The sequence below is a fragment of the Oncorhynchus gorbuscha genome, unplaced genomic scaffold, assembly GCF_021184085.1.
Source record: "Oncorhynchus gorbuscha isolate QuinsamMale2020 ecotype Even-year unplaced genomic scaffold, OgorEven_v1.0 Un_scaffold_957, whole genome shotgun sequence".
NCBI classification, from domain to species: Eukaryota; Metazoa; Chordata; class Actinopteri; order Salmoniformes; family Salmonidae; genus Oncorhynchus; species Oncorhynchus gorbuscha.
In genome coordinates this window covers 61,743-123,137 of record NW_025745894.1, presented here as the reverse complement: position 1 = coordinate 123,137, position 61,395 = coordinate 61,743, and the positions used below count along the sequence as shown (strand labels likewise).

Genomic DNA, 61,395 nt, shown 5'->3' with positions numbered 1-61,395 from the left:
TTGTGTTTATTTCATGTTGAATTCACTTTAGTTGACGAATCAAAGAAATGTAAATAGAAACTAGATGTTGAACTGATGTCTGTGCCCAGTGGGCTGGTTTGAATAAGCAGCAGGTGTTGGATCAATATCCACATTAGTAGCTACATTTCCATGCAATTTGCGACAGATTTTCATGTGAATATTCTCAAATCTGCATGAAACAATATACGCATTTTCCTACCGGAAATGTTGGCATCAAACAGGTTTATTGCGGATTAAAGTCTTTGCGTGATAAAGTTGTGCACGGAAAAATGTTTTCCTGTTGAATTCCCATGAACTGAATGAAAAATGCAAGTTAAATGAGTTTCCATCGCATTTTCAACTCAACTGATGGTTTTAAAAAACCGTTGAGTTATATAGCAAACGTCCTCTTGTCCCGTGCACTGTAGCCAGCAGCTCAAAGATACAGTGTTGGTAGGCTACCTACATGATGAGATTATTATGGATAAGAGTGATAATATTTTATTTGTCAATTGGCAACCAAGCATCAATCATCATGTCACCAGAATAAGACCCTCAAAATGTATTGGAAAGGAGCATCAAGCTCAGCACATGCACTTTCACCACCCTGTGAAGTTCATCATTTATTTAATCTGTAGCCTAATAAACTACATGGGTTCCCAAATCGTAGTGGGAGGACCACACAATATATCATCATGTTAACTAAGATATTATCCTTATTAAATCAATATTTGCGCATAAAGGATTAATGCCGCCATTTCTCGTTTATACATTGTCACTGACACAAAAAGACCCCATCATGTCAAACGAAGTACATTTACATTACATTTAAGTCATTTAGCAGACGCTCTTATCCAGAGCGACTTACAAATTGGTGCATTCACCTTATGACATCCAGTGGAACAGTCACTTTACAATAGTGCATCTAAATCTTAAAGGAGGGGGGGGGTGAGGGGGATTACTTATCCTGTCCTAGGTATCCTAGGTATTCCTTAAAGAGGTGGGGTTTCAGGTGTCTCCGGAAGGTGGTGATTGACTCCGCTGTCCTGGCGTCGTGAGGGAGTTTGTTCCACCATTGGGGGGCCAGAGTAGCGAACAGTTTTGACTGGGCTGAGCGGGAGCTGTACTTCCTCAGTGGTAGTAGGGAGGCGAGCAGGCCAGAGGTGGATGAACGCAGTGCCCTTGTTTGGGTGTAGGGCCTGATCAGAGCCTGGAGGTACTGAGGTGCCGTTCCCCTCACAGCTCCGTAGGCAAGCACCATGGTCTTGTAGCGGATGCGAGCTTCAACTGGAAGCCAGTGGAGAGAACGGAGGAGCGAGGTGACGTGAGAGAACTTGGGAAGGTTGAACACCAGACGGGCTGCGGCGTTCTGGGTGAGTTGAAGGGGTTAAATGGCACAGGCAGGGAGCCCAGCCAACAGCGAGTTGCAGTAATCCAGACGGGAGATGACAAGTGCCTGGATTAGGACCTGCGCCGCTTCCTGTGTGAGGCAGGGTCGTACTCTGCGGATGTTGTAGAGCATGAACCTACAGGAACGGGCCACCGCCTTGATGTTGGTTGAGAACGACAGGGTGTTGTCCAGGATCACGCCAAGGTTCTTAGCGCTCTGGGAGGAGGACACAATGGAGTTGTCAACCGTGATGGCGAGATCATGGAACGGGCAGTCCTTCCCCGGGAGGAAGAGCAGCTCCGTCTTGCCGAGGTTCAGCTTGAGGTGGTGATCCGTCATCCACACTGATATGTCTGCCAGACATGCAGAGATGTGATTCGCCACCTGGTCATCAGAAGGGGGAAAGGAGAAGATTAATTGTGTGTCGTCTGCATAGCAATGATGGGAGAGACCATGTGAGGTTATGACAGAGCCAAGTGACTTGGTGTATAGCGAGAATAGGAGAGGGCCTAGAACAGAGCCCTGGGGGACACCAGTGGTGAGAGCGCATGGTGAGGAGACTCGCCACGCCACCACCATTCTCGCCACGCCACCTGGTAGGAGCGACCTGTCAGGAAGGACGCAATCCAAGTGTGGGCCGCGCCGGAGATGCCCAACTCAGAGAGGGTGGAGAGGAGGATCTGATGGTTCACAGTATCGAAGGCAGCCAATAGATCTAGAAGGATGAGAGCAGAGGTAACAAATCGTCGGTCGGCATTTAGAAAAGTGTACAGGCATATCCTTTTTCCATCAGCCCAGTCATTACTTTGGAAATATCCACCTTCATGATATGGATGAAGCCTGATTTGGAATGTCTGAGTAGTTCTATATGATGTCATAATATACACCCCTCTGATAATCAAGTGATGTTCACATGTGATGCATTTGCTCCATTGTTTACATTTAAGTTGGAGGCCCATTCTGATGGTGTATGTCTATTTATTTATTTATTTCACCTTTATTTAACCATGTAGGCAAGTTGAGAACAAGTTCTCATTTACAATTGCGACCTGGCCAAGATAAAGCAAAGCAGTTTGACACATACAACGACACAGAGTTACACATGGAGTAAAACAAACATACAGTCAATAATACAGTTTAAACAAGTATATATACGATGTGAGCAAATGAGGTGAGATAAGGGAGGTAAAGGCAAAAAAAGGCCATGGTGGCAAAGTAAATACAATATAGCAAGTAAAACACTGGAATGGTAGATTTGCAATGGAGGAATGTGCAAAGTAGAAATAAAAATAATGGGGTGCAAAGGAGCAAAATAAATAGATTAATTAAATACAGTAGGGAAAGAGGTAGTTGTTTGGGCTAAAATATAGGTGGGCTATGTACAGGTGCAGTAATCTGTGAGCTGCTCTGACAGTTGGTGCTTAAAGCTAGTGAGGGAGAAGTGTTTCCAGTTTCAGTGCTTTTTGTAGTTCGTTCCAGTCATTGGCAGCAGAGAACTGGAAGGAGAGGCGGCCAAAGAAAGAATTGGTTTTGGGGTGACGAGAGAGATATACCTGCTGGAGCGTGTGCTACAGGTGGGAGATGGTATGGTGACCAGCGAGCTGAGATAAGGGGGGACTTTACCGAGCAGGGTCTTGTAGATGACATGGAGCCAGTGGGTTTGGTGATGAGTATGAAGCGAGGGCCAGCCAATGAGAGCGTACAGGTCACAATGGTGGGTAGTATATGGGGCTTTGGTGACAAAACGGATTGCACTGTGATAGACTGCATCCAATTTGTTGAGTAGGGTATTGGAGGCTATTTTTCAAATGACATCGCCAAAGTCGAGGATTGGTAGGATGGTCAGTTTTACAAGGGTATGTTTGGCAGCATGAGTGAAGGGTGCTTTGTTGTGAAATAGGAAGCCAATTCTAGATTTAACTTTGGATTGGAGATATTTGATATGGGTCTGGAAGGAGAGTTTACAGTCTAACCAGACACCTAAGTATTTGTAGTTGTCCACGTAAGTCAGAGCCGTCCAGAGTAGTGATGTTGGACAGGCGGGCAGGTGCGGGAAGCGATCGGTTGAAGAGCATGCATTTAGTTTTACTTGTATTTAAGAGCAATTTGAGGCCACGGAAGGAGAGTTGTATGGCATTGAAGCTTGCCTGGAGGGTTTTAACACATGTCCAAAGAAGGGCCAGAAGTATACAGAATGGTGTCGTCTGCGTAGAGGTGGATCATAGACTCACCAGAAGCAAGAGCGACCTCATTGAGAGAGTCGGTCCAAGAATTGAACCCTGTGGCACCCCCATAGAGACTGCCAAAGGTCCGGACAGCAGACCCTCCGATTTGACACACTGAACTCTATCAGAGAAGTAGTTGGTGAACCAGGTGAGGCAATCATTTGAGAAACCAAGGCTGTCGAGTCTGCCGATGAGGATGTGGTGATTGACAGAGTCGAAAGCCTTGGCCAGATCAATGAACACGGCTGCACAGTAATGTTTCTTATCGATGGCGGTTAAGATATCGTTTAGGACCTTGAGCGTGGCTGAGGTGCACCCATGACCAGCTCTGAAACCAGATTGCATAGCAGAGAAGGTATGGTGAGATTCGAAATGGTCGGTAATCTGTTTGTCAAGGTAGGATAGATATAGGTCTGTAGCAGTTTGGGTCAAGAGTGTCACCCCCTTTGAAGAGGGGGATGACCGCGGCAGCTTTCCAATCTTTGGGGATCTCAGACGACACGAAAGAGAGGTTGAACAGCCTAGTAATAGGGGTGGCAACAATTTCGGCAGTTAATTTGAGAAAGAAAGGGTCCAGATTGTCTAGCCCGGCTGATTTGTAGGGGTCCAGATTTTGCAGCTCTTTCAGAACATCAGCTGAACGGATTTGGGAGAAGGACAAATGGGGAAGGCTTGGGCGAGTTGCTATGGGGGGTGCAGTGCTGTTGACCGGGGTAGGAGTAGCCAGGTGGAAAGCATGGCCAGCCGTAGAAAAATGGTTATTGAAATTCTCAATTATGGTGGATTTATCAGTGGTGACAGTGTTTCCTATCTTCAGTGCAGTGGGCAGCTGGGAGGAGGTGTTCTTATTCTCCATGGACTTTACAGTGTCCCAGAACTTTTTTTGAGTTATTGTTGCAGGAAGCAAATTTCTGCTTGAAAAAGCTAGCCTTGGCTTTTCTAACTGCCTGTGTATAATGGTTTCTAGCTTCCCTGAACAGCTGCATATCACGGGGGCTATTTGATGCTAATGCAGAACGCCATAGGATGTTTTTGTGTTGGCTAAGGGCAGTCAGGTCTGGGAAGAACCAAGGGCTATATCTGTTCCTGGTTCTAAATATTCTTGAATGGGGCATGTTTATTTAAGATGGTTAGGAAGGCTTTTTTTTATTTTTCATATCCAGGCATCCTCTACTGACGGGATGAGATCAATATCCTTCCAGGATACCCCGGCCAGGTCGATTAGAAAGGCCTGCTCGCTGAAGTGTTTCAGGGAGCGTTTGACAGTGATGAGTGGAGGTCGTTTGACCGCTGACCCATTACGGATGCAGGCAATGAGGCAGTGATCGCTGAGATCTTGGTTGAAGACAGCAGAGGTGTATTTAGAGGGTAAGTTGGTTAGGATGATCTCTATGAGGGTGCCCGTGTTTAAGGCTTTGGGAAGGTACCTGGTAGGTTCATTGATCATTTGTGTGAGTTTGAGGGCATCAAGTTTAGATTGTAGGATGGCTGGGGTGTTAAGCATGTTCCAGTTTAGGTCGCCTGGCAACACGAGCTCTGAAGATAGATGGGGGGCAATCAGTTCACACATGGTGTCCAGAGCACAGCTGGGGGCAGAGGGTGGTCTATAGCAGACTGCAATGGTGAGAGACTTGTTTTTAGAGAGGTGGATTTTTAAAAGTAGAAGTTCAAATTGTTTGGGTACAGACCTGGATAGTAGGACAAGAACTCTGCAGGCTATCTTTGCAGTAGATTGCAACACCGCCCCCTTTGGCAGTTCTATCTTGTCTGAAAATGTTGTAGTTTGGAATTAAAATTTCAGAATTTTTGGTAGTCTTCCTAAACCAGGATTCAGACACAGCTAGAACATCCGGGTTGGCAGAGTGTGCTAAATCAGTGAATAGAACAAACTTAGGGAGGAGGCTTCTAATGTTAACATGCATGAAACCAATGTTATTACGGTTACAGAAGTCGTCAAAAGAGAGTGCCTGGGGAATAGGAGTGGAGCTAGGCACTGCAGGGCCTAGATTCACCTCTACATCGCCAGAGAAACAGAGGAGGAGTAGAATAAGGGTGCGGCTAAAAGCAATAAGAATTGGTCGTCTTGAATGTCTGGAACAGAGAGTAAAAGGAGGTTTCTGGGGGCGATAAAATAGCATCAAGGTATAATGTACAGACAAAGGTATGGTAGGATGTGAATAAAGTGGAGGTAAACCTAGGTATTGAGTGATGAAGAGAGAGATATTGTCTCTAGAAACATCATTTAAACCAAGAGATGTCATTGCATGTGTGGGTGGTGGAACTAATAGGTTGGATAAGGTATGGTGAGCAGGACTAGAGGCTCTACAGTGAAATAAGCCAATAAACACTAACCAGAACAGCACTGGACAAGGCATATTGACATTGAGAGGCATGCTTAGTCGAGTGATCGAAAGAGTCCGGAGAGTGGAGAGGTTGGTTGGGGGTCACGGCGATTTAGACAGCTAGCCAGGCCATCAGTAGCAAGCTAGCATAGGATGGACGTCTGTTATTAGCCACCTCTTGCATTCCGTCAGTAGATTAGTGGGGTTCCGTGTGGTAGAGGGGATTAATCCAAATCACACAACAACAACAAAAATAAAAACAATAGATATTAGCTAGAGGCCCAAGAAGAAGAAAAAATAACAATAACAATACAAATAAATAAAAAATTGTCCGATTGTCTATTGTTGGATCCTGTATTTTACATTATAGCCATTACCATATATATGATTGAATATTATCTGCTGTTGGCTTGTGTGGATGTATGTATGTGTTATGCAACATAGCTGATTTGAAACATTGTTAAAAGTATCAGGGCCATGGGACTTTCTCGTGATGGAAAAATACAGAGAAGCATGAAGACAGGAACTTTTCAAATGAGTTGGGAGGGGGGCACATTCAGAGCGGGGTGTTGTGAGAACAAGCGGTCTTTTGTTAGATAACAGGAGCCAGCTGCGAGATAACGGTATGGAGCATGAGAGCCTGGATGTTCTTCACATGCAAGTTACATCTATCAACAGAAGCGCCAAGAGGCGGGGACCCGCCTGAGCGCCTGCAATAGGCTGAGCAAGTTTAAACCACGCCCAGTCTCTACTGTGATAGGCCAACAGACGGGTTGGAACTATGTCTATCACAGTATAAAGAATACTGTTCACATACATCCTGTCAGTTCCCTGTTCTGCCCTGCGTGGTATTACAGTGAGCCCGTATATACGAAAGTTGCATTTGCCATTTATTACTTAGCTAATAAAAAATACATAGTATAAAATTGGTGACTCATTGTTATATTTATCATGATACCAGATTTGAATTTACGCAACTCTAACACTATTCAGATAGCAGCCGATAAGACAGCTAATGGCTAGCAGGCCGCAGATGGGCGCCCAGGCAAAGTCGCGACGGAGGAGCCAGCCGGTTAACTCCTTCGGGTAGATAACGTCGGCAGTCCAGCCGTGAAGGCCCGGTGGGGCTCCGCGTAGGCAGCAAAACGGGTCCGGATAGGTGACCACAGCCCAGGAGTGATTGATGGAACTCCTCAGCTGGCTAGCTCTGGAACAACTGATGTTTGCTCCGGAACAACTGATGTTTGCTCCGGAACAACTGATGTTTGCTCCGGAACAACTGATGTTTGCTCCGGAATCGACGAAAGCTTTAACGAGCTTCTGATTAGCTTCTGGCTAGTTTCTGACCTAGCTTCTGATTAGCTTCTGGCTAGCTTCTGGCTAGTTTCTGACCTAGCTTCTGATTAGCTTCTGACCTAGCTTCTGACCTAGCTTCTGATTAGCTTCTGGAATTATGAGTATTGCATCTAAACAAATTAATAATTGGATATATTATACATTATATATTGTTTATATTCACTTTTAAAACATGCTGTAATGTGTTCCATGTGAACAGAATATATATTTTAAGGCAGGTAGCCTGGTGGTAGGAGAGTTGGTCAAGGCTCTTCAGTTGTTCCTTTAAGTTGCTCTGGATCCTAAATTACTCAATGATTATAGTGTATACATGTGTATATTATAAGAATCTTTGATTTAACGTTATTCCATTGAAACATCTAGGGAATCACGGCACCCACATCAGCAGCAGAACGACAAAGGCAGTGTCTAGCACGTCACAATGCTGATCCAGTAAAAAGGGAACAGTACCTTGAGAGAGAGATGGAAAAGGAAAGTTGATTCAGGGGGGAAAAGAAAAGATCAGTGATTTATTAAATGAGAGAGACCAGCATCAGAAGTGTAAACAGTGGAGAACAGCATACAAAAGAAGCAAGGAGAGGAACGGAGCACTGAGGAACTTGACCACTAAGTCCACATCATGAACGTTGAAGAGAACGGCAGACAGGTTGGTGGCTGAGGGCCGTTATGTCAGCGATGCACAGGAGCTTTACAAAGGCCTCCATGAGACAATCACATCAGTGAAGCTGTTCTGTGTGAAGAGTGCCGATGTTGAGCGTGCGATGGAGATGATGCTAAGGGCCGTTATGTCAGTTAGATTCCGTCTCTCACAGTTGAAGTGTACCTACTGTGAGTAGAGTGGGGACCTCTGAGGGATGATCCTGTCTAGACTTGGCATCAGAGAGTATATGAGCTCTATGGCTGTTGACTATATCCCCAAAGTGAGAGACTAACAAGTCATTGAAATAGAACTGAAGGTTACCTAACAGAACCCTGGTTCTATAATATTCACCAGGTTACCTAACAGAACGCTGATTCTATGATATTCACCAGGTTACCTAACAGAACCCCGATTCTATGATATTCACCAGGTTACCTAACAGAATCCTGGTTCTATGACATTCACCAGGTTACCTAACAGAACCCTGGTTCTATGATATTCACCAGGTTACCTAACAGAACCCTGATTCTATGATATTCACCAGGTTACCTAACAGAACCCTGATTCTATAATATTCACCAGGTTACCTAACAGAACCCTGATTCTATAATATTCAGCAGGTGAAAGTATATGAGCTCTATGGTAGTTGGTAGTTGACTAGGTTACCTTTCACACCCGGAAGACAACCGTACTTAGATGTGAAGACGGGAGAGACTATGGCCCTATATAGGAAGTGGAGTCGTCTGCTATTAGCTGTTGCGTGACAGACGTTGTTTGATTGGATCTCCCTAGACTCCGCCCCTAACGAGGTTTATAATATCATAGAACAGGGGTTATGTTAGGTAACCTTAAGTTACATGTCCTACTATGCTAATCTCTCTGTATTAAAGGGCCCATAACTTTAACACTGGCAGAGATCCTGGAACTAATATACCCTTAAAGTATATTATGTTCAACAATATATGTAAAAAATCGAAACATTTATATTTTCAATATTTATATTTTCTATATTAATAAATTAATGTAAGAAATGTATGAATGAAATCAAAATACAAGTGAAATACTTACTTACAAGCCCTTAATTAACCAACAATGCAGTTTTAATAAAAATAAGTGTTATGTATAAAATACAAATAATTTATGTTAAAGAGCAGCAGTAAAATAACAGTAGCGAGGCTGTATACAGGTATTACCGGTAGAGTCAATGTGGAGGCCATATACAGGTATTACCAGTACAGAGTCAATGTGGAGGCCATATACGGGTATTACCGGTACAGAGTCAATGTGGAGGCCATATACAGGTATTACCGGTACAGAGTCAATGTGGAGGCTATATACAGGTATTACCGGTACAGAGTCAATGTGGAGGCCATATACAGGTATTACCGTTACAGAGTCAATGTGGAGGCTATATACAGGTATTACCGGTACAGAGTCAATGTGGAGGCCATATACAGGTATTACCGGTACAGAGTCAATGTGGAGGCCATATACAGGGGGTACCAGTACAGAGTCAATGTGGAGGCTATATACAGGAGGTACCAGTACAGAGTCAATGTGGATGGTATATACAGGGGGTACCAGTACAGAGTTAATGTGGAGGCTATATACAGGAGCTACCAGTACAGAGTCAATGTGGAGGCTATATACAGTAGGTACCAGTACAGAGTCAATGTGGAGGCTATATACAGGAGGTACCGGACAGAGTCAATGTGGAGGGTATATACAGGAGGTACCGGAACAGAGTCAATGTGGAGGGTATATACAGGAGGTACCGGAACAGAGTCAATGTGGAGGGTATATACAGGAGGTACCGGAACAGAGTCAATGTGGAGGGTATATACAGGAGGTACCAGAACAGAGTCAATGTGCGGGGACACAGGTGAGTCGAGGGATTCATTTTAAGCTTCTACGTCTGTGTACAGGAAAGTATTATTTGTAAGACGTAAGAGAAAATATATCTGTTTATTGTTAAATTATCATGACGTTCTTTCCAACACAAAAAGTGTAGTAACTATTGTTTCCAAACTGCGTTACCCACTCCAGTCAGCAGATGGCGATGGGCGTCTTTCAGGTGATGCTTCTTGCGTGACGTATAATAGACTGGACGGACGCTTCTTCAGGAACAGGCGCCAACTCTTACAACCACCTCGGTAGCCTGCTAGACAATATAAAACTGAAAGATTGATTCTTTAGACCATGTTATTGTACATGAGCTAATCTCAGTGTTTAGACTCATTTCGATTGACGTATCTACTGGTGAACTTTAACCTAATGTGCTTGTTCAATTTGCAAACTTGTTAAAGATTGATACTGAGGTTAGCACTTGGCTAGTCGCTAATGCTAACTAGCTAGCTAACATCACTGACCATGAGCTCACTGAACTACTCCTCCCTTGCTAAAGAAGAGGAGGTCTGCTTTACGGAGAAAGAATCTTTCAGAATTAAAAAGGAGGAAGAGGAGGCTGTTATGGTGAAAGAAGAGAAAGAACCTTTTAGAGAGGAAGAGGATGCTATCTTAATAAACGTGAAGGAGGAAGACGTTTTGAGAGTGAAAAAGGAGGAGACAGAAGATCCGATTGACACCAGTGAGTACTGTCTTAAAAACAGGGACACAAACTATGCAGTTGTTGAACTAATGTGGGGTTTTTAATGGGCATTCTTAATTTAGGAATTGTTAAATGGTCGATCTGCCATTGGTTCATATACTTTTGCGACTTTTCAATTAGATGTATTGAATTCTCCATGTGTTAGACATTAAAGTTCCCCTCATCTAGTATAACAGTCTTTTAAAATTCAATATTGCTGTGTATGTTCTACTTAAAATATAAAAAAGGCACCCATTTTGTGGAACAACCCTTTTACATTTGCATCACAAGTATTTTTTTAGGAAATCAAGATGAAATTTGCCATTTTAGGCCCTTTTTAGACATATTAATGTCTCTTGTAAGACTCTGTGATTGCAATAGAATATCATAAGTTTACCATCTGTTTGATGTTCTCATTCACACAGGAGAGAGACATGACTATGGTGGATCCTCTGCGGAGCCTCAACAACATCCTGATGCTGATGAGGCAGAGAAGAGTCTCTCCAGATCAGAACACCAGATGGTACAGCTTGGTCTGGTCTAGCATACAGCTTGCTTTATCGGCTTGGGCTGGGTTTGTGTAGAGCACTTCATGACAACAGTGACATCAGCATCCATAATGATGTGCATCTGTGTCCCCTCTTTATGGTTACCAGGACAACGCTAGCCCTTCCAGCCTCCCGGAGTCCATGTGTCGTGCCTCTCCTGGTAGCACCTTACTGCTGGGTATGAAGAGGTTGTCTGTGCTGCTGGTGGACTGCAGGAAAACAACGGGGCTGAGTGGAACTGTGAGAGGAGAAGAGAAGAAAGGATCAGATTTGACTCATCAAAGTAAGTGCTGTAGTTTAGTTTGAACAAATACAATAGATCTGCCCACTGTTATCTGTTACCAGGACAACCAGCAGAGTTATGTTAGTTGACAGGAAGATAGACTGGTGGATATGGATGTTATGAATATCATAACACTGAAAAAGGATTCTGCCAATGAAAGTTAGCTTTAGAGAGGAACCAATAGACCATATAAAACCTTGATGAAAGTTAGCTTTAGAGAGGAACCAATAGACCATATAAAACCTTGATGAAAGTTAGCTTTAGAGAGAAACCAATAGACCATATAAAACCTTGATGAAAGTTAGCTTTAGAGAGAAACCAATAGACCATATAAAACCTTGATGAAAGTTAGCTTTAGAGAGAGAAAGTTTCAAGATGATCCAATGTCAGGTGCTTGTTTTACAAAAACGTATCCTTAAAACATTATGGATATTACATTGCCTGTCCCAGTCAACCCCCTATCTTTACAAGACTGTTGAACAGGCAAACTAAACTCTAGACACTGTTAATTAATGAACTAATACTGAGGAAAGCTGTGATCAGGCTTATAGGGAAAGGACATTCAATAAACACAGCACTTAAAAATGACTGATTGGCTGAGAGAAATTGATGACGATAAAAATATTGGTTGGGCTGTTTTGTTAGACTTCAGTGCGGCTTTTGAAATTATCGATCATAGTCTGCTGCTGAAAAAAAATGTATGGCTTTACACCCCCTGTTATATTGTGGATAAAGAGTTATTTTTTAAAAGGACTCTTTATTTAACAAGGCAAGTCAGTTAAGAACAAATTCTTATTTTCAATGACAACCCACTGTTCCTAGGCCAACTGCCTTGTTCAGGGGCAAAAGGACAGAGTTTTACCTTGTCAGCTCGGGGATTCAATCCAGCAACATTTTGTTTACTGGCCTTCCGCTCTAACCACTAGGCTACCTGCCACCCCAGAGCTACCTGTCTAACAGAATACAGAGAGTGTTCTTTAATGGAAGCCTGTACAACACAATCAAGGTAGAATCAGGAATTCCCCAGGGCAGCTGTTTGGCACCTACCTTTTTCAATCTTTACCAACGACATTTGAGTAAAGCCAGTGTGTCTGTATGCGGATGACTCAACACTGTACACGTCAGCTACCACGGAAACTGAAATGACAGCAACACTTTCAAAGAGCTGCAGTGAGTTTCAGAATGGGTGGCAAGGAATAAATTAGTCCTAAATATTTCAGATTACCTTAAATTACATGGCCTATTATGCTAATTCTGTAGTGGTATTGTTAGAGGGGGGTTAAGATAAAGTTTTGTTGGGACGCCAGGTAGGTATTAACCCTAATTATTAAAGATAGTTGAATAGACAGAGTAGTGCTTCCAGACACATTCTAAACATGGAGTCTTAAAGGAGGACTGTAGCATCTAATGATGAATTACTATGGAGTCTGATGCTTTAAAGGAGAAGTTTACCCAAAATCCAGTAACTTCTAAGTGATCCCATACATTGAAACTAGTCCAGTGGATTTTTTCAGTTTTAGAAACTTCCGAGTATTTCTCTCCAATATGCATAGTAATATGCATATATTAGCTTCTTGGCCTGAGTAGCAGGAAGTTTACTCTGGGCACGCTTTTCATCTGAACCTTAAAATGCTGCCCCCTATCCCAAACAGGTTAAAGTAGGACTGTAGCATCTAATGATGAAACATTATGGAGTCTTAAAGGAGGACTGTAGCATCTGATGATGAATTACTATGGAGTCTGATGCTTTAAAGGAGAAGTTTACCCACAATCCAGAAACTCCTAGGTGATTCCATACATTGAAACTAGTCCAGTGGATTTTTTCCCTCTCCCCCTCTCTCTCCCTGTAGTGTTGTACTGAAACAGCTGCTCCCCCTCTCTCCCTGTAGTGCTGTACTGAAACAGCTGCTCTCCCTCTCTCTCCCTGTAGTGCTGTACTGAAACATCTGCTCTCCCTCTCTCTCCCTGTAGTGCTGTACTGAAACAGCTGCTCTCCCTCTCTCTCCCTGTAGTGCTGTACTGAAACAGCTGCTCTCCCTCTCTCTCCCTGTAGTGCTGTACTGAAACAGCTGCAAAATGTGACTCGTGACGTTGCTGGATACGGGCCTCACTCTGCTGCTTTGCCAGTTCATTTGTTATTTTATTACAGCTATGGCCTTTGTCTTTCACCTGGAGTTGTTTATTTATGTTTGAGAAAAAACACCTTTCAACTCCTAAAACGTACAAAATAAACTAAGCAAAAAAATGTATGTATCTTTTCAGGGCCCTATCTTTCAAAGATTATTGGTAAAAAAATCCAAATAACGTCACAGATCTTTATTGTAAAGGGTTTAAACACTGTTTCCCATGCTTCAATGAACCATAAACGATTAATGAACATGCACCTGTGGAATGGTCGTTAAGACATCAACAGCTTGCAAACGGTAGCCAATTAAGGTTACAGTTATGAAAACTTAGGACACTAAAGAGGCCTTTCTACTGAATCTGGAAACACCAAAAGAAAGATGCCCAGGGTCCCTGCTCAACCGTGTGCCTTAGGCCTGCTGCAAGGAGGCATGAGGACTGCAGATGTGGCCAGGGCAATAAATTGCAATGTCTGTACTGTGAGACGCCTAAGACAGCGCTACAGTGAGACAGGGCGGACAGCTTATCGTCTTCGCAGTGGCAGACCACGTGTAACAACACCTGCACAGGATTGGGACATCACACCTGCGGAACAGGTACAGGATGGCAACAACAACTGCCCAAGTTACACCAGGAACGCACTATCCTTCCATCAGTGCTCAGACTGTCCTCAATAGGCTGAGAGAGGCAGGACTGAGGGCTTGCAGGCACTGCAGTACTTAATGCAGCTGGTGGCCACACCAGATTTTTAATGTATTTTTTTACCTTTATTTAACTAGGCAAGTCAGTTAAGAACAAATTCTTATTTTCAATGACGGCCAGTGGGTTAACTGCCTGTCCAGGGGCAGAACGACAGATTTGTACCTTGTCAGCTCGGGTATATGAACATGCAACCTTTCGGTTACTAGTCCAACTCTCTAACCACGAGGCTACCCTGGCACCCCAGATACTGACTGTTACTTTTGATTTTGACACCCCTCCCCCCCCCCCCTTGTTCAGGGACACATTATTCCATTTCAGTTAGTCACATGTCTGTGGAACTTGTTCAGTTTATGTAAGTTGTTGAATCTTATGTTCCATCAAATATTTACACGTCTTAAGTTTGCTGAAAATAAATGCAGTTGACAGTGAGAGGACATTTCTTTGTTTGCTGAGTTTAGATTGGCGAGGGGGGAAAACAATTTAATCAATTTTAGAATAATGCTGAAATGTAACAACATTTGGAAAAGGTGAAGGGGTCTGAATACTTAACGAATGCACAGTGTCTGTGTGTATACTGAACCAAAATGTAAACAACAATTTCAACGATTTACAGTTCATATAAGTCAGTCATTGTAAATAAATACATTAGGCCCAAATCTATGGACTTTACATGACTGGGCAGGGGAGCAGCATTTGGTGGGCCCTTGAGGGCATAAGCCCACCCATTGCGGAGCCAGGCCCAGCCAATCAGAATTCGTTTTTCCCCACAAAAGGGCTTCATTACAAATAGAAATACAACTCAGGTGGCTGGTCTCAGATGCTGTGGAGATCCTGGGCTGGCGTCGTTATATGTGGTCTGTGGTTGTGAGGCCAGTTGGATGTACTGCCAAGTTCTCTAAAATGAAGTTGTGAGGTGGCTTTTGGTAGAGAATTGAACATTCAATTATCTGATAACAGCTCTAGTGGATATTCCTGCAGTCAGCATGTCAATTGCACGCTCCCTAAACTTGAGACACCTGTGGCATTGTGTTGTGTGACAAAACTGCACATTTTAGTGTGGCCTTTTATTCTCCCCAGCACAAGTTGCACCTGTGTAATGATCATGCTGTTTAATCAGCTTGATATGCCACACCTGTCAGGTTGATGGATTATCTTGGCAGAGAATAAATGTTAACTAACAGGGATGAAAAAAATTCTGCAATCTTTTGTTTCAGCTCATTAAACATCCAACACTTCACATGTTGCGTTTTATAATTTGTTTATTGTAGTTACTATCAGTTTTAGGAACATCTTTCCAAATATTTCACATTATTTTTTACTTTACCCAAAATATGACATCAGCGATAATCAAAATGTTGAAAATCTGTGAACGTCTAAATAAGAAATTGGTCCATTTAAACAGCAGGTGTCGAACCCTTTCAACAACGGGGAGATGTTACTGATGTGCTTTGTATCTTCGACGTAAAAACAAGTTTTGGACTTCCACTTAAAATTACTTATTTACTTATTTTACTGCATCAACTTCATGTCATTGTAAATAAAAGCCTTTGACACTTATGAAATGCTTGTAATTATACTTCATCATTCCATAGTAACATCTGACTAAAATATCTGAAGACACTGAAGCAGCAAACTTTGTGCAAATTAATATTTTTCATTCTCAACTTTTGGCCACGACTGTAGGTCGCATTCTGTATCATACAGCTATTAAAGTTATATATTTAGAACTACCTGCTCGATTGGAATCCAGTGACGTCTGTGTCTTGATTGTCCTAGAACTGTTTAGTTTTTTGTGTTCTGACGAAAACAGAATGAATAAATAAGTAGTGTAAACATTGTCAGTAATTACCAGGAAACTCTACAACATTTGTTTTAAAATCACACTTAAGATTGTTAAAACTGGCCTTAGGTTATTGAGGGATCTGATTAGGATTTACCCTCGTAGCAAGGCCGTTTTATCATGTGGAGATTTCATTCGGGTCTCTATTTTTAAAAAACACACTGTCTTTGGCAGGAGAAAAACCAGAGCCATGGACTTCCAAACCAGCAAGAAGACACCAGTGTTCCCACTGTGGAAAGGGTTGGAACCAGTTAAGTGAGCTTAAACGACATGAGAGAATACACACAGGGGAGAAGCCTTACCACTGTTCCCAGTGTGGAAAGGGTGTTAACGATTTGGGGAAGCTGAAACGGCACGAGAGAATACACACAGGGGAGAAGCCTTACCACTGCTCCCAGTGTGGAAAGGGTTTTAATGATTTGGGGAATCTGAAACGACATGAGAGAATACACAAAGGGCAGAAGCATTACCACTGCTCCCAGTGTGGAAAGGGTTGTAAGGATTTGGGGAAGCTGCAACGACATGAGAGCATACACACAGGGGAGAAGCCTTACCACTGCTCCCAGTGTGGAAAGGGTTTTAGTGATTTGGGGAATCTGAAACGACATGAGAGAATGCACACTGGGGAGAAGCCTTACCACTGCTCCCAGTGTGGAAAGTTTTTCGCCTGGGCATGGAATCTGAAACAGCACGAGAGAATACACACAGGGGAGAAGCCTTACCAATGCTCCCAGTGTGGAAAGTTTTTCGTCTCGGCAAGGTATCTGAAACAGCACGAGAGAATACACACAGGGGAGAAGCCTTACCACTGCTCCCAGTGTGGCAAGTGTTTCAACGGGGCAGGGGATCTGAAAAAACACCAGAGAGTACATACAGGAGAGAAGCCTTACCACTGCTCCCACTGTGTCAAGTGTTTTAACCAGTTGGGGGCCCTGAAACAGCACGAGAGAATACACACAGGGGAGATGCATTACCGCTCCTCCCAGGATGCAAAGCTTTTGCCCATTTAGGAAGCCTGAAAGAACATGAGACACAGAGGAGAAGGCTTACAGAAGGTTAGATTTTGGGAAAACATATTACTCATAACAATCAATTAAACGTCATTAGAGAATCCACACAGGAGAGAGAAATTACTTCTCTTTGCGTGTATATTGATATTTCACATCTCATTGACTCACAACTCATCAGAGAACATACACAGTGCTCCCATTGTCTTATATTGTTGCCTTATGTGTTTACCTGTTTTTACCAGATGAAATTGCTTCTTCCAATTATTGATAAACATGTACCTGTTAAGAAACTGACTTTTAGATATGTTAAGGCTCCATGGATTGATGAGGAATTTAAAAACTGTATGTTTGAAAGAGTTGGGGCAAAAGGAGTGGCTAATAAGTCTGGCTGCACATCTGGCTGGTTTACATACTGCAAATTGAGAAATTATGTGACCAAACTCAACAAAAATAATAAACTTATTAAGAAAAAACAACATAGCAGCTAAGATGCTATATATAAGAAGAATATATTTTAAAAAACATCATGAAAGAAAAGCAGAGCAAGTATTGCATTTTGTAAAGTTAGTGTGGGAGATATTGGTATCGATCAATAATGACAAACCTCCCGGCATTGACAACTTAGATGGAAAGCTACTGAGGACAGTAGCTGACTATAGCCACTCCTATCTGACATATTTTTAATATGAGCCAAGAGGAAAGTCTTTGTTCTCAGGCCTGGAGGGAAGCCAAATTAATCCACTACCCAAGAGTGGTAAAGCTGCCTTTACAGCAGACCTATAAGCTGGCAGCAAGCTCTAAGCAAACTGTTGGGGAAAAAATGGTTTGAACAAATACAATGCTATATTTCTGTAAACAAATGAACAACATACTTTCAGCATGCTTATAGAGAAGGACACTCAACATGTACTGCACTAACACAAATGACTGATGATTGGTTGAGAGAAATTGATAACAAGATTGTGGGAGCTCCATTGTTAGATTTCAGTGCAGCCTTTGATATTATTGACCATAACCTATTGTTTAAGAATGTTTGTGCTTTGGCTTTTCAACCTCTTCCATAATGTGGATTCAGAGCTGTCTATCTAATAGAACTCAGAGGGTTTTTAATGGAAGCTTCTCTAATGTCAAACATATGAAGTGTGATGTACCGCAGGGCAGCTCTCTAGGCCCTCTACTCTTTTCTATTTTTACCAATGGCCTGCCACTGACATTAAACAAAGCATGTGTGTCCATGTATGCTGATGATTCAACTATATAAGCACCAGCAACCACAGCTAATGAAGTCACTGAAACCCTTAACAAAGAGTTGCAGTCTGTTTTGGAATGCGTGGCCAGTAATAAACTGGTCCTGAACATCTGTAAAACTAAAAGAGCATTGTATTTGGTACAAATCATTCCTTAAGTTATAGACCTCAGCTGAATCTGGTAATGAATTGTGTGGCTGTTGAACAAGTTGAGGAGACTAAATTACTTGGCACTACCTTAGATTGTAAACTGTCATGGTCAAAACATATAGATTCAATGGTTGTAAAGATGGGGAGAGGTCTAGCCATAATAAAGAGATGCTCTGCTTTTTTGACACTACTCTCCACAAAGCAAGTTCTGTAAGCTCTAGTTTAGTCTAATCTTGATTATTGTCCAGTCGTGTGGTCCAGTGCTGCAAGGAAAGACAGAGTAAAGCTGCAGCTGGCCCAGAACAAAGCGGCTGTCACGCCCTGGCCATAGAGAAGCTTTTATTCTCTATTTTGGTTAGGCCAGGGTGTGACTCGGGTGGGAATTCCAGTTTCTTTATTTCTATGTTTTCTATTTCTTTGTTTTTGGCGGAGTGTGGTTCCCAATCGGAGGCAGCTGTCTATCGTTGTCTCTAATTGGGAATCATACTTTTTCCACCTGTGTTTTTTGGGTAGTTGTTTTCTGTATAATTAATTTGTTCGAATGTTGTTTGATTAAATAAAAATCATGAACACTTACCACGCTGCGCTTTGGTCCATGCTTTCCGACGAGAGACGTGACAATTATGTGTCATGTTTTGTGTTGACCGCAGGAGGGGTAGCTGCTGCTTTTGCAACAGCTAATGGGGATCCTAGTAAAATACCAAACTGTTATTCTCTCTGAGCTCAGAAATAAAGAATCTTGGTTTGACTTGGACTCCAGCAGATCCTTATATTATAATATCCACTACAACTCACCCACAGATTGCTGTTTCATGATTGTCTCAATAAAGAGTTCCTCATTCCACTTTCCTGTGGGCTTTTACAAGCCTCCCACTGGTTGAATAAACATTGTTTCCACATCAAATTAAAAAAACATCCTTAACATTGATGAACCTTCTATCTTCATCCCTAAACTAGCAACATTAACTATTGTCTATTGTTATTCTCAATGACATTCCTGGCCTCATGAAATCCTGACTAAATACAATGTTCCCACCAGCAACCATTTGTTTATTCGATTATGTTTCTCATTAAGATGAATATTGTTTTAATTCTGCATGGGTCACGCATTGCTTTGGTCATGTGTTCCCTTATGGGTCAATGATTGTAATTAGAATATAGCAATGATGCTCTCTCCTCAATCACTTACAGTTTCTTTGGAAAGTATTCAGACCCCTTGACTTTTAGGTTTAGGTCATCAGTAAAGGGGACATCTTAAATATTACAATGACCCTTTCAAAGACAGACATCCCCCGGTCCTCCCCCTATAACTATTTTTAAAAGGGTAAAAATTATCTGTTTTCTATAGCATTAAGGTCAGGGCGTTGTGATGCCCACTCCAATACCTTGACTTTGTTGTCCTTAAGACATTTTGCCACAACTTTGGAAGTATGCTTGGCGTCATTGTACATTTGAAAGACCCATTTGCGACCAAGCTTTAACTTCCTGACTGATGTCTTGAGATGTTGCTTCAATATATTCACATAATTTTCCTCCCCCATGATGCCATCTATTTTGTGAAGTGCCCCAGGTAGGTCTTGAAATACATACACAGGTGCTCTTCCAATTGACTCAAATTATGTCAATTAGCCTATCAGAAGCTACGAAAGCTATGACATAATTTTCTGGAATTTTCCAAGGCTGTTTCAAGGCACAGTCAACTTAGTGTATGTAAACATCTGACCCACTGGGATTGTGAAATAATCTGTCTGTAAACAATTGTTGAAAAAATGACTTGTGTCATTAACACATATGTCCTAACCGACATGCCAAAACTATAGTTTGTTAACAAGAAATGTGTAGAGTGGTTGAAAAATGAGTGCACTGTCGGATCTAGAAGCATAAGCATTTCACTACACTCACAATAACATCTGCTAACCATGTGTATGTGACCAATAACATCTGATAACCATGTGTATGTGACCAATAACATATGCTAACCATGTGTATGTGACCAAAAACAGCTCACAGATACAGTGCTGGTAGGCTACCTACATGATGAGATTATTATGGATAAGAGAGATATTATTTTATTTGTCAAATGGCAACCAAGCATCAATCATCATGTCACCAGAAGAAGACCCTCAAAATGTATTGGAAAGGAGCATCAAGCTCATCACATGCACTTTCACCACCCTGTGAAGTTCATCATTTATTTAATCTGTAGCCTAATAAACTGCATGGGTTCCCAAGTCGTAGTGGGAGGACCACACAACATATCATCACGTGACACCAAGTTAACTAAGATATGATCGTTATTAAATCAATATTTGCGCATAAAGGATTAATGCCGCCATTTCTTCGTTCATGTCAAACGAAGTAACAAATCGTCTGTTGGCATTTAGAAAAGTGTCCAGGCATATCCTGTTTCCATCAGCCCGGTCATTACTTTGGAAATGGTTGGATCAATATCCACCTTCATGATATGGATGAAGCCTGATTTGGAATGTCTGAGTAGTTCTATATGATGTCATAATACACCCCTCTGATAATCAAGTGATATTTGGAATGTCTGAGTAGTTCTATATGATGTCATAATACACCCCTCTGATAATCAAGTGATATTTGGAATGTCTGAGTAGTTCTATATGATGTCATAATACACCCCTCTGATAATCAAGTAATATTTGGAATGTCTGAGTAGTTCTATATGATGTCATAATACACCCCTCTGATAATCAAGTGATATTTGGAATGTCTGAGTAGTTCTATATGATGTCATAATACACTCCTCTGATAATCAAGTGATATTTGGAATGTCTGAGTAGTTCTATCTGATGTCATAATACACCCCTCTGATAATCAAGTGATGTTCACATGTGATGCATTTGCTCCATTGTTTACAATTAAGTTGGAGGCGATGATGTATGTCTTTTTATGTATTTATTTATTTCACCTTTATTTAACCAGGTAGGCAAGTTGAGAACAAGTTCTCATTTACAATTGCGACCTGGCCAAGATAAAGCAAAGCAGTTCGACACATACAACGACACAGAGTGACACATGGAGTAAAACAAACATACAGTCAATAATACAGTATAAACAAGTCTATATACGATGTGAGAAAATGAGGTGAGATAAGGGAGGTAAAGGCAAAAAAAGGCCATGGTGGCAAAGTAAATACAATATAGCAAGTAAAACACTGGAATGGTAGATTTGCAATGGAGGAATGTGCAAAGTAGAAATAAAAATAATGGGGTGCAAAGGAGCAAAATAAATAGATTAATTAAATACAGTAGGGAAAGAGGTAGTTGTTTGGGCTAAAATATAGGTGGGCTATGTACAGGTGCAGTAATCTGTGAGCTGCTCTGACAGTTAATATAATAATAATATATGCCATTTAGCAGACGCTTTTATCCAAAGCGACTTACAGTCATGTGTGCATACATACATTCTACGTATGGGTGGTCCCGGGAATCGAACCCACTACCCTGGCGTTACAAGCGCCATGCTCTACCAACTGAGCTACAGAAGGACCTGGATCATCCAGATGGTCATTGGCAAACCTCAGACGGGCCTGGACATGCGCTGGCTTGAGCAGGGGGACCTTGCGTGCGCTGCAGGATTTTAATCCATGACCGCGTAGTGTGTTACTAATAGTTTTCTTTGAGACTGTGGTCCCAGCTCTCTTCAGGTCATTAACCAGGTTCTGCCGTGTAGTTCTGGGCTGATCTCTCACCTTCCTCATGATCATTGATGCCCCACGAGGTGAGATCTTGCATGGAGCCCCAGACCGAGTGTGATTGACCGTCATCTTGAACTTCTTCCATTTTCTAATAATTGCGCCAACAGTTGTTGCCTTCTCACCAAGCTGCTTGCCTATTGTCCTGTAGCCCATCCCAGCCTTGTGCAGGTCTAAAATGTTATCCCTGATGTCCTTACACCCTCTCTGGTCTTTAAGGTTGGAGTCTGTTTGATTGAGTGTGTGGACAGGTGTCTTTTATACAGGTAACGAGTTCAAACAGGTGCAGTTAATACAGGTAATGAGTGGAGAACATGAGCGCTTCTTAAAGAAAAACTAACAGGTCTGTGATAGTCGGAATTCTTACTGGTTGGTAGGTGATCAAATACTTATGTCATGAAATAAAATGCAAATTAATTAGTTAAAAATCATACAATGTGATTTTCAGGATTTTTGTTTTAGATTCCGTCTCTCACAGATGAAGTGTACCTACGGTGAGTAGAGTGGGGACCTCTGAGGGATGATCCTGTCTAGACTTGGCATCAGAGAGTATATGAGCTCTATGGTTGTTGACTATATCCCCAAAGTGAGAGACTAACAAGTCATTGAAATAGAACGGAAGGTTACCTAACAGAACCCTGATTCTATGATATTCACCAGGTTACCTAACAGAACCCTGATTCTATGATATTCACCAGGTTACCTAACAGAACCCTGATTCTATAATATTCACCAGGTTACCTAACAGAACCCTGATTCTATAATATTCACCAGGTTACCTAACAGAACCCTGATTCTATAATATTTACCAGGTTACCTAACAGAACCCTGATTCTATAATATTTACCAGGTTACCTAACAGAACCCTGATTCTATAATATTCACCAGGTTACCTAACAGAACCCTGATTCTATAATATTCACCAGGTTACCTAACAGAACCCTGATTCTATAATATTTACCAGGTTACCTAACAGAACCCTGATTCTATAATATTTACCAGGTTACCTAACAGAACCCTGATTCTATGATCTTCACCAGGTTACCTAACAGAACCCTGATTCTATGATATTCACCAGGTTACCTAACAGAACCCTGATTCTATAATATTTACCAGGTTACCTAACAGAACCCTGATTCTATGATATTCACCAGGTTACCTAACAGAACCCTGATTCTATAATATTTACCAGGTTACCTAACAGAACCGTGATTCTATGATATTCACCAGGTTACCTAACAGAACCCCGATTCTATGATATTCACCAGGTTACCTAACAGAACCCTGGTTCTATGATATTCACCAGGTTACCTAACAGAACCCTGATTCTATGATATTCACCAGGTTACCTAACAGAACCCTGATTCTATGATATTCACCAGGTTACCTAACAGAACCCTGATTCTATAATATTTACCAGGTTACCCAACAGAACCCTGATTCTATAATATTCACCAGGTTACCTAACAGAACCCTGATTCTATGATATTCACCAGGTTACCTAACAGAACCCTGATTCTATAATATTCACCAGGTTACCTAACAGAACCCTGATTCTATAATATTCACCAGGTTACCTAACAGAACCCTGATTCTATAATATTCACCAGGTTACCTAACAGAACCCTGATTCTATGATATTCACCAGGTTACCTAACAGAACCCTGATTCTATGATATTCACCAGGTTACCTAACAGAACCCTGATTCTATGATATTCACCAGGTTACCTAACAGAACCCTGATTCTATAATATTTACCAGGTTACCTAACAGAACCCTGATTCTATGATATTCACCAGGTTACCTAACAGAACCCTGATTCTATGATATTCACCAGGTTACCTAACAGAACCCTGATTCTATAATATTCACCAGGTTACCTAACAGAACCCTGATTCTATAATATTTACCAGGTTACCCAACAGAACCCTGATTCTATGATATTCACCAGGTTACCTAACAGAACCCTGATTCTATGATATTCACCAGGTTACCTAACAGAACCCTGATTCTATAATATTCACCAGGTTACCTAACAGAACCCTGATTCTATAATATTCACCAGGTTACCTAACAGAACCCTGATTCTATAATATTTACCAGGTTACCCAACAGAACCCTGATTCTATGATATTCACCAGGTTACCTAACAGAACCCTGATTCTATGATATTCACCAGGTTACCTAACAGAACCCTGATTCTATAATATTCACCAGGTTACCTAACAGAACCCTGATTCTATAATATTCACCAGGTTACCTAACAGAACCCTGATTCTATAATATTCACCAGGTTACCTAACAGAACCCTGATTCTATGATATTCACCAGGTGAAAGTATATGAGCTCTATGGTAGTTGGTAGTTGACTAGGTTACCTTTCACACCCGGAAGACAAACGTACTTAGATGTGAAGACGGGAGAGACTATGGCCCTATTTAGGAAGTGGAGTCGTCTGCTATTAGCTGTTGCGTGACAGACGTTGTTTGATTGGATCTCCCTAGACTCCGCCCCTAACGAGGTTTATAATATCATAGAACAGGGGTTATGTTAGGTAACCTTAAGTTACATGTCCTACTATGCTAATCTCTCTGTATTAAAGGGCCCATAACTTTAACACTGGCAGAGATCCTGGAACTAATATACCATTAAAGTATATTATATTCAACAATATATGTAAAAAATCGAAACATTTATATTTTCAATATTTATATTTTCTATATTAATAAATTAATGTAAGAAATGTATGAATGAAATCAAAATACAAGTGAAATGCTTACAGTGAAATACTTACAAGCCCTTAATTAACCAACAATGCAGTTTTAAGAAAAATAAGTGTTATGTATAAAAATACAAATAATTAATATTAAAGAGCAGCAGTAAAATAACAGTAGAGAGGCTGTATACAGGTATTACCGGTACAGAGTCAATGTGGAGGCTATATACAGGAGGTAACGGTACAGCGTCAATGTGGAGGCTGTATACAGGAGATACCAGTACAGAGTCAATGTGGAGGGTATATACAGGAGGGACCAGTACAGAGTCAATGTGGAGGCTATATACAGGAGATACCAGTACAGAGTCAATGTGGAGGGTATATACAGGAGGGACCGGTACATAGTCAATGTGGAGGCTATATACAGGAGGTACCAGTACAGAGACAATGTGGAGGCTATATACAGGAGATACCAGTACAGAGTCAATGTGGAGGCCATATACAGGAGGTACCAGTACAGAGTCAATGTGGAGGCTATATACAGGAGATACCAGTACAGAGTCAATGTGGAGGGTATATACAGGAGGGACCGGTACATAGTCAATGTGGAGGCTATATACAGGAGGTACCAGTACAGAGACAATGTGGAGGCTATATACAGGAGATACCAGTACAGAGTCAATGTGGAGGATATAAACAGGAGGTACCAGTACAGAGACAATGTGGAGGCTATATACAGGATGTACCGGTACAGCGTCAATGTGGAGGCTACATACAGGAGGTAACCATTACAGAGTCAATGTGGAGGGTATATACAGGAGGTACCATTACAGAGTCAATGTGGAGGCTATATACAGGAGGTAACCATTACAGAGTCAATGTGGAGGGTATATACAGGAGGTAACCATTACAGAGTCAATGTGGAGACTATATACAGGAGGTACAATTACAGAGTCAATGTGGAGGGTATATGCAGGAGGTACCAGTACAGAGTCAATGTGGAGGCTATATACAGGAGGTACCGGAACAGAGTCAATGTGGAGGGTATATACAGGAGGTACCAGTACAGAGTCAATGTGGAGGCTATATACAGGAGGTACCGGAACAGAGTCAATGTGGAGGCTATATACAGGAGGTACCAGTACAGAGTCAATGTGGAGGCTATATACAGGAGGTACCAGTACAGAGTCAATGTGGAGGCTATATACAGGAGGTACCGGAACAGAGTCAATGTGGAGGGTATATACAGGAGAAACCAGTACAGAGTCAATGTGGAGGGTATATACAGGAGGTACCGGAACAGAGTCAATGTGCGGGGACACAGGTGAGTCGAGGGATTCATTTTAAGCTTCTACGTCTGTGTACAGGAAACTATTATTTGTAAGATGTAAGATAAAATAGATCTGTTTATTGTTAAATTATCATGACGTTCTTTCCTACACAAAAAGTGTAGTACCTATTGTTTCCAAACTGCGTTACCCACTCCAGTCAGCAGATGGCGATGAGCGTCTTTCAGGTGATGCTTCTTGCATGACGTATAATGGACTGGACGGACGCTTCTTTAGGAACAACAAGGCGCCAACTCTTACAACCACCTCGGTAGCTTGCTAGACAACATAAAACTGAAAGATTGATTATTTAGACCATGTTATTGTACATTAGCTAATCTCAGTGTTTTAGACAAATTTCGGTTGACGTATCTACTGGTGAACTTTAACCTAATGTTCTTGTTCAATTTGCAAACTTGTTAAAGATTTATACTGAGGTTAGCACTAGGCTAGTCGCTAATGCTAGCTAGCTAGATAACATCCCTGACCATGAGTTCACTAAACTACTCCTCCCTTGCTAATGAAGAGGAGGTCTGCTTTACGGAGAAAGAATATTTCAGAATGAAAAAGGAGGAAGAGGAGGCTGTTATGGTGAAAGAAGAGAAAGAACCTTTTAGAGAGGAAGATGATGCTTTCTTAATAAACGTGAAGGAGGAAGACGTTTTGAGAATGAAAAAGGAGGAGACAGAAGATCCGATTGACACCAGTGAGTACTGTCTTAAAAACAGGGACACAAACTATGCAGTTGTTGAACTAATGTGGGGTTTTTAATGGGCATTCTTACTGTAGGAATTGTTAAATGGTCGATCTGCCATTGGTTCATATACTTTTGGGACTTTTCAATTGGATGTATTGAATTCTCCATGTGTTCGACATTAAAGTTCCCCTCATCTAGTATAACAGTCTTTTAAAAGTCAATATTGGTGCATATGTTCTACTTAAAATATAAAAAAGGCACCCATTTTGTAGAACGACCCTTTTACATTTGCATCACAAATATTTTTTTTAGGAAATCAAGATGAAAGTGGCCATTTTAGGCTCTTTTTAGACATATTCATGCCTCTTGTAAGACCCTGTGATTGCAATAGAAGATAATAATTTTACCATCTGTTTGAAGTTCTCATTCACACAGGAGAGAGACATGACTATGGTGGATCCTCTGGGGAGCCTCAACAACATCCTGATGCTGACGAGGCAGAGAAGAGTCTCTCCAGATCAGAACACCAGATGGTACAGCTTGGTCTGGTCTAGCATACAGCTTGCTTTATCAGCTTGGGCTGGGTTTCTGTAGAGCACTTTATGACAACAGTGACATCAGCTTCCATAATGATGTGCATCTGTGTCCCCTCTTTATGGTTACTAGGACAACGCTAGCCCTTCCAGCCTCCCGGAGTCCATGTGTCGTGCCTCTCCTGGTAGCACCTTACTGCTGGGTATGAAGAGGTTGTCTGTGCTGCTGGTGGACTGCAGGAAAACAACGGCGCTTAGTGGAACTGTGAGAGGAGGAGAAGAGAAGAAAGGATCAGATTTGACTCATCAAAGTAAGTGCTGTAGTTTAGTTTGAACAAATACAATAGATCTGCACGCACCCTGGAGCGAGTGGTCGCATCTGCACGTCGCTCCAACGGGTAGTATAACTTTTTCATTATATTTCATTATATCACAACGGTTTGATTTGTCTTATCTTAGCAATTTCTTCTCAGCTAGCTACATAGCCGTCTTTGTATCAAAGATAATTGCGTAATTATCGTATTTCGCCGTCCTAACGTAGTCTTCACTAGCCAGCTAGCTAACGTCCACTGATTAGCTGCACTGGAGAAACTATTACACTCAACTGAACGACTTGATTAGTTTAGTGTTAGCTAGCTACATAGCTGTCTTTGCTGTCTTCGTATCATCGTATCCAAGATAATTGTGTTGTTTAGGTTTAGAGTGTGTAGTCTTAGAGTGATTATCTTAATTTACCGAGGTTAGCTAGCCAGCTATTTGTCGTCCTTAACGTAGGTGACTCTGCTAGCTAGCCAACAGCTAGCCAACGCTAGCCAACGTCTTCTGTATAGAACTCAACTGCCCGGTCGCATTCACAGGTAGTATCACATTTTCATTACAGTACAACGGTTTGATTTGTTTGATCGTAGCTAGCTACTTAGCTGGCTACATAGCCGTCTTTGTATCAAGGATAATTGTGTAGTCTAGAGCGATTTTCTAGGTTCGCTAGCCATCTATTGTCGTTCTTTTAACGCAACGTAACGTAAACATCACTGCTAGCTAGCCTGCTAGCCCCCGAATAGCAACACTGCAGAAACTATTACACTCAACGGAATGACTTGATTAGTGTAGTGTCAACAACGCACCCACTGCCAGCTGGCCTACTTCAGCAGTACTGTATCATTTTAATCATTTTAGTCAATAAGATTCTTGCTACGTAGCTTAACTTTCTGAACGTTCGAGACGTGTAGTCCACTTGTCATTCCAATCTCCTTTGCATTAGCGTAGCCTCTTCTGTAGCCTGTCAACTATGTGTCTGTTTATCCCGGTTCTCTCCTCTCTGCACAGACCATACAAACGCTCCTCACCGCGTGGCCGCGGCCACCCTACTCTGGTGGTCCCAGCGCGCACGACCCACGTGGAGTTCCAGGTCTCCGGTAGCCTCTGGAACTGCCGATCTGCGGTCAACAAGGCAGAGTTCATCTCAGCCTATGCCTCCCTCCAGTCCCTCGACTTCTTGGCACTGACGGAAACATGGATCGCCACAGACAACACTGCTACTCCTACTGCTCTCTCTTCGTCCGCCCACGTGTTCTCGCACACCCCGAGAGCGTCTGGTCAGCGGGGTGGTGGCACCGGGATCCTCATCTCTCCCAAGTGGTCATTCTCTCTTTCTCCCCTTACCCATCTGTCTATCGCCTCCTTTGAGTTCCATGCTGTCACAGTTACTAGCCCTTTCAAGCTTAACATCCTTATCATTTATCGCCCTCCAGGTTCCCTCGGAGAGTTCATCAGTGAGCTTGATGCCTTGATAAGCTCCTTTCCTGAGGACGGCTCACCTCTCACAGTTCTAGGCAACTTTAACCTCCCCACGTCTACCTTTGACTCTTTCCTCTCTGCCTCCTTCTTTCCACTCCTCTCCTCTTTTGACCTCACCCTCTCACCTTCCCCCCCTACTCACAAGGCAGGCAATACGCTCGACCTCATCTTTACTAGATGCTGTTCTTCCACTAACCTCATTGCAACTCCCCTCCAAGTCTCCGACCACTGCCTTGTATCCTTTTCCCTCTCGCTCTCATCCAACACCTCCCACACTGCCCCTACTCGGAAGGTATCGCGCCGTCCCAACCTTCGCTCTCTCTCCCCCGCTACTCTCTCCTCTTCCATCCTATCATCTCTTCCCTCCGCTCAAACCTTCTCCCACCTATCTCCTGATTCTGCCTCCTCAACCCTCCTCTCCTCCCTCTCTGCATCCCTTGACTCTCTATGTGCCCTATCCTCCAGGCCGGCTCGGTCCTCCCCTCCCGCTCCGTGGCTCGATGACTCATTGCGAGCTCACAGAACAGGGCTCCGGGCAGCCGAGCGGAAATGGAGGAAAACTCGCCTCCCTGCGGACCTGGCATCCTTTCACTCCCTCCTCTCTACATTTTCCTCCTCTGTCTCTGCTGCTAAAGCCACTTTCTACCACGCTAAATTCCAAGCATCTGCCTCTAACCCTAGGAAGCTCTTTGCCACCTTCTCCTCCCTCCTGAATCCTCCGCCCCCTCCCCCCTCCTCCCTCTCTGCAGATGACTTCGTCAACCATTTTGAAAAGAAGGTCGACGACATCCGATCCTCGTTTGCTAAGTCAAACGACACCGCTGGTTCTGCTCACACTGCCCTACCCTGTGCTCTGACCTCTTTCTCCCCTCTCTCTCCAGATGAAATCTCGCGTCTTGTGACGGCCGGCCGCCCAACAACCTGCCCGCTTGACCCTATCCCCTCCTCTCTTCTCCAGACCATTTCCGGAGACCTTCTCCCTTACCTCACCTCGCTCATCAACTCATCCCTGACCGTTGGCTACGTCCCTTCCGTCTTCAAGAGAGCGAGAGTTGCACCCCTTCTGAAAAAAACCTACACTCGATCCCTCCGATGTCAACAATTACAGACCAGTATCCCTTCTTTCTTTTCTCTCCAAAACTCTTGAACGTGCCGTCCTTGGCCAGCTCTCCCGCTATCTCTCTCTGAATGACCTTCTTGATCCAAATCAATCAGGTTTCAAGACTAGTCATTCAACTGAGACTGCTCTCCTCTGTATCACGGAGGCGCTCCGCACTGCTTAAGCTAACTCTCTCTCCTCTGCTCTCATCCTTCTAGATCTATCGGCTGCCTTCGATACTGTGAACCATCAGATCCTCCTCTCCACCCTCTCCGAGTTGGGCATCTCCGGTGCGGCCCACGCTTGGATTGCGTCCTACCTGACAGGTCGCTCCTACCAGGTGGCGTGGCGAGAATCTGTCTCCTCACCACGCGCTCTCACCACTGGTGTCCCCCAGGGCTCTGTTCTTGGCCCTCTCCTATTCTCGCTATACACCAAGTCACTTGGCTCTGTCATAACCTCACATGGTCTCTCTTATCATTGCTATGCAGACGACACACAATTAATCTTCTCCTTTCCCCCTTCTGATGACCAGGTGGCGAATCGCATCTCTGCATGTCTGGCAGACATATCAGTGTGGATGACGGATCACCACCTCAAGCTGAACCTCGGCAAGACGGAGCTGCTCTTCCTCCCGGGGAAGGACTGCCCATTCCATGATCTCGCCATCACGGTTGACAACTCCATTGTGTCCTCCTCCCAGAGCGCCAAGAACCTTGGCGTGATCCTGGACAACACCCTGTCGTTCTCAACTAACATCAAGGCGGTGGCCCGTTCCTGTAGGTTCATGCTCTACAACATCCGCAGAGTACGACCCTGCCTCACACAGGAAGCGGCGCAGGTCCTAATCCAGGCACTTGTCATCTCCCGTCTGGATTACTGCAACTCGCTGTTGGCTGGGCTCCCTGCCTGTGCCATTAAACCCCTTCAACTCATCCAGAACGCCGCAGCCCGTCTGGTGTTCAACCTTCCCAAGTTCTCTCACGTCACCCCGCTCCTCCGTTCTCTCCACTGGCTTCCAGTTGAAGCTCGCATCCGCTACAAGACCATGGTGCTTGCCTACGGAGCTGTGAGGGGAACGGCACCTCAGTACCTCCAGGCTCTGATCAGGCCCTACACCCAAACAAGGGCACTGCGTTCATCCACCTCTGGCCTGCTCGCCTCCCTACCACTGAGGAAGTACAGCTCCCGCTCAGCCCAGTCAAAACTGTTCGCTGCCCTGGCCCCCCAATGGTGGAACAAACTCCCTCACGACGCCAGGACAGCGGAGTCAATCACCATCTTCCGGAGACACCTGAAACCCCACCTCTTTAAGGAATACCTAGGATAGGTTAAGTAATCCCTCTCACCCCACCCCCCCTAAGTTTTAGATGCACTATTGTTAAGTGACTGTCCCACTGGATGTCATAAGGTGAATGCACCAATTTGTAAGTCGCTCTGGATAAGAACGTCTGCTAAATGACTTAATAATAATAATAATAATATATGCCATTTAGCAGACGCTTTTATCCAAAGCGACTTACAGTCATGTGTGCATACATTCTACGATAACAACATTAGACCATTAGACCATAACAACATTAGACCATAACAACATTAGACCATTAGACCATAACAGCATTAGACCATTAGATCATAACAACATTAGATTATAACAACATTAGACCATTAGATCATAACAACATTAGACCATAACAACATTAGACCATTAGACCATAACAACATTAGACAATTAGATCATAACAACATTAGATCGTAACAACATTAGATCATAACAGCATTAGACCATTAGATCATAACAGCATTAGACCATAACAACATTAGACCATTAGACCATAACAACATTAGACCATAACAACATTAGACCATTAGACCATAACAACATTAGACCATAACAACATTAGATCATAACAACATTAGACCATTAGACCATAACAACATTAGACCATAACAACATTAGACCATAACAACATTAGACCATAACAACATTAGACCATAACAACATTAGACCATAACAACATTAGACCATAACAACATTAGACCATAACAACATTAGACCATAACAACATTAGACCATTAGATCATAACAACATTAGACCATAACAACATTAGACCATTAGACCATAACAACATTAGACAATACTTAAATTTAAAGACTTAAATGTAAATGTAATCTGCCCACTGGTATCTGTTACCAGGACAACCAGTGGAGTTCTGTTAGTTGACAGGAATATAGACTGGTGGATATGGATGTTATGAATATCATAACACTGAAAAAGGATTCTGCCAATGAAAAGAAAGAAACCAATAGACCATATAAAACCTTGATGAAAGTTAGCTTTAGAGAGAGTTTCAAGATGATCCAATGTAAGGTGCTTGTTTTACAAAAACGTATCCTTAAAACATTACATTGCCTGTCCCAGTCAACCCCCCTATCTTTACAAGACTGTTGAACAGGCAAACTAAACTCTAGACACTGTTAATTAATTAACTAATACTGAAGAAAGCTGTGATCAGGGAAGGACATTCAATAAACACAGCACTTAAAAATGACTGATTGGCTGAGAGAAATTGATGACGATAAAAATATTTTTCGGGCAGTTTTGTTAGACTTCAGTGCGGCTTTTGACATTATCGATCCTAGTCTGCTGCTGAAAAAATGTATGGCTTTACACCCCCTGTTATATTGTGGATAAAGAGTTTTAAAAAAGCTAACCTTTATTTAACTAGGCAAGTTGGTTAAGAACACATTCTTATTTTCAATGACTGCCTAGGACTGCCTTGTTCAGGGGCAGAACGACAGAGTTTTACCATGTCAACCTTTTGGTTACTGGCCTACCGCTCTAACCACTAGGCTACCTGCCGCCCCAGAGCTACCTGTCTAACAGAACACAGAGAGTGTTCTTTAATGGAAGCCTGTACAACACAATCAAGGTAGAATCAGGAATTCCCCAGGGCAGCTGTTTGGCACCTACCTTTTTCAATCTTTACCAACGACATGCCAACGACATTTGAGTAAAGCCAGTGTGTCTGTATGCGGATGACTCAACACTGTACACGTCAGTTACCACGGAAACTGAAATGACAGCAACACTTACAAAGAGCTGCAGTGAGTTTCAGAATGGGTGGCAAGGAATAAGTTAGTCCTAAATATTTCAGATTACCTTAAATTACATGGCCTACTATGCTAATTCTGTAGCAGTATTGTTAGAGGGGGGTAAAGATCAAGTTTTCTTGGTGCGCCAGGCAGGTATTAACCCTAGTTATTAAAGTTAGTTGAATAGAATCCCTGTAGTGCTGTCCTGAAACAGCTGCAAAATGTGACTAGTGACGTTGTGTGTGTTTTGTGTGACAAAACTGCATATTTGAGAGTGGCCTTTTATTTTCCCCGGCACAAGGTGCACCTGTGTAATAATCAAGCTGTTCAATCAGCTCCTTGATATGCCACACCTGTCAGGTGGATGGATTATCTTGACAGGGATGTAAAAAAATATTGTAGTTACTATCAGTTTGAGGAACATCTTTCCAAATATTTCACTTTATTTTTTACTTTACCCAAAATATGACATCAGCGATAGTGAAAATGTTGAAAATCTGTGAACGTCTAAATAAGAAATTGGTCCATTTAAACAGCAGGTGTCGAACCCTTTCAACAACGGGGAGATTTTACTGATGTGCTTTGTGTCTTCAACTTAAAAACAAGTTTTGGACTTCCACTTAAAATGACTTATTTACTTATTTTATGTTTAAGGAAGTGTGTACAGTCGTGGCCAAAAGTTTTGAGAATGACACAAATGTTAATTTTCACCAAATCTGCTGCCTCAGTTTGTATGATGGCAATTTGCATATACTCCAAAATGTTATGAAGAGTGTTCTGATGAATTGCAATTAATTGCAAAGTCCCTCTTTTCCATGCAATTGAACTGAGTCCCCCCCAAAACTGGAAGCTTCAAAAGGAGGGTGGTGCTTGGAATCATTGTTCTTCATATGTCACCCACGGTTACCTGCAAGGAAACATGTGCCGTCCTCATTGCTTTGCACAAAAAGGGCTCGGGATCGGGGCACCACCAGTACAGAGCTCAGGAATGACAGCAGGCAGGTTTGAGTGCATCTGCACGCACAGTGAAGCGAAGACTTTTGGTGTCAAGAAGGACAGCAAAGAAGCCACTTCTCTCCAGGAAAAACATCAGGGACAGATTGATATTCTGTAAAAGTCACAGGGATTGGACTGCTGAGGACTGGGGTAAAGTTATTTTCTCTGATGAATCCCCTTTCCGATTGTTTGGGGCTTCCGGAAAAAAGCTTGTCCGGAGAAGACAACCATCAGTCCTGTGTCATGCCAACAGTAAAGCATCCTGAGACCATTCATGTGTGGGGTTGCTTCTCAGCCAAGGGTGTCGGCTCACTCACAATGTTGCCTAAGAACACAGCCATGAATAAAGAATGGTACCAACACATCCTCCGAGAGCAACTTCTCCCAACCATCTAGGAACAGTTCGGTGACGAACAGTGCCTTTTCCAGCATGATGGAGCACCTTGCCATAAGGCAAAAGTGATAATTAAGTGGCTCGGGTAACAAAACATCAATATTTTGGGTCCATGGCCAGGAAACTCCCCAGACCTTAATCCCATTGAGAACTTGTGGTCAATCATCAAGAGGCGGGTGGACAAACAAAAACCCACAAATTCTGACAAAATCCAAGCATTGATTATGCAAGAATGGGCGGCCATCAGTCAGGATGTGGCCCAGAATGTTATGAAGATGATTGCAGAGGGCTTGAAAAAGAAGGGTCAACACTGCAAATATTGACTCAACTTTTTTTTATATATATATTGCATCAACTTCATGTCATTGTAAATAAAAGCCTTTGACACTTATGAAATGCTTGCAATTATACTTCATCATTCCATAGTAACATCTGACAAAAATATCTAAAGACACTGAAGCAGCAAATTTTGTGGAAAGTAATATCTTTCATTCTCAAAACTTTTGGACACGACTGTAGGTCGCATTCTGTATCATACAGCTATGAAAGTTATATATTTAGAACTACCTGCTCGATTGGAATCCAGTGACGTCTGTGTCTTGAGTGTCCTGACGAAAACAGAATGAATAAATAAGTAGTGTAACCATTATCAGTAATTACCAGGAAACTCTACAACATTTGTTTTAAAATCACACTAAGATTGTTAAAACTGGCCTTAGGTTATTGAGGGATCTGATTAGGATTTACCCTCGTAGCAAGGCCGTTTTATCATGTGGAGGTTTCATTCGGGTCTCTATTTTAAAAAAAACACACTGTCTTTGGCAGGAGAAAGACCAGTCTCAGAGGAACCAGAGCCAGGGACGTCCAAACCAGCAAGAAGACACCAGTGCTCTTACTGTGGCAAGTGTTTTAAGCGGTTAGGGAACCTGAAACGGCACGGGCTAGTACACACAGGGGAGAAGCCATACCACTGCTCCCAGTGTGGAAAGTGTTTCAGCCGGTCAGGGCATCTGAAAAAACATGAAAGAATACACACAGGGGAGAAGCCTTTCTACTGCTCCCAGTGTGGCAAGCGTTTCAGCCAGTCAGGGCATCTGAAAAACCATGAGAGAAGACACACAGGAGAGAAGCCTTACCACTGCTCCCAGTGTGGCAAGTGTTTCACCCAGTCAGGGGATCTGAAAAAACATGAAAGAATACACACAGGGGAGAAGCCTTTCTACTGCTCTCAGTGTGGCAAGCGTTTCAGCCAGTCATGGGATCTGAAAAACCATGAGAGAAGACACACAGGGGAGAAGCCTTTCTACTGCTCCCAGTGTGGCAAGCGTTTCAGCCAGTCAGGGGATCTGAAAAACCATGAGAGAAGACACACGGGGGAGAAGCCTTACCACTGCTCCCAGTGTGACAAGTGTTTCACCCAGTCGGGGGATCTGAAAAAACATGAAAGAATACACACAGGGGAGAAGCCTTACCACTGCTCCCAGTGTGACAAGTGTTTCACCCAGTCAGGGGATCTGAAAAAACACGAAAGAATACACACAGGGGAGAAGCCTTACCACTGCTCCCAGTGTGGTAAGCGTTTTAACCGGTCAGGGAGCCTGAAACAACATGAGAGAATACACGCAGGAGAGAAGCCTTAACACTGCTCCCAGTGTGGAAGGAGTTTTAACCAGAAAAACAGCCTGAACCAACATGACAAAATACACAGAGGTGAGATGCATTACCACTCCTCCCAGGGTGTAAAGCATTTGCCCATTTAGGAAGCTTGAAAGAGCATGACACAGAGGAGAAAGCTTACAAAAGCTCAGACTTTGGGAAAACATATTACTCATAACAATCACTTAAACGTCATTAGAGAATCCACACAATCACTTAAACGTCATTAGAGAATCCACACAGGAGAGAGAAATTACTTCTCTTAGCGTGTATATTGATATTTCACATCTCATTTTTCTTACAATTCATCAGAGAACATACACAGTGCTCCCGTTGTCTTATATTGTTGTCTTATAATGTGTTTACCTGTTTTTACCATATGAAATTGCTTCTTCCAATTATTGATAAACATGTACCTGTTAAGAAACTGACTTTTAGAACTGTTAAGGCTCCATGGATTGATGAGGAATTTAAAAACTGTATGTTTGAAAGAGTTGGGGCAAAAGGAGTGGCTAATAAGTCTGGCTGCACATCTGGCTGGTTTACATACTGCAAACTGAGAAATGATGTGACCGAACTCAACAAATATAATCAACTTTATTATGAAGCCAAGATCAGTTATATAAAGAATGATGTAAAAAAACATAATGAAAGAAAAGCCGTGCAAGTTTTGAATTTTGTAAAGTTAGTGTGGGAGAGGTGGAGAAATTGTTATCGATCAATAATGACAAACCTCCTGGCATTGACAACTTAGATGGAAAGCTACTGAGGACAGTAGCTCACTATAGCCACTCCTATCTCCTATCATATTCCTCCTATCACGAGAGGAAGTTCTTTGTTCTCTTGCCTGGAGGGAAGCCAAATTAATCCACTACCCAAGAGTGGTAAAGTGGTCTTTACTGGTTCTAACAGCAGACCTATAAGCTTGCTGCCAGCTCTTAGCAACCTGTTGGAAAAAATGGTGTTTTACCAAATGTTATGCTATTTCTCTGTAAACAAATGAACAACAGACTTTCAGCATGCTTATGGAGAAGGGCACTCAACATGTACTGCACTGACACAAATGACTGATGATTGGTTGAGAGAAATTGATAACAAGAAGATTGTGGGAGCTCTATTGTTAGATTTCAGTGCAGCCTTTGATATTATTGACCATAACCTGTTGTTTAAGAATGTTTGTGCTATGGCTTTTCAACCTCTGCCATAATGTGGTTTCAGAGCTGTCTATCTAATAGAACTCAGAGGGTTTTTAATGGAAGCTTCTCTAATGTCAAACATATGAAGTGTGATGTACCGCAGGGCAGCTCTCTAGGCCCTCTACTCTTTTCTATTTTTACCATGTATGCTGATGATTCAACTATATAAGCACCAGCAACCACAGCTAATGAAGTCACTAAAACCCTTAACAAATAGTTGCAGTCTGTTTTGGAATGCATGGCCAGTAATAATCTGGTCCTGAACCTCTCTAAAACTAAGATCATTGTATTTGGTACAAATCATTCCTTAAGTTCTAGACCTCAGCTGAATCTGGTAATGAATTGTGTGGCTGTTGAACAAGTTGAGGAGACTAAATTACTTGGCATTACCTTAGATTGTAAACTGTCATGGTCAAAACATATAGATTCAATGTTTGTAAAGCTGAGGAGAGGTCTAGCCATAATAAAGAGATGCTCTGCTTTTTGACACTACTCTCCACAAAGCAAGTTCTGTAAGCTCTAGTTTAGTCTAATCTTGATTATTGTCCAGTCGTGTGGTCCAGTGCTGCAAGGAAAGACAGAGTAAAGCTGCAGCTGGCCCAGAACAAAGCGGCTGTCACGCCCTGGCCATAGAGAAGCTTTTATTCTCTATTTTGGTTAGGCCAGGGTGTGACTCGGGTGGGAATTCCAGTTTCTTTATTTCTATGTTTTCTATTTCTTTGTTTTTGGCCGAGTGTGGTTCCCAATCGGAGGCAGCTGTCTATCGTTGTCTCTAATTGTGAATCATACTTAGGCAGCCTTTTTCCACGTGTGATTTTTGGGTAGTTGTTTTCTGTATAGTTGATTTGCCTTACAGAACTGTTCGTTCTTCTCTTTGTTATTTTGTTCGAATGTTTTTTTATTAAATAAAAATCATGAACACTTACCACGCTGCGCTTTGGTCCATGCTTTCCGACGAGAGACGTGACAATTATGTGTCATGTTTTGTGTTGACCGCAGGAGGGGTAGCTGCTGCTTTTGCAACAGCTAATGGGGATCCTAGTAAAATACAAAATACCAAACTCTGTTGTTCTCTCTGAGCTCAGAAATAAAGAATCTTGGTTTGACTTGGACTCCAGCAGATCCTTATATTATAATATCCACTACAACTCACCCACAGATTGCTGTTTCATGATTGTCTCAATGAAGAGTACCTCATTCCACTTTCCTGTGGGCTTTTACAAGCCTCCCACTGGTTGAATAAACGTTTCTACGTCAAATTAAAAAAGCATCCTTAGTGAAGGTTCAATGTTATCTTCATCCCTAAACTAGCAACATTAACCATTGTCTATTGTTATTCTCATTCCATTCTCATGACATTCCTGGCCTCATGAAATCCTGACTAAATACAATGTTGATGTTCCCACCAGCAACCAATTGTTTATTTGGGTCACGCATTGCTTTGGTCATGTGTTCCCTTATGGGTCAATGATTTTAATTAGAATATAGCAATGATGCTCTCTCCTCAATCACTTACAGTTTCTTTGGAAAGTATTCAGACCCCTTGACTTGTAGGTTTAGGTCATCAGTAAAGGGAACATCTTAAATATTACAATGACCCTTTCAAAGACAGACATCCCCCGGACCTCCCCCTATAACTATTTTTAAAAGGGTAAAAATGATCTGTTTTCTATAGCATTAAGGTCAGGGCGTTGTGATGCCCACTCCAATACCTTGACTTTGTTGTCCTTAAGCCATTTTTGCCACAACTTTGGAAGTATGCTTGGCGTCATTGTACATTTGGAAAACCCATTTGCGACCAAGCTTTAACTTCCTGACTGATGTCCTGAGATGTTGCTTCAATATATTCACGTAATATTCCAACACCATGATGCCATCTATTTTGTGAAGTGCCCCAGTCCTTCCTCCAGCGAAGCACCCCCACAACGTGATGCTGCCACCTGTGTGCTTCACGGTTGGGATGGTGTTCTTCGGCTTGCAAGCATCCCCCTTTTTCCTCCGATCATAACGATGGTCATTATGGCCAAACAGTTCTATTTTTGTTTCATCAGACCAGAGGACGCCTTCAGGCATTTGGAAATCGCTCCCAAGGATGAACCAGACTTGTGGAGGTCTACCATTTTTTTCTGAGATCTTGGCAGATTTGTATTTATTTTCCCGTGATATCAAGTAAAGAGGCACTGAGTTTCAAGGTAGGTCTTGAAATACAGGTGATCTTCCAATTGACTCAAATGATGTCAATTAGCCTACCAGAAGCTACGAAAGCTATGACATCATTTTCTGGAATTTTCCAGGGCTGTTTAAAGGCATAGTCAACTTAGTGTATTTAAACTTCTGACCCACTGGGATTGTGAAATAATCTGTCTGTAAACAATTGTTGGAAAAATGACTTGTGTCATTAACACAGATGTCCTAACCGACTTGCCAAAATTATAGTTTGTTAACAAGAAATGTGTGGAGTGGTTGAAAATGAGTTATAATGACTCCAACCTAAGTGTATGTAATCTTTGACTTCAACTGTAAATACTGTATCCTTCACTATCTATTCTTCACTATATATTGCATCTTAGCTGCTGTGTTTCTGCTCATCCATGTTTTATACTTCTATATTTCCCATTCCTTTACTGGATTATGTGTATTAGGTTTAGTTGTGGAATTTGTTAGATATCATCTGTTTTATACTGCTGTACTGTTGGACTTAGAAGCATAAGCATTTCACTACACTCACAATACCATCTGTTAACCATGTGTATGTGACCAATAACATCTGCTAACCATGTGTATGTGACCAATAACATCTGCTAACCATGTCTATGTGACCAATAACATCTGCTAACCATGTCTATGTGACCAATAACATCTGCTAACCATGTGTATGTGACCAATAACATCTGCTAACCATGTGTATCTGACCAATAACATTTGCTAACCATGTGTATCTGACCAATAACATCTGCTAACCATGTGTATGTGACCAATAACATCTGCTAACCATGTGTATGTGACCAATAACATCTGCTAACCATGTGTATCTGACCAATAACATCTGCTAACCATGTGTATGTGACCAATAACATTTGATTTGATTTGAGCAAAACAAATCCATGTGATGATGTTTGATCAATGTGGAAAACGGATTGGATTTGTAAAAATCCATCTACATAAGGTATTTTAATTCATTTTCACCCAACTGGCAACCAGTGACTGGTAACATTTAGTGTTTCACCCAACTGGCAATCTAAATCCAATGACGGTGGACATTTTGTGTTGATTCCATGTTGAATTCACTTTAGTTGAGGAATCAAAGAAATGTAAATAGAAACTAGATGTTGAACTGATGTCTGTGCCCAGTGGGCTGGTTTGAATAAGCGGCAGGTGTTGGATCAATATCCACATTAGTAGCTACATTTCCATGCAATTTGCGACAGATTTTCATGTGAATATTCTCAAATCTGCATGAAACAATATACGCATTTTCCAACCGGAAATGTTTGCATCAAGTCTTTGCGTGATGACGTAGTACACGGGAAAAACGTTTTCCTGTTGAAATCCCATGTAATGAATGAAAAATGCAAGTTCATTGGGTTTCCATCGCATTTTCAACTCTTCTGATGGTTTTGAAAAACCGTTGAGTTATATAGCAAAAGTCCTCTTGTCCCGTCCACTGTAGCCAACAGCTCAAAGATACAGTGTTGGTAGGCTACCGACATGATGAGATTATTATGGATAAAAGCGACATTATTTTATTTGTCAAATGGCAACCAAGCATCAATCATCATCATGTCTCCAGAATAAGACCCTCAAAATGTATTGGAAAGGAGCATCAAGCTCAACACATGCACTTTCACCACCCTGTGAAGTTCATCATTTATTTAATCTGTAGCCTAATAAACTGCATGGTTTCCCAAGTCGTAGTGGGAGGACCACACAATATATCATCGCGTGACTCCAAGATAACTAAGATATTATCGTTATAAAATCAATATTTGCGCATAAAGGATTAATGCCGCCATTTCTTGTTACAACATTTTTACTGACACAAAAAAAACACCATGTCAAACGAAATAACAAATCGTCTGTTGGCATTTAGAAAAGTATACAGGCATATCCTGTTTCCATCAGCCCGGTCATTAGTTTGATATGAGTGAAGCCTGATTTGGAATGTCTGAGTAGTTCTATATGATGTCATAATACACCCCTCTGATAGTGATACATTTGCTCCATTGTTTCCATGTCAGTTGGTTTCCCACTCTGATGGTTTATATCTGACAGAGGGGCTTGAAATAAATAGTATGGTCACATTTTACAGATTGTTTCTCGGTATGTTGATGTAAACTATTTATTGATGATGTATTTTCCTATTCAGATTATACATCTGCATAGACTCAAACAGTATTTTAAAGTTGATTAAAAATATATAAATTGTACACTTCTATTTTCACAATTTGAATTATTATTAATCAAAAACTCCTATAGCAACAATACACTGCAGCTTTGACATCAAGAAGAGAACAGGCTGATTGGTGGTGGTGCTACTCTATAGGTAAGGCTGTCCAATATGTTCAATACACACATAGGTTGATCAGTAGCCAGTTATAGCTGCTAAGTCCAATATGAATGTTCAATACACACAATAGGTTGACTGTTGACCAATATGAATGTTCAATACACACAGTAGGACTGTTGACCAATAAGAATGTTCATAATGAGGGAGAAATAAGTGGGCTCTTGTCAACATTGGACTGATGACCAGTAACTGAAAGATCCCTGGTTTGAATCCCAGAGAGGACTAGGAAAAACTGTTTTCAACAGGAGCCTCATGTTGAAAGATCCTCTATAGTCTGTCAGGTTGGATGAATGAAAAGCTATTTTCAGCAAGTTCATTGGGTCTGGTCCACTCAAGGACATTCAGAGACATCTCCCAAAGCCACTTCTGCGTTGTCTTCGCTGTGTACTTAGGTTTGTCCTATAGGAAAACCTTTGCCCCAGTCTGAGGTCCTGAGTGCCCTTGAGCAGGTTCATCACTTATCTCTCTGTAATTTGCTCCGTTCATCATTCCCTGTAGGTCCCTGCCGCTAAAAATATCCCCACACCATGATGCTGCCACCACCACACTTCACTGTAGGGATGGGTGCCAGGTTTCCTCCAGACCTGGCACTTGGCATTCAGGCCAAAGAGTTCAATCTTGGTTTCATCAGATCAGAGAATCTTGTTTCTCATGGTCGGAGAGTCAGGTGCCTTTTGGCAAACTCCAAGCAGGCTTTCATGTGCCTTTTACTGAGAAGTGGCTTCTGTCTGGCCACTCTACCAAATTGGTGGAGTGCTGCAGAGATGATTCTGGAAGGTTCTCCCATCTCCATGGCTCTGTCAGAGTGACCATCGGGTTCTCGGTAACCTCCTGACCAAGGCCCTTTTTATCCCCCAATTGTTCAGTTTGGCCGGGCGGTGGTCTTGGTGGTTCCAAACTTCCCATTTAAGATGGCACTGCGTTCTTTAGTTCAATGCTGCAGAAATGCTTTGGTCCACTTCCCCAGATCAGTGACACAATCCTGTCAAAATGTATTCAAATAAAAGGATACTGAAAGTTCATGAGAGAACATCAAGCTCATGTTTACAAAAATAGAATTGTGCATTAACCTCTTATTGCTGCATCCCTTTCACCAAGACCCTGCCTGAAGCCCCAGAGGCAAGGATATCATCATTTATTTAATCATTCTGTTTGTGGAAATGTTAATTGAATGTAGGAGAATATAACCTAATAAACTGCATTGGTTTCATCTTTCATATGTACTGGAAGAGCCACACAGTCAGATAGGATGCTGGAGATAATTTAGATGGATAACACAAGAGGGCAACTGTGGGTGTGCAAAGTATAAAACGTCAGTGGGTGACTACATTTTAGCATAACTAAGATTGCCCAAATGTATGGCCATTTGACCTATAACTATATACAACAGTGCCAATAACTAATAACAGAATTTTTTCTGCCTGTGCCATGTCCCATAGCAGTCTCTTTCTGCTAAAAGCAGAGGCAAACTGAACAACTGGTGCAGAATGGGGGACTTCGTGACAAAGAACACAACAACGCCTCCATGCTTCTTTGTCTCAGAACATCACGCCTTAATGAACTGTGGTATAAAACACCACTGGAGGCAGGAGTAGAGGGGGCAGAGGTAGAGGGGGCAGAGGTAGAAAATAAGGTGGCAAAATGTCTGATGCAGTGGACTTGCTGTAGCCAGCAAGCTCCATCAGCCCGAAGTCATTAGTTTGATATGAGTGAAGCCTGATTTGGAATGTCTGAGTAGTTCTATATGATGTCATAATACACCTCCCATGCTCTGGTTGTAGTCCTTGATGGCTGATGGGGACATTTTTGCCATCCATTTTCAGCCCGCTTAGGCATGTCATTTACCTTGGTCTTTGGAAAGTCCACTCTGTTGGTAATAGGTGCCACAAGCCCACACCCCCAGCTCCAGGGTCAGTTGTGTAGAAGTTGTCCACAAAGAGTTTGATGCAGTTTATAATCCATTACAGAGGTCCTTAAACCAGTCGCTTTAAATGAAAAGTATGGTCATTTTACAGATCTGTTTCTGGGCGGTATGTTGATGTAAACTATTTATTTGACTGATGATGTATTTTCCTATTCACTGATTTGACATGACATGCGGGGGAAAGGCAGCTGAGACTTTCAAACAGTTTTTATTTTAAAGTTGATTAAAAATATATATCAACAACTCCTGGGGTGAAAAACAACTGAAAAAGTTGCATGGGGCTGTACTTGGAGGTCATGTCCAGCTGAGGACCTGGTGGCCTCTTTGGTCTGAAAATAGGAGGTGGTGGGGCCACATCCTCCTCCAGCACAGAGTGCCAACGACCCTCCTCCGCACTGCCAGCAGGTTCCACACTTCCCTTCCTCCGCTTCTTTGTCACCGGCTTCACACCTCTTGATGGCCGGGTGGGGGTAGGTGTGGTGCCGGAGACAGCAGGGGTCCGGCTGGATGGACCAGCTTCAGTGGGGGATTTGCACCTTGGCAGTATGGGCTCCCAATCAGAATCGCTGGGACTGTGAAATGAAGACAAAACAGACACAGATTATATATAGAGTAAGTAAACATCCACTAAGGTGAGGTGTTGTATTTTATCTAAACATGGAATGGACATGTAAAAATATATGTAATATATACAGACACACCCACAATGTAGAGCAATGTTTACTTTATACATATGTGTACTTTATATTTCATGTCCTAGTCATATTTTTATATATGGCAACAACAACAAAATATCTCAAACAACTCAAGTGAATAATATTTGATATTATTCATTTCAAACAACGTTACTCACCAATCCAACACAGAATCCTCTCCATTTAGAGTCAAAAGAATAGTCAGTCTGGTCTGACTCATCTTGTAGTAATTCACTCACTATCTCTATCAATCTCATCAATGATATCGTGTAGATCTGTATACTTTGTCTTTGATTTTAAAGATTCACTTGCCATAATTATTCTCTGAAAATGCTCTCAAAACAGAAATGCTGCACGTAACCAGCGTGGCTGCCTCGTAGAGTTTTCAATGTCGAATGGTTGTGTCTATACGCTTGAGTTTCCCACAAACGATAGTCTTCCTGGATAGAACCATCACATGTTGTCATTTACCTGAGCTCATTGGCTATCTACCCAGCTAGATTTCAAGACGATCAGTGGTCATTGGTCCGAAATACAGTCAATCAACGAAGAACCGATCATATCATTGGTGCGCAATTAGGTCATTGTTTGCCGTGTTCAAATCAGTTCCTTTCGTTCAATATGTTCCGGAAAAGAACCATGAAGTGTGGTTGTTTTACCAACAGAGGATTGCAATGAAACCAAACATGACTCAATAAACGTCCGTTTAGATTGAGTAATTACATTGAACGTTACGTCCAAAGTTAAAGGATACAGAATTTACGACAAGCCGTTTACAAAATGTTTCCTGTTAGGCTATAAAAATGGATTATATCGAACAAAACAACGCTATCGTTTTGTCATGACCTTTAGTGTTGCCAAAAGAAGATCTTCAAAAGGTAATTGATGAATTTTATTTTTATTTAGTTCTTATTTTATTCTAGCATCTTGTCCTGACAAAATAGCCCGTTTACTTTGGGAACGTTATTTTTCCAAAAATGAAAATACTGCCCCCTGGATTCAACAGGTTAACTACAGTGCCGTTAAAGACTATTTTGAAACGCATTTTGTAGGGAGACACAACATTATTTTTGAGAGAGCTAGGTTTAATATACAGGAGCAGGGTGAAACCACCGACAGTTTTATCACAGCTGTTCACAAACGACATTATCGAACAAAACAAACATTTATTGTTTAACATGGAGACCTGGGAGTGCCACCAGATGATGAGAGGTAAGTGATTAATTTTAATCGCTATTTCTGACTTTTGTGACACCTCTCCTTGGTTGGACAATGGCTGTATGGTTTTCTGTGGCTAGGGGCTGACCTAACAATTGTTTGGTGTGCTTTCACCGTAAAGCCTATTTGAAACAGGACAATATGGCTGGATTTACAAGAAGTGGATCTTTAAAATGGTGTATAATACTTGTATGTTTGAGGAATTTTAATTATGGGATTTCTGTTGTTTTTAATCTGGCGCCCTGCAATTTCACTGGCTGTTGTCGAGGCGGGACGCACTTGTACCAGAGAGGTTAACAAGACATTTGTGGAGTGGTTGAAAAACGAGTTAAGGACTCCAAACTAAGTGTATGTAAACTTTGACTGTGTGTGTGTGTATGTATATATAAATAAATATGCAACCATTTAAACAACTGCATTAGCATGAGAAGTAAAAACTTGTTTTACTTACTGATCAAAAAGTGGATCTTCTCCTTCCAAAAACATTTCTTCCGCGCTGGAATCAAAACTCTGGTCACTCACAGAGACCTCATCCATTCCTTCTGTGTCACTCTCCTGGTCAATTTCTGCAATAATATCATCAAAATGATTATACTTGGACTGAGATTTAGCTTTTCCACTCTTAGTAACCATGTTTAACTTTTTCAGACTTGAGAAGTCTGTAGAAGAGAACGAACTGCTGTGAAACGGAAACTACCGTGCATCTGGTTTCCTTTCACCAGAGAATGAACTCTGTTGTGCACAGTTCTAACATGATGGCTGTTTGTCCTACAAACGGCGTTCACATACTGCTGGAAATCCCAGCTCATTGGCTATCTAGCTAGGTTTCAAAACGATAGGTGGTCATTGGTCCAAGAACCTTCATGGGCTAATTCAGGTCTTGTATAGCCAATAGGTAATGTAGAATTATGAAACATGTTTGGTTGCCTTCTAGAGTGTCTGAGGATTGCACAGAAACCGAACTTGACCGTGTTAAGCTATGTTTGATTGCTGACAAAATTTGATTTCATAAAATTGTTTTGTTGCAAGTTGAAAGAGTCGTAATTCATGCAGAATGCTGTTTACAACACGGATTGTTAGGATATACATGTCCTTTTGTCAGTTAAAATAACATTACATTTATCATAAATACAGTGTAGACATGGCTAATGTTGTAGCGGAAAATGGCTGATTATCTACATAGAGGCCCATTATTATCTACATAGAGGCCCATTATTATCTACATAGAGGCCCATTATTATCTACAGAGGCCCATTATTATCTACAGAGGCCACTTATTATCTACACAGAGGCCCATTATTATCTACACAGAGGCCCATTATTATCTACACAGAGGCCCATTATTATCTACACAGAGGCCCATTATTATCTACACAGAGGCCCATTATTATCTACACAGAGGCCCATTATTATCTACACAGAGGCCCATTATTATCTACACAGAGGCCCATTATTATCTACACAGAGGCCCATTATTATCTACACAGAGGCCCATTATTATCTACAGAGGCCCATTATTATCTACAGAGGCCCATTATTATCTACAGAGGCCCATTATTATCTACAGAGGCCCATTATTATCTACAGAGGCCACTTATTATCTACAGAGGCCACTTATTATCTACAGAGGCCCATTATTATCTACATAGAGGCCCATTATTATCTACATAGAGGCCCATTATTATCTACATAGAGGCCCATTATTATCTACATAGAGGCCCATTATTATCTACATAGAGGCCCATTATTATCTACATAGAGGCCCATTATTATCTACATAGAGTTCCATTATTATCTACAGAGGCCCATTATTATCTACATAGAGTTCCATTATTATCTACAGAGGCCCATTATTATCTACATAGAGTTCCATTATTATCTACATAGAGTTCCATTATTATCTACATAGAGTTCCATTATTATCTACATAGAGTTCCATTATTATCTACATAGAGGCCCATTATTATCTACAGAGGCCCATTATTATCTACAGAGGCCCATTATCAGCAACCATCAGTCCTGTGTTCCAATGGCACGTTGTGTTAGCTAATCCAAGTTTATCATTTTAAAATCCGAATCGAACCTTAGAAAACGCTTTTGCAATTATTTTAGCACAGCTGAAAACGGTTGTTCTGATTAAAGAAGCAATAAAACTGGCCTCCTGTAGACTGAGTATCTGTAGCATCAGCATTTGTGGCTTTGATTGTCGATGTTATTTTAATGGACCAAAAAAAATATTACCTTTCAAAAACAAGGACATTTCTAAGTGACCCCAAACTCTTCAACGGTAGTGTATATATAGAAATACATGTTTAACATTTGCACCAATTGATTGGTGAAAAGAACAGGTGGCTAAGCCAAACAAGATTTTATTAGTCGGGGACAGCCCCACTGGTAAAAGATACTAGTCCATCTTCATGTCAACTAACAGAACTCTGCTGGTTGTCCTGGTAACAGATACCAGTGGGAAGATCTATTATATTTGTTCAAACTAAACTACAGCACTTACTTTGATGAGTCAAATCTGATCCTTTCTGACAATAAAATAATATCTCTCTCATCCATAATAATGTCATCATGTAGGTAGCCTACTAACACTGTATATGTGAGCTGTTGGCTACAGTGCACGGGACAAGAGGACGTTTGCTATATAACTCAATGCTTTTTCAAAACCATCAGTAGAGTTGAAAATGCGATGGAAACCCATTCAACTTGCATTTTTCATTCAGTACAAACTTTTTTCCGTGCACTACTTTATCACGCAGACTTTTATCTGCAATAAACCTGTTTGATGCCAACGTTTCCTGTGGGAAAATGCGTATATTGTTTCATGCAGATTTGAGAATATTCACATGAAAATCTGTCGCAAATTCCACGGAAATTTAGCTACTAAGGTGGATATTGATCCAAAACCTGCTGCTTATTCAAACCAGCCCACTGGGCACAGACATCAGTTCAACATCTAGTTTCTATTTACATTTCTTTGATTCGTCAACTAAAGTGAATTCAACATGAAATCAACACAAAATGTCCACCGTCATTGGATTTAGGTTGCCAGTTGGGTGAAACACTAAATATCACAACCAGTCACTGGTTGCCAGTTGTGTGAAAATTATTTGTGCTTCTAAGTCCAACAGTGCAGCAGTATCAAACAGATAATATCTAACAAATTCCACAACTAAACCTAATGCACATAATCCAGTAAAGGAATGGGAAATATAGAAGTATAAAACATGGATGAGCAGAAACACAGCAGCTAAGATGCAATATATAGTGAAGAATAGATAGTGAAGGATACAGTATTTACAGTTGAAGTCAAAGATTACATACACTTAGGTTGGAGTCATTATAACTCATTTTCAACCACTCCACAAATGTCTTGTTAACAAACTATAGTTTTGGCAAGTCGGTTAGGACATCTGTGTTAACGACACAAGTCATTTTTCCAACAATTGTTTACAGACAGATTATTACACAATCCCAGTGGGTCAGAAGTTTAAATACACTATGTTGACTATGCCTTTAAACAGCCCTGGAAAATTCCAGAAAATGATGTCTATAGCTTCTGATAGGCTAATTGACATCATTTGAGTCAATTGGAAGATCACCTGTATTTCAAGACCTACCTTGAAACTCAGTGCCTCTTTACTAGACATCATGGGAAAATAAATGTAAAAAATGGTAGACCTCCAAAAGTCTGGTTCATCCTTGGGAGTGATTTCCAAACGCCTGAAGGCGTCCTCTGGTCTGACGAAACAAAAATAGAACTGTTTGGCCATAATGACCATCGGTATGATCGGAGGAAAAAGGGGGATGCTTGCAAGCCGAAGAACACCATCCCAACCGTGAAGCACACAGGTGGCAGCATCACGTTGTGGGGGTGCTTCGCTGCAGGAAGGACTGGGGCACTTCACAAAATAGATGGCATCATGGGTGAGGAAAATTATGTGAATATATTGAAGCAACATCTCAAGACATCAGTCAGGAAGTTAAAGCTTAAATGGGTCTTCCAAATGGACAATGACGCCAAGCATACTTCCAAAGTTGTGGCAAAATGGTTTAAGGACAACAAAGTCAAGGTATTGGAGTGGGCATCACCACGCCCTGACCTTAATGCTATAGAAAACAGATCATTTTTACCCTTTTAAAAATAGTTATAGGGGGAGGTCCAGGGGATGTCTGTCTTTGAAAGGGTCATTGTAATATTTAAGTGTCCCCTTTACTGATGATCTAAACCTAAAAGTCAAGGGATCTGAATATTTTCCAAAGAAACTGTAAGTGATTGAGGAGAGAGCATAATTGCTATATTCTAATTAAAATCATTGACCCATAAAGGAACACATGACCAAAGCAATGCGTGACCCATGCAGAATTAAAACAATATTCATCTTAATGAGAAATATAATCGAATAAACAAATGTTTGCATAACCAAAGACATGAAAACGGGTGGGAACATTGTATTTAGATAGGATTTCATAAGGCCAGGAATGTCATTGAGAATAACAATAGACAATAGTTAATGTTGCTAGTTTAGGGATGAAGATTGATGAACCTTCACTATGTTAAGGATGTTTTTTTAATTTGACGTGGAAACAACGTTTATTCAACCAGTGGAATGCTTGTAAAAGCCCACAGGAAAGTGGAATAGGGAACTCTTTGGTGTTTCATGATTGTCTCAATAATCTGTGGGTGAGTTGTAGTGGATATTATAATATAAGGATCTGCTGGAGTCCAAGTCAAACCAAGATTCTTTATTTCTGAGCTCAGAGAGAACAACAGAATTTGGTATTTGGTATTTTACTAGGATCCCCATTAGTTGTTGCAAAAGCAGCAGCTACCTCTCCTGCGGTCAACACAAAGCAGGACCCAATTTTCACGTCTCTCGTCGGAAGGCATGGACCAAAGCGCAGCGTGGTAAGTGTTCATGATTTTTATTTAATCAAACAACATTCGAACAAAATAACAAAGAGAAGAACGAACAGTTCTGTAAGGCAAATCAACTGTACAGAAAAGAACTACCCAAAAAACACAGGTGGAAAAAGGCTGCCTAAGTATGATTAACAATTAGAGACAACGATAGACAGCTGCCTCCGATTGGGAACCACACTACAGAAAAAGGAACATAGAATGCCCACCCTAGTCACACCCTGGCCTAACCAACATAGAGAATAAAAGCTTCTCTGTGGCCAGGGCGTGACAGCCGCTCTGTTCTGGGCCAGCTGCAGCTTTACTAGGTCTTTCCTTGGAGCACTGGACCACACGACTGGACAATAATCAAGATTAGACAAAACTAGAGCCTGCAGAACTTGCTCCCCATCTTTACAATAATTGAATCTATATGTTTTGACCATGACAATTTACAATCTAAGGTAATGCCAAGTAATTTAGTCTCCTCAACTTGTTCAACAGCCACACAATTCATTCCCAGATTCAGCTGAGGTCTATAACTTAAGGAATGATTTGTTCCAAATACAATGCTCTTAGTTTTAGAGAGGTTCAGGACCAGTTTATTAATGGCCACGCATTCCAAAACAGACTGCAACTCTTCGTTAAGGGTTTCAGTGAACTCATTAGCTGTGGTTGCTGATGCTTATATGGTTGAATCATCAGCATACATGGACACACATGCTTTGTTTAATGCCAGTGGCAGGCCATTGGTAAAAATAGAAAAGAGTAGAGGGCCTAGAGAGCTGCCCTGTGGTACATCACACTTCATATGTTTGACATTAGAGAAGCTTCCATTAAAAACCCTCTGATTTCTATTAGATAGACAGCTCTGAATCCACATTATGGCAGAGGTTGAAAAGCCAAAGCACAAACATTCTTAAACAACAGGTTATGGTGAATAATATCAAAGGCTGCACTGAAATCTAACAATAGAACTCCCACAATCTTCTTGTTATCAATTTCTCACAATCAATCATCAGTCATTTGTGTTAGTGCAGTACATGTTGAGTGCCCTTCTCTATAAGTATGCTGAAAGTCTGTTCTTTTGTTTACAGAGAAATAGCATTACATTTGGTAAAACACAATGTTTTCCAATAGGTTGCTAAGAGCTGGCAGCAAGCTTATAGGTCTGCTGTTAGAACCAGTAAAGGCCGCTTTACCACTCTTGGGTAGTGGAATTACTTTGGTTTCCCTCCAGGCCTGAGAACAAAAACTTTCCTCTTGGCTCATATTAAAAATATGACAGATAGATGGAAAGCTACTGAGGACAGTAGCTGACTCTATAGCCACTCCTAAGTTGTCAATGCCAGGAGGTTTGTCATTATTGATCGATAACAATTTTTCCACCTCTCCCACACTAACTTTACAAAATTCATAACTTGCACTGCTTTTCTTTCATGATGTTTTTTTCCATCATTCTTTATATCATTGATCTTGGCTTCCTAATAAAGTTGATTATTTTTGTTGAGTTTGGTCACATCATTTCTCAGTTTGCAGTATGTAAACCAGCCAGATGTGCAGCCAGACTTATTAGCCACTCCTTTTGCCACAACTCTTTCAAACATAGTTTTTAAATTCCTCATCAATCCATGGAACAGTTCTAACAGTCAGTACATGTTTATCAATAATTGGAAGAAGCAATTTCATCTGGTAAAAACAGGTAAACACATAAGGCAACAATATAAGACAACGGGATCACTGTGTATGTTCTCTGAAGAATTGTAAGAAAAATGAGATGTGAAATATCAATATACATGCTAAGAGAAGTAATTTCTCTCTCCTGTGTGGATTCTCTAATGACGTTTAAGTGATTATGAGTAATATGTTTTTCCAAAGGCTAAGCTTTTGTAAGCTTTCTCCTCTGTGTCATGCTCTTTCAGGCTTCCTAAATGGGCAAATGCTTTGCACCCTGGGAGGAGTGGTAATGCATCTGACCTCTGTGTATTTTCTCATGTTGGTTCAGGCTGTTTTTCTGGTTAAAACTTATTCCACACTGGGAACCGTGTTAAGGCTTCTCCCTTGTGTGTACTAGCTCATGAGCTTTCAGGTGTCCTGACCGGTTGAAACACCTGGCACACTGGGAGCAGTGGTATGGCTTCTCCCCTGTGTGCACTAGCTCATGTTGTTTCAGGCTCCCTAACTGGTTAAAACACTTGCCACACTGGGAGCAGTGGTAAGGCTTCTCCCCTGTGTGTACTAGCTCATGCTGTTTCAGATTCCCTAACAGGCCAAAACACTTGCCACACTGGGAGCAGTGGTAAGGCTTCTCCCCTGTGTGTACTAGCTCATGAGCTTTCAGGTGTCCTGACTGGTTAAAACACTTGCCACATTGGGAGCAGTGGTATGGCTTCTCCCCTGTGTGTACTAGCTCATGGCGTTTCAGAGTCCTTAACTGGTTAAAACACTTGCCACACTGGGAGCAGTGGTAAGGCTTCTCCCCTGTGTGTACTAGCTCATGGGCTTTCAGGTGTCCTGACCGGTTAAAACACTTGCCACACTGGGAGCAGTGGTAAGGCTTCTCCCCTGTGTGAATTTTCTCCTGTCGTTTCAGGTCCCAAAACCGGTTACAACCCTTTCCACAGTGGGAGCACTGGTGTCTTCTTGCTGGTTTGGACGTCCCTGGCTCTGGTTCCACTGAGTCTGGTCTTTCTCCTGCCAAAGACAGTTAATTTTTTTAAATAGATACCCGAATGAAACCTCTACATTACTTATTTTATTCATCCTGTTTTACAAGTCAGAACACAAAAAACTAGACAGTTCTAGGACACTGAAGACACAGACATCGCTGGATTCCAATTGAGCAGGTGGTTCTAAATATATAACTTTCATAGTTGTATGATACAGAATGTGACCTACACACTTCCTTAAACATAAAATAACTAAAGAAGTAATTTTGTGTGATAGTCAAAAACTTGTTTTTACATCGAAGACACAAAGCACATCAGTAAAATCTCTGTTGTTGAAAGGGTTCAACACCTGCTTGTTTAAATGGCCCAATTTCTTATTTAGACGTTGACAGGTTTTCAAAATTGTGACTGTCGCTGATGTCATATTTTGGGTGAAGAAAAAATTAAGGTGAAATATTTGGAAAGATGTTCCCAAAACTGATAGTAACAACAATAAACAAAAATATAAATGCAACATGTAAAGTGTTGGATGTTTCATGAGCTGAAACAAAAGATTGCAGAATTTTTTACATCCCTGTTAGTAAACATTTCTCATTTGCCAAGAAAATTCATCCACCTGACAGGTGTGGCATGTCAAGCTGATTAAACAGCATGATCATTACACAGGTGCACCTTGTGCTGTGGAGAATAAAAGGCCACACTAAAATGTGCCGTTTTGTCACACAACACAATGCCACAGGTGTCTCAAGTTTTGAGGGAGCGTGCAATTGACATGCTGACTGCAGGAATATCCACTAGAGCTGTTACCAGATAATTGAATGTTCAATTCTCTACCAGAAGCTGCCTCCAACATTGTTTTAGAGAATTTGGCAGTACATCCAACTGGCCTCACAACCACAGACCACATATAACGACGCCAGCCCAGGATCCCCACAGCATCTGAGACCAGCCACCTGAGTTGTATTTCTATTCGTAATGAAGAACTTTTGTGGGGGAAAACTAAATTCTGATTGGCTGGGCCTGGCACTGCAATGGATGGGCTTATGCCCTCCAGGGCCCACCAATGGCTGCTCCCCTGCCCAGTTTTCGCATGTTGTTTCAAAAACCGTCCATAGATTTGGGCCTAATGTATTTATTTACAATGACTGACTTATATGAACTGTAAATCGTTGAAATTGTTGTTTATATTTTGGTTCAGTACACACAGACACTGTGCATTCGTTAAGTATTCAGACCCCTCACCTTTTCCAAATTTTGTTACATTTCAACATTATTCTAAAATTGATTAAATTGTTTTCCCCCCTCGCCAATCTAAACTCAGCAAACAAAGAAACGTCCTCTCACTGTCAACTGCGTTTATTTTCAGCAAACTGAAGATGTGTAAATATTTGTTGCAACATAACAAGATTCAACAACATTCAAAACTGAACAAGTTCCACAGACATGTGACTAACTGAAATGGAATAATGTGTCCCTGACCAAAGGGGGGGTTAAGTACTGCACTGCATCTACTCATGAACTGCACCAGATTTGACAGTACTTGCAGTGAGATTGATATAAATATGAACTTTATCGAACAAAACATACATGTATTGTGTAACATGAAGTCCTATGAGTGCCACCTGATGAAGATCAAAGGTTAGTGATTTTCTGCTTCTTGTGACTCCTCTCTTTGGCTGGAAAATGGCTGTGTGTGTTTTTGAGGCTCTGACCTAACGTAATTATATGGTGTGCTTTCGCTGTAACGCTCTTTTGAAATCAGACACGACGGGTAGATTAACAAGAAGTTAAGCTTTAATTTAGTGTATTGCACTTGTGAATGTATGAAAGTTACATATTTCAAAAAAATAATTTGAATTTCGCGCTCTGCCTTTTCAGAGGAATGTTGTCGAGGGGTTCCGCTAGCCATAAGAAGTTTTAAGACTCCATGTTTCATTAGATGCTACAGTCCTCCTTTAAGACTCCATAATGTTTAATCATTAGATGCTAGAGTCCTCCTTTAAGACTCCATCATGTTTTCCTGTTCTAGAGTCTTGTAAAGATAGGGGGGTTGACTGGGACAGGCAATGTAACATCCATAATGTTTTAAGGAAAGGTTTCTGTAAAACAAGCACTTCACATTGGATCATCTTGAGCTAACTTTCATCAATGTTTAATATGGTCTATTGGTTTCTCTCTTTTCACTGGCAGAATCCTTTTTCAGTGTTATGATATACATAACATCCATTTCCACCAGTCTATCTTCCTGTCAACTAACAGAACTCCACTGGTTGTCCTGGTAACAGATACCAGATCTATTTTATTTGTTCAAACTAAATTACAGCACTTACTTTGATGAGTTAAATCTGATCCTTTCTTCTCTTCTCCTCCTCTCACAGTTCCACTCAGCCCCGTTGTTTTCCTGCAGTCCACCAGCAGCACAGACAACCTCTTCATACCCAGCAGTAAGGTGCGACCGGGAGAGGCACGACACGGGGACTCTGGGAGGGAGGAAGGGCTAGCGTTGTCCTAGTAACCATAAAGAGGGGACACAAACACATATCATTATGGATGCTGATGTCACTGTTGTCATGAAGTGCTCTACAGAAACCCAGCCCAGACCCCAATAGAGCAAGCTGTATGCTAGACCAGACCAAGCTGTATGCTAGACCAGACCAAGCTGTATGCTAGACCAGACCAAGCTGTATGCTAGACCAGACCAAGCTGTATGCTAGACCAGACCAAGCTGTACCATCTGGTGTTCTGATCTGGAGAGACTCTTACATTTACATTACATTTAAGTCATTTAGCAGACGCTCTTATCCAGAGCGACTTACAAATTGGTGCATTCACCTTATGACATCCAGTGGGACAGTCACTTAACAATAGTGCATCTAAAACTTAGGGGGTGGGGTGAGAGATTACTTAACCTATCCTAGGTATTCCTTAAAGAGGTGGGGTTTCAGGTGTCTCCGGAAGGTGGTGATTGACTCCGCTGTCCTGGCGTCGTGAGGGAGTTTGTTCCACCATTGGGGGCCAGGGCAGCGAACAGTTTTGACTGGGCTGAGCGGGAGCTGTACTTCCTCAGTGGTAGGGAGGCGAGCAGGCCAGAGGTGGATGAACGCAGTGCCCTTGTTTGGGTGTAGGGCCTGGTCAGAGCCTGGAGGTACTGAGGTGCCGTTCCCCTCACAGCTCCGTAGGCAAGCACCATGGTCTTGTAGCGGATGCGAGCTTCAACTGGAAGCCAGTGGAGAGAACGGAGGAGCGGGGTGACGTGAGAGAACTTGGGAAGGTTGAACACCAGACGGGCTGCGGCGTTCTGGATGAGTTGAAGGGGTTTAATGGCACAGGCAGGGAGCCCAGCCAACAGCGAGTTGCAGTAATCCAGACGGGAGATGACAAGTGCCTGGATTAGACCTGCGCCGCTCCTGTGTGAGGCAGGGTCGTACTCTGCGGATGTTGTAGAGCATGAACCTACAACGGGCCACCGCCTTGATGTTAGTTGAAACGAGGGTGTTGTCCAGGATCACGCCAAGAACAATGGAGGATGTTGTTGAGTCTCCCCAGAGGATCCAGGATTGTCATGTCTCTCTCCTGTGTGAACGAGAACATCAAACAGATGGTAAACTTATGATCTTCTATTGCAATCACAGTCTTACAAGAGGCATGAATATGTCTAAAAAGGGCCTAAAATGGCCACTTTCATCTTGATTTCTTAAAAAAATATTTGTGATGCAATTGTAAAAGGGTTGTTCCACAAAATGGGTTCCTTTTTATATTTTAAGTAGAACATATGCAGCAATATTGAATTTTAAAAGACTGTTATACTAGATGAGGGGAACTTGAATGTCGACCACATAGAGAATTCAATACATCTAATTGAAAAGTCGCAAAAGTATATGAACCAATGGCAGATCGACCATTTATCAATTCCTACAGTAAGAATGCCCATTAAAAACCCCACATTAGTTCAACAACTGCATAGTTTGTGTCCCTGTTTTTAAGACAGTACTCACTGGTGTCAATCGGATCTTCTGTCTCCTCCTTTTTCACTCTCAAAACGTCTTCCTCCTTCACGTTTATTAAGATAGCATCCTCTTCCTCTCTAAAAGGTTCTTTCTCTTCTTTCACTATAACAGCCTCCTCTTCCTCCTTTTTCATTCTGAAAGATTCTTTCTCCGTAAAGCAGACCTCCTCTTCTTTAGCAAGGGATGAGTAGTTCAGTGAGCTCATGGTCAGGGATGTTAGCTAGCTAGCTAGCATTAGCGACTAGCCTAGTGCTAACCTCAGTATCAATCTTTAACAAGGTTGCAAATTGAACAAGCACATTAGGTTAAAGTTCACCAGTAGATACGTCAACCGAAATTAGTCTAAAACACTGAGATTAGCTAATGTACAATAACTTGGTCTAAAGAATCAATCTTTCAGTTTTATGTTGTCTAGCAGGCTACCGAGGTGGTTGTAAGAGTTGGCGCCTGTTCCTGAAGAAGCGTCCCGTCCAGTCTATTATACGTCATGCAAGAAGCATCACCTGAAAGACGCTCATCGCCATCTGCTGGCTGGAGTGGGTAACGCAGTTTGGAAACAATAGGTACTACACTTTTTGTGTTGGAAAGAACGTCATGATAATTTAACAATAAACAGATATATTTTATCTTACGTCTTACAAATAATACTTTCCTGTACACAGACGTAGAAGCTTAATATGAATATGTGGATGATGAATAAATACTTCTACGAATAGGTAGTGTGTTAAAACACATTTGTGTTAATACTCTGTTCATTTTTCACATTCGTTTTTATTAGATGTGACCATACTTTTCCCTTAAAGCCACGCGCTATACGATACAAATCATACTGTAAACAATCGAGCAAATGCATCACATCGCAACAGAATCGGCTGAATGAATTCACCCCTAATGATGCGTAAACACAGTTCACTTTCACAACTGCCACGTTGTATTTCCTCTCACATCAATTCGCTCACCTTTTCCCTTCGCTTGTGGACGTCAATGCACAACACATCAGCTGTAGGTGACCAGGAGTTAAAACCTTTCCAAACCAAACCATTTCATAACTGCTACACACATCCTACATCGCTGTCACCATATTAGCTAAAGTAATGTCATAGTCAACACAGCTAATGTAAGTAACTTGTTAGTAACCTGCTACAATGATGACAGAGCTCCTCTGTGGAGATGCTACATGTTTCATCATTAGATGCTACAGTCCTCCAACAATGGATGTCATATGAATCTTTACCACTTGCTCTGTAATAGGAGTAGTATTTTTCCTAGACTTACCTGTGTCCCGCACATTGACTCTGTTCCGGTACCTCCTGTATATAGCCTCCACATTGATGCTGTACTGGTACCTCCTGTATACAGCCTCCACATTGACGCTGTACCGGTACCTCCTGTATATAGCCTCCACATTGACTCTGTTCCGCTACCTCCTGTGTATAGCCTCCACATTGACTCTGTTCCGGTACCTCCTGTATATAGCCTCCACATTGACTCTATACTGGTACCTCCTGTATATAGCCTCCACATTGACTCTGTTCCGGTACCTCCTGTATATACACTCCACGTTGACTCTGTACCGGTACCTCCTGTATATAGCCTCCACATTGATGCTGTACTGGTACCTCCTGTATACAGCCTCCACATTGACGCTGTACCGGTACCTCCTGTATATAGCCTCCACATTGACTCTGTTCCGGTACCTCCTGTATATGCCCTCCACATTGACTCTGTTTCCGGGACCTCCTGTATACAGCCTCCACATTGACATGTACCAGTACCTCCTGTATAGAGCCTCCACATTGACTCTGTACTGGTACCTCCTGTATATAGCCTCCACATTGACTCTGTACTGGAACCTCCTGTTTATATCCTCCACATTGACTCTGTACTGGTAACTCCTGTTTATATCCTCCACATTGACTCTGTACTGGAACCTCCTGTTTATATCCTCCACATTGACTCTGTACTGGTAACTCCTATTTATATCCTCCACATTGACTCTGTACTGGAACCTCCTGTTTATATCCTCCACATTGACTCTGTACTGGTAACTCCTATTTATATCCTCCACATTGACTCTGTACTGGAACCTCCTGTTTATATCCTCCACATTGACTCTGTACTGGAACCTCCTGTATTTAGCCTCCACATTGACTCTGGACTGGTAACTCCTGTATTTAGCCTCCACATTGACTCTGTTCCGGTACCTCCTGTATATGCCCTCCACATTGACTCTGTTTCCGGGACCTCCTGTATACAGCCTCCACATTGACATGTACCAGTACCTCCTGTATAGAGCCTCCACATTGACTCTGTACTGGAACCTCCTGTTTATATCCTCCACATTGACTCTGTACTGGTAACTCCTGTTTATATCCTCCACATTGACTCTGTACTGGAACCTCCTGTTTATATCCTCCACATTGACTCTGTACTGGTAACTCCTATTTATATCCTCCACATTGACTCTGTACTGGAACCTCCTGTTTATATCCTCCACATTGACTCTGTACTGGTAACTCCTATTTATATCCTCCACATTGACTCTGTACTGGAACCTCCTGTTTATATCCTCCACATTGACTCTGTACTGGAACCTCCTGTTTATATCCTCCACATTGACTCTGTACTGGTAACTCCTGTATATAGCCTCCACATTGACTCTGTACTGGTACCTCCTGTATTTAGTCTCCACATTGACTCTGTACTGGTACCTCCTGTATTTAGTCTCCACATTGACTCTGTACTGGTACCTCCTGTATTTAGTCTCCACATTGACTCTGTACTGGTACCTCCTGTATTTAGCCTCCACATTGACTCTGTACTGGTACCTCCTGTGACTCTGTTTAGTCTCCACATTGACTCTGTACTACCTCCTGTATTTAGCCTCCACATTGACTCTGTACTGGTACCTCCTGTATTTAGCCTCCACATTGACTCTGTACTGGTACCTCCTGTATTTAGTCTCCACATTGACTCTGTACTGGTACCTCCTGTATTTAGTCTCCACATTGACTCTGTACTGGTACCTCCTGTATTTAGCCTCCACATTGACTCTGTACTGGTACCTCCTGTATTTAGTCTCCACATTGACTCTGTACTGGTACCTCCTGTATTTAGTCTCCACATTGACTCTGTACTGGTACCTCCTGTATTTAGTCTCCACATTGACTCTGTACTGGTACCTCCTGTATTTAGCCTCCACATTGACTCTGTACTGGTACCTCCTGTATTTAGTCTCCACATTGACTCTGTATTGGTACCTCCTGTATAGAGCCTCCACATTGACTCTGTACTGGTACCTCCTGTATTTAGTCTCCACATTGACTCTGTATTGGTACCTCCTGTATTTAGTCTCCACATTGACTCTGTATTGGTACCTCCTGTATTTAGTCTCCACATTGACTCTGTATTGGTACCCCCTGTATTTAGTCTCCACATTGACTCTGTACTGGTAACTCCTATTTATATCCTCCACATTGACTCTGTACTGGAACCTCCTGTTTATATCCTCCACATTGACTCTGTACTGGTAACTCCTATTTATATCCTCCACATTGACTCTGTACTGGAACCTCCTGTTTATATCCTCCACATTGACTCTGTACTGGAACCTCCTGTATTTAGCCTCCACATTGACTCTGGACTGGTAACTCCTGTATTTAGCCTCCACATTGACTCTGTTCCGTACCTCCTGTATATGCCCTCCACATTGACTCTGTTTCAGTATACAGCCTC

The 61,395-nt window shown here is 41.8% G+C and overlaps 2 protein-coding genes across 3 annotated transcripts in view; one reads left to right on the top strand and one right to left on the bottom strand.

Annotated features, from left to right (window-relative positions):
• The first annotated feature begins 10,002 nt into the window (after positions 1–10,002).
• Positions 10,003–37,421, top strand: LOC124020859 (zinc finger protein 271-like). Its single transcript, XM_046336155.1, has 7 exons — positions 10,003–10,540; positions 10,966–11,063; positions 11,197–11,371; positions 16,212–17,026; positions 27,386–27,439; positions 27,573–27,750; positions 35,648–37,421. Exons 1-7 carry the CDS (start codon positions 10,324–10,326, stop codon positions 36,460–36,462), a joined length of 2,352 nt encoding a protein of 783 aa, XP_046192111.1. The 5' UTR covers positions 10,003–10,323; the 3' UTR covers positions 36,463–37,421.
• Positions 37,422–51,700: 14,279 nt separating this feature from the next.
• Positions 51,701–61,395, bottom strand: part of LOC124020856 (zinc finger protein 883-like) — a 20,953-nt gene continuing 11,258 nt past the window's right edge. The window contains exons 3-4 of one of the 2 annotated variants that reach the window (XM_046336152.1): positions 55,984–56,161; positions 51,701–53,678 (exon numbers count right to left, since the gene is read on the bottom strand). In XM_046336152.1, the coding sequence (XP_046192108.1) occupies positions 53,032–53,678; positions 55,984–56,161 (825 nt within the window). In that variant the 3' untranslated portion in view covers positions 51,701–53,031. The remainder of the gene's footprint in view (positions 53,679–55,983; positions 56,162–61,395) is intronic. The other variant, XM_046336153.1, reaches the window with a different exon arrangement.

Bases quoted from the DNA above. Each gene is read 5' to 3' on its own strand.
- LOC124020859 (XM_046336155.1), top strand. From the start codon at position 10,324: ATGAGCTCACTGAACTACTCCTCCCTTGCTAAAGAAGAGGAGGTCTGC. The intron at 10,541-10,965 runs GTGAGTACTGTC...TCATTCACACAG, and splicing joins AGAAGATCCGATTGACACCA to GAGAGAGACATGACTATGGT. The intron at 11,372-16,211 runs GTAAGTGCTGTA...TGTCTTTGGCAG, and splicing joins ATCAGATTTGACTCATCAAA to GAGAAAAACCAGAGCCATGG.